At 37.5% G+C, this 60,948-nt stretch overlaps 7 protein-coding genes and 1 long non-coding RNA gene across 11 annotated transcripts; 4 read left to right on the top strand and 4 right to left on the bottom strand.

Moving 5' to 3' along the window:
* Positions 1-3,121: 3,121 nt before the first annotated feature.
* Positions 3,122-10,406, bottom strand: mtfr1l (mitochondrial fission regulator 1-like). 2 transcript variants are annotated; one of them, XM_067455508.1, is made up of 8 exons: positions 10,230-10,406; positions 9,602-9,725; positions 9,394-9,501; positions 7,735-7,844; positions 7,370-7,581; positions 6,901-7,261; positions 4,157-4,300; positions 3,122-4,052 (listed from the first exon to the last, which is right to left on the bottom strand). In XM_067455508.1, the coding sequence occupies exons 2-7, from the start codon at positions 9,614-9,616 to the stop codon at positions 4,189-4,191; spliced, it is 918 nt and encodes a 305-aa protein (XP_067311609.1). In that variant the 5' UTR covers positions 9,617-9,725; positions 10,230-10,406; the 3' UTR covers positions 3,122-4,052; positions 4,157-4,188. The 2 variants fall into 2 exon arrangements, with proteins under 2 accessions (XP_067311609.1, XP_067311608.1); XM_067455507.1 differs by having other exon boundaries at positions 3,122-4,300; positions 10,230-10,405.
* Positions 10,407-10,621: 215 nt separating this feature from the next.
* Positions 10,622-33,191, top strand: si:ch211-15d5.11 (oxidation resistance protein 1). 2 transcript variants are annotated; one of them, XM_067455503.1, is made up of 15 exons: positions 10,622-10,889; positions 12,092-12,314; positions 12,389-12,552; positions 15,391-15,458; positions 17,975-18,127; positions 18,320-18,451; positions 18,557-18,741; positions 20,979-21,301; positions 21,409-21,550; positions 21,712-21,874; positions 29,028-29,138; positions 29,259-29,411; positions 31,389-31,484; positions 31,587-31,660; positions 31,782-33,191. In XM_067455503.1, exons 2-15 carry the CDS (start codon positions 12,253-12,255, stop codon positions 31,915-31,917), a joined length of 1,962 nt encoding a protein of 653 aa, XP_067311604.1. In that variant the 5' UTR covers positions 10,622-10,889; positions 12,092-12,252; the 3' UTR covers positions 31,918-33,191. The 2 variants fall into 2 exon arrangements, with proteins under 2 accessions (XP_067311604.1, XP_067311606.1); XM_067455505.1 differs by having other exon boundaries at positions 10,623-10,889; positions 12,402-12,552.
* LOC137091256 (uncharacterized) lies at positions 25,839-27,383 on the top strand. The gene is made up of 2 exons (XM_067455509.1): positions 25,839-26,302; positions 26,806-27,383. The coding sequence occupies exons 1-2, from the start codon at positions 25,994-25,996 to the stop codon at positions 27,292-27,294; spliced, it is 798 nt and encodes a 265-aa protein (XP_067311610.1). The 5' UTR covers positions 25,839-25,993; the 3' UTR covers positions 27,295-27,383.
* An 825-nt stretch (positions 33,192-34,016) lies between the features above and the next one.
* selenon (selenoprotein N) lies at positions 34,017-41,080 on the bottom strand. The gene is made up of 12 exons (XM_067455506.1): positions 40,719-41,080; positions 39,521-39,638; positions 39,273-39,403; positions 38,885-39,097; positions 38,528-38,652; positions 38,194-38,331; positions 37,741-37,822; positions 37,401-37,589; positions 36,898-37,003; positions 34,742-34,854; positions 34,539-34,640; positions 34,017-34,435 (listed from the first exon to the last, which is right to left on the bottom strand). The coding sequence occupies exons 1-12, from the start codon at positions 40,896-40,898 to the stop codon at positions 34,268-34,270; spliced, it is 1,665 nt and encodes a 554-aa protein (XP_067311607.1). The 5' UTR covers positions 40,899-41,080; the 3' UTR covers positions 34,017-34,267.
* Positions 41,081-42,162: 1,082 nt separating this feature from the next.
* LOC137090642 (uncharacterized) lies at positions 42,163-43,981 on the bottom strand. Its single transcript, XR_010907934.1, has 2 exons — positions 43,279-43,981; positions 42,163-42,730 (listed from the first exon to the last, which is right to left on the bottom strand). It is a non-coding gene; the product is annotated as an uncharacterized lncRNA (long non-coding RNA).
* A 281-nt stretch (positions 43,982-44,262) lies between these two features.
* On the bottom strand, positions 44,263-45,847 carry znf593 (zinc finger protein 593). Its single transcript, XM_067455513.1, has 4 exons — positions 45,724-45,847; positions 44,896-45,098; positions 44,738-44,800; positions 44,263-44,539 (listed from the first exon to the last, which is right to left on the bottom strand). The coding sequence occupies exons 2-4, from the start codon at positions 45,093-45,095 to the stop codon at positions 44,413-44,415; spliced, it is 390 nt and encodes a 129-aa protein (XP_067311614.1). The 5' UTR covers positions 45,096-45,098; positions 45,724-45,847; the 3' UTR covers positions 44,263-44,412.
* An 18-nt stretch (positions 45,848-45,865) lies between these two features.
* On the top strand, positions 45,866-48,973 carry morn2 (MORN repeat containing 2). Of its 2 annotated transcripts, none has more exons than XM_067455511.1 (5): positions 45,866-45,997; positions 46,140-46,196; positions 46,296-46,402; positions 47,361-47,463; positions 47,595-48,973. In XM_067455511.1, exons 1-5 carry the CDS (start codon positions 45,934-45,936, stop codon positions 47,690-47,692), a joined length of 429 nt encoding a protein of 142 aa, XP_067311612.1. In that variant the 5' UTR covers positions 45,866-45,933; the 3' UTR covers positions 47,693-48,973. The 2 variants fall into 2 exon arrangements, with proteins under 2 accessions (XP_067311612.1, XP_067311611.1); XM_067455510.1 differs by having other exon boundaries at positions 45,871-45,997; positions 47,327-47,463; positions 47,590-48,973.
* On the top strand, positions 48,243-60,710 carry arhgef33 (Rho guanine nucleotide exchange factor (GEF) 33). Its single transcript, XM_067454411.1, has 16 exons — positions 48,243-48,296; positions 48,865-48,997; positions 49,213-49,247; positions 49,582-49,746; positions 50,269-50,366; positions 50,515-50,621; positions 50,733-50,828; positions 50,931-51,057; positions 51,362-51,494; positions 51,586-51,687; positions 53,681-53,773; positions 53,980-54,191; positions 54,263-54,328; positions 56,849-57,455; positions 59,900-60,036; positions 60,119-60,710. The coding sequence occupies exons 1-16, from the start codon at positions 48,243-48,245 to the stop codon at positions 60,234-60,236; spliced, it is 2,283 nt and encodes a 760-aa protein (XP_067310512.1). The 3' UTR covers positions 60,237-60,710.
* Positions 60,711-60,948: the final 238 nt, after the last annotated feature.

Raw genomic sequence — 60,948 nt, forward strand, 5'->3', positions numbered from 1 at the left:
TATTTTATTTAGCCATTTAACCAAAACGTATTGCCTTATTGATTATAACACCTACAAAGTAATGTCTTACCTGCACCAATTTATAAACAATGTTTATAGTAGGCTATGTGAGAATGCAAACATGTTTCAACATGTAGATTTACTAGCCAGAAAATTATCTGTGAAACTTTTGAGCAACAGGCTAAATTAGTGTGTCAATGTCACACAAAGTTCAACATTTATAGTCTCAAACAACACCACTGTGTCACTGGACTCTATTAAACAAAATCTCCACAGACGTCTAAAAATCCTCTCTGATCTAAAATAGACAGAATCTGCTTTCCAGAGGTGAGGTGTAATAAAGTAGGCCAAGGACTGCCACAGAAAATAGACTGAACACTGAAACTGGCCTGGATCAAATCAGGTCTTTGAGAGAAAATTAAAAAAGGAGGTTAACTAGAATCTTCGAAGTCACGGGTGTCCCTGGGGAGTAATGTGAGGAGGCCCCATGTGCACTGATAGGTGCAGGAATCTTAGTAGTAAAGGTCGAACGACCTCATCATTTTACCCAACAGGACACTGCACGCAAACGCTAGCTTGCATATTTATCGGTCTGTCAATGTCAAAGAAGAGTAACAGTTTTTTTCTAGCAACAGGGAACGTAATGCTTTAGTAACTGGTATTCAGGGGAGATTAATCTATTTGTTATTTTATTTATTTACAACATAAAAAATGGCTGAAGATACACGTACATGTTTTTGTGAACCTGCTGAGTGTTCGGTGTAATAAGAACTGATGGTAAGAACTACATGTCCTTCTCAAAAAATTAGCATATTGTGATAAAAGTTCATTATTTTCCATAATGTAATGAAAAAAATTAAACTTTCATGTATTTTAGATTCATTGCACACCAACTGAAATATTTCAGGTCTTTTATTGTTTTAATACTGATGATTTTGGCATACAGCTCATGAAAACCCAAAATTCCTGTCTCAAAACATTAGCATATTTCATCCGACCAATAAAAGAAGTGTTTTTATTACAAAAAAAAGTCAACCTTCAAATAATTATGTTATTAAGTTATAATTATTAAGTTATGCACTCAATACTTGGTCGGGAATCCTTTTGCAGAAATGACTGCTTCAATGCGGCGTGGCATGGAGGCGATCAGCCTGTGGCACTGCTGAGGTGTTATGGAGGCCCAGGATGCTTCGATAGCGGCCTTAAGCTCATCCAGAGTGTCGGGTCTTGCATCTCTCAACTTTCTCTTCACAATATCCCACAGATTCTCTATGGGGTTCAGGTCAGGAGAGTTGGCAGGCCAATTGAGCACAGTAATACCATGGACAGTAAACCATTTACCAGTGGTTTTGGCACTGTGAGCAGGTGCCAGGTCGTGCTGAAAAACCAAATCTTCATCTCCATAAAGCTTTTCAGCAGATGGAAGCATGAAGTGCTCCAAAATCTCCTGATAGCTAGCTGCATTGACCCTGCCCTTGATAAAACACAGTGGACCAACACCAGCAGCTGACATGGCACCCCAGACCATCACTGACTGTACTTCAGGACTGGACTTCAGACATTTTGGCATTTCCTTCTCCCCAGTCTTCCTCCAGACTCGGGCACCTTGATGTCCGAATTACATGCAAAACTTGAGCAACAGTCCAGTGCTGCTTCTCTGTAGCAGGTCAGGCGCTTCTGCCGCTGTCTCTGGTTCAAAAGTGGCTTGACCTGGGGAATGCAGCACCTGTAGTCCATTTTCTGCCCACGCCGGCTCTGGATGTTTCTACTCCAGACTCAGTCCACTGCTTCCGCAGGTCCCCCGAGGTCTGGGATCGATCCTTCTCCACAATCTTCCTCAGGGTCCGGTCACTTCTTCTCGTTGTGCAGCGTTTTTTGCCACACTTTTTCCTTCCCACAGACTTCCCACTGAGGTGCCTTGATACAGCACTCTGGGAACAGCCTATTCGTTCAGAAATTTCAATTTTTATCATTATGGAAAATAATGCACTTTTATCACAATATGCAATTTTTTTTAGAAGGACCTGTATATAGTAAATAATCAGAAGAATAAGCTCACAAGAAAAGACAAAATGGATTATACTGTATGATTTTGAAAGAATATTATGATCAACAAGCCTGCTTTTATTTGATATACTAAAACAGTTTAATGCAGTTTAATATAACTGTTTTATTGTCATTTTTTTCAACATCATTAATCCAGTCTTCAGTGTCACGTGATCCTTCAGAAATCATTCTGATATGCTGCTCAAGAAACATTTATTTAAAGGCTGTTTAGAAATTCTGAATACAAGTATTAATTTTCGAGCTTAAAGTGTTAGTTTACCCAAAACATAAAAAAATATTAATTCACCTACAACCTGTATGATTTCATACAGTTCCAAACATTTATGAATTTCTTTGTTGTTTAAGAAAAAAATGTTTTAAGTGATGACAGAATTTAAATTTTCAGGTGAACTATTTCTTTAAGAATGAATAGAATGCCGCCCCCTGTGGGTGCTGATCGTCATCACACTGAACAAAATACATGAATTATAATGCATTTTAAACATTTGTTTTCTGTCTTACACACAAACAGGGAAATAGAATAGCCTTATTTGACAAAAAGCAAACACACATGTACACACAGGTTTCTGTCTTCTCTAAAAGAAACCATGAAACCAAGACTGACCGTCCTGAATCAAAGAAAACTTGCAGTGTTTAAAATGTAAATCAAACCCTGTAGTCAGAATGAAAGAGCAGCACACACATTTTACCTGTTACTGACAGGTACAGAAATATACATTAGTACCTTCATTGCATGACACAACGCTCTATATGACATTAATCAGACTCGTATATGAATAGAACTCCGATATGAAAACCTTTGCACTGTAAACTAGTGCATCACTTCAGGAAATTAATTTTAAGTAGTTGTATGTTTCAATTTAGTAACTATAATTAGTAATAAAAGCATTTCAACAAAGCTGGAGGATTGCAATGTTTGAGAGGAAAAGTTTTGGATTAAAAACGCCAAAAACATCTTGTGTAATGCAATGTGTCAGACAGATGGTGAAAGGCTGCAGGCATCTCAAACAAGAATGTGAAAGAAATGAAAAGGAAATTTTGAGAATGATTATTCAGATTTTACAGAAACATTTACAACCTGCCTGACACATTCAAAAACCAAAACATTTCCCGCACCCAATGTACTTCCTGAAACCACATAAATTATGAATTTTAACATGGTTTTCATGTTTTTTAACACTTTTTTGCTGAACCACATCAGTCTTCTGACACAATATACACTTCAAAAGTCTGTAGGGTAGAATGGAAAAATCACAGAGCGCTAATTACAACTGCAATCCGAAGTCTTCAGTGGACATGCACACACAAAAAAAAACCTTTAAATAGAAGAATGTCTTGTTTAGTCTCTAAACGGAGGCAAAAAAATCGTAACATCAGATCACTCATCAAAACTGCTTCAAGTATAACAGGGTTGTATGAGGGAACATGTGTAAGGCAAGAGATACACTTCTACAGCTCCAAACTACACATCTAAAAAAAACGACAAACTGGAACTGGGATCCTTCAGGAATCTTCTGTTTCATGGCTTGAAAATTATGTGGTGAAATTCTGATTGCACGCATGTTAATCCTCATGTCGAGGATCTATGCAGATACTAATGTCCTATTGAAATGAAAAAAAACGATGATGAAACAGGATTTAGTGCTTAGATTTTATAAAATCTATGATGGAACAATGATGGCTGAGATATCACTGATCTGCTGAGTATAAAGGCTATCCTTATGGACCCTTATGTGCACGCACACCCCCCACACATTATAAACTTGGTCGCTCAGTGCCAGTTGGAGTGTGTGTGTGTGTGTGTGTGTGTGGACTGATGAGAGCTGAAGATAACTGCTTCCTTTCCTTCCAGACATGTCACAACAGCGCAGCATTGTGGAAGCACTGAGGAACATAGATTAACTCCATTTATTCAGAGGCTTTATGGGGTTTCCATGGCAACGGTAGGCATAGGCCTATTGACCCAGTTTTGGTGGGGGTAGAAACTTAAGAACATAAAAGTAGTTAAAATTCTACAGTCATGTTTTATTCTCTCTGCTTTGTAACTGAAATTTTAAACTAAAGAGAAAAACAATCCATGCAGCCTTACACAGAGTCTGCTGAGAAGGTCTGGATAATAGATTATTTCCTCATACTGATGTCATCCTCCTTCAGAACAAATTTCTTCCTCAATGCTTCAGATATAAGAGAGGCAGAATCTTCCTCCCTCAGTGAGGTGCATCCACGGTTATATCTGAATAAAGTAAACAATAACATTATTCACTATATTACCTATTAAAAATAAAAAATGATTATAGTTATGATAATTAGAGCCCTGCACGGGCCTCAAATCTAGGCCCTAGCCCGAGACACTGAGGCCCTAGCCCAGCCTGTGTTCGACAGCTTATCAAAATTCTTGGCCCACGTCCAAATGGAGCCAATTATTATTATTTTGTTACATTGTTGCAGCCATTAAAATAGTTCAGTTTTGTTTTAAATGTCAAAGTAGTTATATTTCATTTTGTTTCTTTATTAAGTTAATTTAGCAAAATGTTTAGAGCTGTTTTTTGTTAAATTAAAGTTTTAATTTTTTTAAGTGACGAGCAAGAGGCCAGTGGCCGACAGTGAGTTAACCGCACGTTTAATCAATTTAGCCTCTCAAATCAACTCTTGACTTGTCTTGCTTATAATAATATCCATAGATATAAAACACTTTAAGCATCACAATGTTAGTTCATTTAGCCTACTATTACCACCACAGTAAAAGGGATTTTGACGGGCTGATACTGCTCGCAACGCCACTCGCAAACGAGCTAAACAATCTAAACAAAAAAAACATGCAGGTTGTCTTATATCTTACACCTCCGCAAAATTAATATAAATCCAATCTTCTGATCTTCAGATTGAATATAAATCCGATCTTCAATGTTTGTGAGCATCTAAGACTTATTTTAAGTTTCATTTACTGCCATTTGTGTAAGCGTTGGCTTGCTTTACTCATTTGCAGCGATGGGTGTTGCAGTAGCACCATCATATATATCTGACTAGAACATATAGCCCATGACACGCTCTCACACGTTTATTTTTTAACCGTTTGGCAGGAGTAAAATTTACACATGGTTTAAACAACCATACATTTACATTTGTCCGGTTTCGTCTGAAATGCTTTCATACTGAATTGGTTTGTTTGAGTGATCGGAATTAAATAGGCTACGTCTCGAAAGAATATAGGAAGGCATTTAGGCCTACTCCTGGTCATTTCGCAATCAGACAGATACCTGGTCAGAGAAAATGAATGAAGGGACCAGTTGTAAAAAGGCCATAACTCCAGCCGCTGTGCTGAAGAAAAAGGGCTCTAATGGTAATAATAAAGTGTTTACCATAAACGTGAGAGCAACTTTGGACAGTTGGTGGAGCTAGAGGGATTGGGTTATAGACTCTAAATTTGCTATGGTAACAGATCTGACAGTCCTCCATCCCTGTGCCAAATTTCTTAGCTTTCCAGTAAGCATGTCTATAGGCTGCCATAAACTCAAGAGAAATAGTAGAATAATAGTAGTAATAATATATTATGTTCACCCAAAAATGAAATTTATGTCATTATTGACTCACCCTAATGTTGTTCCACACCCGTAAGACCTCCATTCATCTTCAGAGAACAGTTTAATATATATATATATTTAAGATTATACATATATACATGTCCTTCTCAAAAAATTAGCATATGTTATAAAAGTTCATTATTTTCCATAATGTAATGATAAAAATAAACTTTCAGATATTTGCACACCAGATTCATTGCACACCAACTGAAATATTTCAGGTCTTTTATTTTTTTAATACTGATGATTTTGGCATACAGCTCATGAAAACCCAAAATTCCCATTAATGTCATCAATTTCATTTTTGGGTGAACTAACCCTTTAATACAACCCTCTCATATATAATAATAGTGTCAAATGAAAAGGCCTTTACAGAAGAATGCATAGTCAGTAGCCACGTTTACATGCACACTTTGTCATTCCGATTGAAAGATTCAGTGGACTGTTTACATGAGACGTTATCTAAACCGATCAGCACATTTTACATGTGCTGACTTTCAATCGCAATCATTACAGAGCAGTTTGTCTGCCGCTGCCGCATCAGAAATGTAGACGCTGTCCTTTCCAGCAGCTGGAACATGTTCACGGATGCCATAGCAACTCTCAACGGCCACCAGGACTTATATAAAAGTTTTATAAAAGCTATTTATTTGTTGTAAAGTGTAATAATCTCAGAAAAAATTAATTCTTGTCAGGCGCAGTTGAAGTAAAACATGCCTGTGACAAACGCTGTCAAGATGAGAGGATGTAGCCAGGCTATGCCTGTCATTATTCCAACATTACTTCATAACTTCTTATGAAATAAAAAGTTTACCCCTCAGAAAAATGTACTTTCCTCTCAACATTATAGCCTGCGTGAGCAACGCGCACTCTTCAGTAGTGAAGGCGCAAGTTGTATAGCACGTCATATAAGGACGCACATTGAAAAGTAACCATGTCAGGTTGTTCACATGGTTAATTTGTTCGTTTGATCGGTTCCTTTCCAAGAATAGACAATAATGTAAAATGTGTACCTTGAATGCAGTGTAAGTCGCTTTGGATAAAAGCGTCTGCCAAATGCATAAATGTAAATGCACTTGCTTATTATTATCCCACCCCTCTCAAACCAATTACAATTTAATTCGGTTTGGGCATTTTTATTCCGACTGAGGTGTTTATATGGACCATTTTCATTCGGATTTGACTTTTTAACCGATTACAGTGCTCCATGTAAACGCACCTAGTGTCATGCTGGTGTTGAAACCGCACTCACCTGTCTTTGCTCATCTTCATGCGGTTCATGTCTTTGAGGATGTCCATGACATCAGCAAAGCTTGTCGATTTTGAAAGAGACACGGTGTCCTCCTCTGGCTCCCGAAAGTCCATAGTAGGGTGATCAAGATCAAAAGTTGCAGATGCTGTCATGGAAACTGGCGGCATAGGATCAGGCACCAGCTCTGACACCTCCTCCTCTTCATCCTCTTCCTCCTCCTCTTCTTCCTCTTCAGTGACATCACTAATGACAAAGGAGGCTGTGGGCGCAGGCTGAAAAGCAGCTGTCTCAAAAGGAGCCATGGAGAAGCCCACACTAGTGTCATCAGGGGACAGCAGATCAGGGGTGATAGGGTTTGAATCTGAAACAAGTATTACAAGCAGTATAAACTTGACATCGTAAATAAAAATTGGAACGCTAAAGAAACTAAATTATATAGAAGTAAATGGGCTTAAGTCAAATACTCAACCTGATTCTGCAGCAACAATCTTGGCGATCTGGGCTCGGAGTCGACTCAGCTCATCTTGCAAAGCTGTGGTACGGTTTAGAGCGGTAACACCTGGTTTCCTCAGACCTTCGACTCGCCTGCCTTCTCGTCTGAAGTTGGGCACAGATGAGTTCCTGTGCATAACTAGTAGCGGGGTTGGCCTCCACTCATGCCTCAGGGGACGCGTATCACTCCTTACACAGCAAGACAGCATTGGGATAAAATTCATTCTTTTAATATTTTATCTGAGAATCCACCAAATTCTGCTCTAAATCCTACAAACAAGCAAAAAAGCAGTCAAAAAGGAAACCCAGAGCACTATGAAGCTACATACATGACAGACATACCTCACTCTGGCATATGTCTCCTCCTCATCATCTGCAATCCAGGCAATATCTGCCAGCGTAGGCACCAGTGGACCATCCAAAGAGCGCATTGGAGGAAGGCCAGGGAGTTCCTGGAGAACAAGTAGAAAACAGCCATTCCTTTAATTTTAACCCATATAATCTACATAGACCCATGAGTGCAAATTTTAGCAGGCAAACTTGCCAAAATAATATACATTTTACCCCCCAAACACCTTTTTTTTTTTTTTCAGAGAACCCCCCGAGAAGCTATTGTTTAGGGCAAGTAGTTGGCGGGTTTTGTTGAAAAAACTTGGCAACCCTGTCTGCACGCACGCTGAAATTAACAATTTTTGCCGGTGTTGTAAAAAATAAAAGAATTTAATGATACACAGAGTACTTACCCAACATGATCATCATTTTTAAGAGAAATTGTGAAGGTGAATGCATATACAAACAAGCTTTCCGTTTAAGATTTGAACAAATATAATCCAAGCCCCTTTGATGATGTGCATGATTACGTTACTGTTGATCATCTGTCCGACATCGTTTAAAGCCCGCCTTGATGATTTCATTGGATCGAACAGTTTCTGTTCGGAGATAATTACTCCTCTATGGAGCGAGGCCAGACCGAACTCCCCGACATACATATTTTGTAATTTTGTAAAATTTAAATTCGGCTGGCATCGAGGCTAGGTCCTTACAGCCTATAACAGCAAAATAACCTAAACCTACAACTACACTGAACAAGCAAATAAATATAGTAAACAATAGAATGGAAACTAATTATTTCCATGTTTTTATGACACAAAATTACATTTTATTAGGCTTTGTAAGATTTCCCCTACTCAAAAGCATACACACACTTGCACAGAAACGTGTTGTCAGTGCTGCTCTAACGATTTTATCAGTAAAATAGTTTAACGACTTAAAGCTACATGCCATTTCTCACTAGCGAGCTAATAACGGCACTGCTTTTGAGTAGATAAACTTACAGTTTTGCTATTAGTAGATACGATGGTGCTGAACACTGTTGAGAGACTCACAGACTGAGGTAATACATTTGTCCTTAAAACACCTTACATATAATTTCCGAAGCATAAAATCTCAAATTCTTGTGAAGATAAATTTACATTTACTTTTAATTCAATTAGTACATTTAAATAGCCTTTATAAACGTTCCTTAGAAGAAGAAATAAAACATTACTGGTGTGCATCTTGAGACAAAACCATAATAGTGACATATTGTAAGATATGGCAAATTGCTTTGAGTTAAAACTGCTCAAACATGCATTTTAGTCTGGGACTAGCGAGGTCTCTGAATTTATATTTCAAATGATAGAAGTGTAGATTTAAATAAATGATAAATAACATCAAGATTATTCATTTGGGTAAAATATTATAAATGATATGTAAATGACCTAAAATCCAAAAAGAAGTGCAAAATTTCTAAGAAATTGGTGTTATAACTAATAACGATATTGTAACTTTATTTAAAAAAAAATGCACTGCTCCTTGTCAAAAATGTTCAACTTTCCTCCCCAAAAAAGCTAAGGAGGGTTAACTTAAAACACTTCACTTTTCAATCTTTAACTCAACCACCTGATGATCTGGGTGCATGAAAGCAGATGCTTGTTCATATTAACAATTTGTATTCCATACCTGGAAACAAGCCCTGGGACACGGTTTAAGAGGCAGTGTAGAGCCAATTCGTCTCACCACGCTACGAGTTGATCCATGCGGTTTATTTTGCCAAATAGGGATTACCTCCTGAAGAGCAAGTTAAACAAAAAAAACAAAGTACTTTAAAAATATATAAACGCTGATAAAACATAAATAAAATAGCTCTTTTAGATGTTTATTTACTCACTGCTTCTGTCTCCATTTTTCTGGGAGTGTAAAAAGAAAGCACCGGAGCCTTGGCTTGTATAGTGGTGTTTTGATTATTATTATAGCACACTGAACATGTTCATCTGAAATGAGGGTTCCTTTGCCTTGAAAAAACAAAACAAAACTCTATACTTTAAGTGCAACACTACTGTGAATGAAGATCGAAAGATCATGTAAAATAGCACAGTGAATTATGTTTTTGCAGTGGCTGCAGACTGATTGCCTCCGTGTTAATCAAGTGAATAAATAAAGAGTTGGCCAGTGTAAGCACAATCTCTCGATAATACAACTGATACGTAACTTAAGTAATCAAAAACATTAATCAAGAAGTAAATGAACAGATATGTAGAGTAAAAAAATTATAAATAAGGGAAAAAATATAAATGGGCAAATAAATGAACAGACGTTTATGATTCAACTGGTTGAACAAAGTAACAGTGCAAATTGGGAACATTAACAAATACAATAAAACCTAAAATATAAAAAAAGGTAAACAAATCAAAGGCGTCCTGTGACCCTCATTCCTTTTAGCATCACAGCTAACAAACGACCTTATAATGTAACGTTAATGCTACTAATGATATACTCAGAAAACATATAAGACATACCGTGTGTGGTCAGATTAGTTCGGTTTATTTTTCTGCACTAGTGCAAATTACTACGGTTTATGTGTTGTGAATGTCTGGGCTTCCTTTCTCCCTGTTCCGTTAGCTGTTAAGCTGTTAGCCCTGCGCGCCCCCGGCGAATTTTGCAAACGGTGCATGAGTCGGAAGTGCGTGTGATAACATCGTCCTGTGATTGGTCAGTAACCCGAGCTTTTAAATGCAAAATAAAAGTCAATTTGCACACAAAGTTAAAATATCCCGCGTAGAAACGAAACAAATATATGTATATACATCTAAATAGATTTTAAATGTTATATGCGTACACAATTAATTCTAAATACATACGTATTTGGTTTATTTACCCCAGTATATACATAAAAATCAAATAAAAGTCACCTTGCAGATGGAAGTTAATATACTTGCTTGTCCATACTGCACTGAAACAAATGTAGATTTACAAATTCAAATATATAGAGGGAGGTAGTTTCAGATGGTACATTCTGAAACAACATTTCGATTAAACGAAAGCTGTGCTCAAACGATCCTGTGCTCTTATCTAATGACTGGTGACAGATTCACTGCAGAGGCATCAAAACACATGACAGCGCATCATGCGGAGCTTCCCGATCAGCTGGTAGTTATATGGGATCATTAAAGACCAAGGTAAGATGAATGCACATATTTGGTGATTTTTAGATTTTTATAACTCTAGTTTAGTGTTAAGTTTAGAGAAACACGTAAAACACGAGCACAATGAGTGGTAGCCTACATCAGTGGATGTTGCTGAAGAATTTTAATCGGGAGAGATAATAATGATCTTTCGAGAAATCCGTAAAGATATTGTTTAATAATATTGTATATATTATTGTGGCTTCTAGACATAGAAGTGCGACATTGTGATGCATTTTAGGCCTGCAGCAGCACAGACAATATCAACAATCCACATCTTGTGCTGTGATCTGGGCCTGATTATTGCTTCGACATTAAATTACTGAATTCTAAAAGTAGCTGTTGTCGATGCTTTTAAAACAAATATTTGATGAATTACATAACTACTGGACCTAGGTATTTACTATTGGGCTCAAGTAGGCCAATTTGCATGACTCTGCCAATCTCTTGTCTTTTGATAGAATGTATGCATTTGCTAAATATTAAATGGCTTAAAATGAAATGTTTGACCGAAAGAGATCGATTTGTTTCAGCTTTTATGTGATGATTTTCAATCTTTACAAAATTGCTGAAGCATTTACATAGTAACTGTAGTATAAAAATAGTACAGAAAATAAAATATAAATAAATAAAGAGAAACAATGAATGGTAGAACTGACTTTAAAAAGACATATAATACAATTTTATAATTTTTATTATTTATACCTATTTATATAATATTTATAATACTTGTGTGTGTCCTTGCTTATATTACATTGTGGGGACCAAATGTCCCCATAAGAATAGTAAAACCTGACATCACCTACATTGTGGGGACCAGTCAGCGGTCCCCACATTTCAAAAGGCTTATAAATCATACAGGATGAGTTTTTTTTTTTGATAAAGTAAAAAATGCAGAAATTTTCCTGTGATGGTTAGGTTTAGGGGTAGGGGCAGTGTAGAGGGAAAGAATGAACAGTTTGTACTGTATAAAAACCATTACGTCTATGGAGAGTCCCCACAAAGATAGTGAACCAGGTGTGTGTGTGTGTGTGTGTGTGTGTGTGTGTGTGTGTGTGTGTGTGTGTGTGTGTGTGTGTGTGTGTGTGTGTGTGTGTGTAATGCAATACCTGTGTATATGATCTTATTGTACAATAAAATATGGTTTGTTAAAAGTAAACCACCCATCACAGCCTCCTCTTCCTCTCATATTGCAGGTTTCCAGTAGAGTGCAGAGAATGCTGATAAGGATGGAGAGAAGGAAGAGGAAAAATTCCAGATGCCGACAGAGCAGTGGGCAATCGTTCCATCACTGATTCCAGTACTGGAAAGGTTATCTTTTTGACTGGTCAGTTCATAATCTCATCAGTGAGACCTCATGGACCACAGAGCTCAGAGAGACAGGAGCAGGGCCAGTTACTTTGGGAATGTTAAGAATAGGTAAGGTTTGGTTGGGACCAAATGAATAATCATCACTGTGCAACAAAAAGAGACATGTGTTATCTTATCTTTAGACTGGGATCAAAGCTGCCACCTGGAATTTCCCAGCCTCCAGGCTTCATTACTGCCCAGTGTTCCATTGGCGCTCAGAGTGTGGTGGGGAAGAGTGTTGGGCAGGAGTGTGTCAAAGGACATCACCAAATCCGAAACCCCAAACTAAGACAGTACTATCTAAAGGGTAAGTGGATGACCAACAACAATGTTTGACAATTAGCTTCTGATTTATAAGGCAAACCTAACTTTTTTAAAGTACTGCATAAAGGATTTACACTGCTGTTCAAAGTGACATTTAAATGACAGTAAAGACTTTTATAATGTCACAAAATATTTGTTCCAAATAAACTTTCTATTCATCAAAGAATCCTAATAAAATGCATAACCATTTCACCAAAACATTTTAATGTTCTTAAAGGACAACTCCGGTGAGAAATGAACATAGGGGTAATTAACAGATGGTTACAGAGTAGATCGCTCTCTGGGATGCGTTTTCATGGAAATTGAATGTAAAGAGTTTTATCTCTAAAAACAGATTAGCTTATAACACTAGTCTATGGGGCACAGGGTAGTGAAATTAAATCACTAGTTAATACCACTAACAAGGTTCAAAATAGCCTCACATTAACACAGTAGCATAATGAGGGTCCAACAGAAGGCATTGAGAACTTTGTAAGTGTACAAACAGTTTAATAAGAAGATACTTTATAAAGACAGTGCATTACGCGTTCACGGACATAGACAGTAAAAGAAATGGACAGAGCTATCCCATTGACTTCAACGGCGGAAAAATGAGGCCAATCAGAGGCACTCACTTCCTGATGTCTGAGCGAACTGCACAGGCTCAGACTGAGCTTGACGACGTAGATGTGACGTGAGCCTCCTGTCTGACAGTTGTAGGTCTTCTAGTAGTTGTGGAAAGGGAAATCTGAATCACGTTTAAATATTTTCTCCCGTTGCTTTTGGCTCACTATCGGCATCTCCCCATTCTTCTCCCTTGACTTTATCAGACTTTATGTTTTCACGTCCCCCCGACTGCCTCTTAAGCCCCTTTCACACTGCGTTTCCGGCATATACACGGATAATGCGACCCGGCATTTGTTCCTGGGCTGTTAGATTTGGTCCATTCTCACTGCCAGCGAAATGCCGTAATATGTGCGCTTTCACAAACAACCCGTAACGGTCCCGGGTCGAGTTGACACGTGACATCCGGATGTGACGTATAATGGCGTGGTCTCGACTTGTGTCCAGTTTGCACACATTTCTGCTTGTTTAATTTTAGTTTCTTTTGTATATGAACACTCTCTGCGTTTAAAACACCAACTAGCTCTTCTGGCACTGCAGGGTTGTGTTATTGAAAAAAACAAGCTCTATGAGTCGCACAATAACTACGTACACGTTACGGCATTAGTTTCGGCTTTTGTTCACACAGCGCTCGTCCCGGGTCGAATACCGCAATATTACTAGAGCCCCGACCCGGGTCGAATTCGGTAATCAATCCCGGGACGTGGTTGCTTTCACACAGAAGGCGACCCGGCAATGTTCCCGTGAATATTGCGGGTCCGACGTGCAGTGTGAAAGGGGCTTTAGACATTAAAAGATTGCTTCTGAGCGTCTCCTCCTGTATATATGGTAATTTCTCAACTGTGCAACAGAGTCGCGTTGGTTATGATGCAATCGTTAGCCTATTTTTACAAAAACAGCTTCTACGGGGCGATAGTGTAAGATACATGGTAATGGAGCCTTTTATGCATTGTTGTGTTTCTTTAGAAATAAACAATGGACAAATGGAGTCTTTAAACGCCTCAGATGTAAAGTTATTCACTGTCAAAGTGACTCAAAAATGAATGGGAGTCAATGGGATGCTAACAGCAGGTGATGGCTTGGTTAGCAATGGCCGCCCCTATGGGTGGAACGCTTTCCGAGTGCTAGATTACACCCTTGTTCACGGACAGGCGCCATCTTGGAAAACAGTCTCGACTCGTCGAGCGACGAGAGCTCTGCTAAGTGATGAACTGTGACTTGGAATCTCATATGGTCCGTTGTTTTCAGAAGAAATAAAAAAAATAAATAAATAAATAAATAAATAAAAATAAAAATGTCCATGTTATTACATTTCACAAACTTAATTCCTATCGACCAGCTCACTTAGAACAGTGCTCGTGGATCGATTCGTCGAGACTGTTTTCCAAGATAGCGCCTGTCCGTGAACGCGTAATGCACATGTTTATAAAGTATCTTCTTATTAAACTGTTTGTATACTTACAAAGTTCTCAATGCTTCTGTTTGCATGTAAGGACCCTCATTATGCTACCGTGTTAGTGTGAGGCTATTTTGAGCCTTGTTAGTGGTATTAACTAGCGATTTAATTTCACTACCCTGTGCCCCATAGACTAGTGTTATAAGCTAATCTGTTTTTAGAGATAAAACTCTTTACATTCGATTTCCATGAAAACGCATCCCAGAGAACGATCTACTCAGTAACCATCTGTTAATTACCCCTAGGTTCATTTCTCACCGGAGTTGTCCTTTAATGTTTTATTGATCACCAAATCAACATATTAGAATTATTTCTGAAGGATCATGTGACACTGAAGACTGGAGTTATTCTGAAAATTCAGCTTCGCCTCACAGGAATAAAATACATAAAACAAAAATGTAAAAAATAAATACAAAACATTTCTTTTAAATCAAAACAAAATTTCACAATATTAATGTTTTCTGATAAATAAATCTAGCCTTGGTGATATAGCAGTGTAAAGTGACTAATGGAGTTTGTATGCATACATACATTGAAAATTCCAACTGACATTATTTAAATGAGGTAATGATTTTTAATAACATACTTGGCTTCAACTGTGACTCACAAACACTAGTTTAAAATTACAGTCCCTGCTTACTAATCATGTTCAGTGTGATTGTAGTTTAAACAGCTGCAGAAACAAACTGAGAAACAAAGACATCTGCTCTCACTCTAGTTACTTGTATGCAGTTTGAACTGTTTTTGCATCTATCTTCATAGAGGCTGCATTTCCAGTCAAAGATCCAACAATGAAGGCTTTGGAGTCATGCAGAAACAATGAACATAGGGTAAGTAAAGTTTTTAAGCTTATTTACACACCCCATTGCCTTTAAGTTCCTGTTGATAAATTATGGTATTCTCCATAAATATAACTGCCAACATTGTCCCACCTTGCTATCGTATACTGATAAGTTTAGAACAAAGGTTACTGAAACACCCCGTGCTGTCTAGTCAAGCTTTAAATATCGCTAATGAAAGCATTTGAGTGGACATTTCAAGGAGAACATGGAAACAGCAACTATAATGGGAGAATGTGAACTGTGAAGGTAACTAATATTTGCTTATATTAACTAATATCAAACTGTCGTTTCTCTCTTTTCTTCTCATCTCTTAAAGTTGATGTAATTTAGTTTCTTGTGTGAAGTAGGGAATATTGTTTGAATTGTATTCCACAACCTTGAAAATACAGTTTATTGTGTTCGTCATTATTTAAGCTTCAGCAGATGAAATGTGTTACAAGAACATAAACAGTTTTCAGATTCTCAATTTGACTTTTCTGCCATTTGGAAACAGACAGACATTAGTTTGCTATTAAGTGTGCTGGGTTTAAACAGTTTCAAAATAAAAGATTGTAAAAGTACGGAACATTGGGCTGTTGGTTTAACGATAAAACTATGCAAATGATTAGATATCAGTGTACGAACAGCAGACTTTTGTGTGGAAAAGCCATGTTTGCATGTCTGGAAACAGTTGTCTGTACCAAAGCAATGGGAAATGAAGAATTGGAGTTTGGACAATCAGATACTACACTGTGCGCTGAGTTTATTGATTTCTGTAACATTTGTGGGGGGAAAAAGAAGTCCACATTTCAGTTTATAGTGAGAATAAAATCACAAGTAAATGTCAGAATTGTTTTTGCAGAGGTTTTATGTTGTCCCTATGTACTTTTATTTTATGCATTTTGAATCATATGTATTATACTTCATTTTATTATACTATACCATTCAAAAGTTATGTTCTTGAAAGTCTATTATGCTTACTAAGGCTTAATTTAATTGATAAAAAACACAATAATATGTGAAATAAAATTTATACTTTTATAAACACTATTTTCTATTTTAAAGCAGCACTTGGCTACTTTTGCTCTCGGGGTCCCCCTAAAGTTCGGAAAAAATAATGTCCTCAACTACTTTCGTAAGATCTGTCATCCTACAACAGGGGATGCCATCGCACGTGCATTTGTTGACATGACAGCCCTGATAGCCCTAAACTCGTGATGCGTGTGTCGTCTCATAACCCGCGGACCCCGTATGTCTATTTAATGGTCGCGGGTGCGGGGCGGGTTGTAAAAATATATAACGTTACAGTGGTGCGGTGCGGGCCAAATAACTTCATAAAAGTGGCGCCGCGGGTCGGTGCAGCACTAACAGTTCCCCTGAACACTGCAAGAGGAGTTCAGAGTTCTTCTGGCGTCGCGTGTAAAATGTCTTCATCCCAGGTAACTTTACAGTCAGTGGCATGTTTCAGCATGTCATATGAATATAATTTCATGGGTTTTATTTTTTTCAAACGCTAAATAATCACGACGCTCACGTTTACAAGCCAGCGTCATTATAGTAGTCTATTGGTTACCGTTTTACAGAATCTATATGATACTTCAGTTCAATGTTTGAGTGGTAGATAATCACCGTATTACAAGCATGACAGCATCGGTCGGGCACGCCTCCTTCAGCTCACGCCGACGAGCAAACGCTGGTCCAATGTTGATCCTCGTCCTGCCTTTAATCCCATCACATTTTCGTTTCCTCTTATTGCTTTCCTCCGACAAAACCTTTTCTTTCTTATTTGTCTGTGCTGCTTCGGACATGACTATATTATCCGACGAACTAAGTTGGGCTCGCACGTCCGAATTTAAGGAAGTGTGTGTGTTGGTGGAAGTGACGTAAATGCCGTAAAGCAGTCGAATTTTGTAGTTTTTTTGTTCTCGGGTTACTACCCGAAACCCGAAGTTTAAAAGTACGATTAAAAACGATACAGACCCCATCAGGCTATGGCAGACGTGTCATTCAACCTATTGTAAGTCGATTTATCATCACAAGAGTCTTAAAAAATATATTATGAAGGTTGAAAAAGTTACCTAGTGCTGTTTTAATACATTTTAAAATGTACTGTATTTCTGTAATGGCAAAACTGAATTTTCAGCCGTCATTACTCCAGCTCAATCTCACAGGCACAGATGTTAACACTACAAACACTTGTCTTTTTTGTTTTAATCATGCTATTTGAAAGAAAGTAGCAGTTAAACTCCTATTAATTTTGTTCTTATAGATCTCTCAATTGGGAGAAAAGCATGATATAAGGGAAAATAATCTATTACAGGAAGTCCTCCTAGGATGCCATTTGCATGAATTATGCATCTTTGTGATTAGCTCATGGTTTGTGGGTGCTGTGACTTAGTCCAGTCATCTGATCACAGGGCTGTGAATAAGGAAATGAGTGGGTGTATAGCAGTATGGAAAGAAGGAAGGGAACTGAAACTACTGTCAGTGTGACAATGTCTTTCCTTATGCACCACCTAAAACAGTTACCCAAGAACAAGGCCTCAACTTCTACGGCGACAGCTTCTGACCCACATCCAAGACAAGAGCACAGTTTTGATCCTGCATTTGATATTGGTGTTGTGGGAACTGCAACTCTTGTGTCTCCTTCCACAGATGCGGAATATGACAAACTGACGGTGAGAGAGTAATAAATTGTGTGTTTACAAACCTTGGAGCTTAGGGTGTCACTATAGTGAACAGTCTGACAAATCTCAATACAGCTGGCTCGTAGCATTATTCTTAGTTTCAGTTCTTTGTGATGACAGTCAAAGTGACTCATAATGGCTTCTATTCTACTGCTTTGTGTGATGTTTATTCATCTCTGGTAGGACGTGGAGGCTGTTTCTTTACCTGATGGAAATGTGTGTCTATTGGCTCTTCCATCTGAATGCTCTCAGGGGGAGGGATCAGCCGCAATGTCTTGCCTCAAATTGTTCTCCCGTTACATCACAGACAGAAAGGTGACAATGTTATGTTTATGTTATGCTTTTCTATATTCCCATTACATTTCATAAAATGCAGCATATTCAGCGTCATTTCTTACTCTGTTTTGCTCGTCTTTCTAGGGTGTGGTCTCTGGAATATTACTGGTGACATCCAATAAGATCTTCTTTGACCCTCAGAAGTCTCACCCACTTGTTCAGGAGAATGGGTGTGAAGAATATGTGTTCTCCTGCTCTGTGGATGATCTTGCCTCAGTGTCCTTCTACACAGATATCTCTCACATTCATTTCAACAAGACCACATACAGGTGCTTTACTGCTTGGATATGTGTGTGTATGATTTTTTTCCAAAATAACTTAACGTAATATCGAAATGTATGTGATAAAAGTCGAGTACGTCGCCTAGTTGCTGATGACGTCATTAAAGGGTTAGGTGACCCAAAAATTAAATTTATGTCATTTGAATGTCATTAAACACCATAAAAGTAGTCCGTATGTGACATCAGTTGGTTAAGTAGAATCTCTTGAAGCATCTAAAATACATTTTGGTCCCAAAATAACAAGAACTACGACTTTATTCAGCATTGTCTTCTCTTCAGTGTTTGTTTTCAATCCTCAAATAATTATTCAAACAGTTAGGAATCAGCGTATTGATTCATGATTCGGATCGCCAATGTCACATGATTTCAGCAGTTTGGCAGTTTGATACGCGATCCGAAAACAAACCCGGAAGAGAAGACAATGCTGAATAAAGTCGTTTTTGTTATTTTTGGATTAAAATGTATTTTCGATGCTTCAAGAGTTTCTAATTAACTAACTGATGTCACATATGGACTACTTTGATGATGTTTTTATTACCTTTTTGGACATGGACAGTATAGCGTGCATACGCTTTCATTGAAGGAACAGTAAAGCTCTCGGACTAAATATAAAGTATCTTAAACTGTGTTCTGAAGATGAACGGAGGTCTTACGGGTGTGGGACGACATTAGGGTGAGTCATTAATGACATCAATTTCATTTTTTGGTGAACTAACCCTTTAATGAACAAATAAGTCTGTTATCATTTATTTTGTCTTTGGGTTGTTATATTTCTCATCGATTTATGCATTTATTTTTCACTTTAACTGTTTGGAAACTAAGCGTAAAAGTGGACTTCAACGATTTCTTAGCCTGTTGCGCCCTCTATAGGCCACAATCAATGACTAGTTTGATGTTTTAATTTAAGCTTAAAGGGTTAGTTCACCCAAAAATGAAAATTCTGTCATGAATTGCTTCGACACCCGTAAGACCTCCATTCATCGGAACATAAATTAAGATATTTGTGTTGAAATCTGATGGCCCAGATAGCCTTCATTGACACCAATGTCATTTCCTCTCTCAAGACCCATAAAAGGCACTAAAGACGTCATTACAATGTCCATCTCCCTACAGTGGCTCTACAATAATTTTATGAAGCGACGAGCATAGTTTTTGTGTGCAAAAAACCTAAATAACGGCTTGTATAGTGATGGGCTGGTTTCAAAACAAAGATTCAAACCATTATGAATCAGTGTATCAATTCATGATTCGAATCGCCAAAGTCACGTGATTTTAGCAGTTTGGCAGTTTGACACGTGATCCGAAACATGATTCAATAGACTACACTGATTTATAACCGTTCAACGCTTTGTTTTGAAAGCGGCCCATCACTATATAAGTCGTTATTTACTTTTTTTTGCGCACAAAAACTATTCTCGTCACTTCATAAAATGATTATAGAGCCACTGTAGGGAGATGGACTTTGTCAAGATGTCTATAGTACCTTTTATGGGTCTTGAGAGAGGAAATCACATTGAAGTCAATGAAGGCCTTTCTGAGACATCGCATTTCAACGAAAATATCTTCATTTGTGTTCCGAAGATGAACGAAGGTCTTGCAGGTGTTGAAAAACATGAGGGTAAGTAATTAATGACAGAATTTTCATTTTTGGGTGAACTAACTCTTTGAAACACCATGGCTGAGCATTAACGTCCCAGTGAACCGGAAGTTGCAACACATTTTATTTCAGTGCTATGACGTATTTCCAAGTGAAACAGAATATTGAATAGAGGATCTACGATCATCTCGTAGACCATCTCGTGCTCATAGCAGACTAATGGTTGGAGGGGAGTAATTAAGGATATTCAAACTTAAGCCGTCAAACTGCCGTCATCAGAAAGGGAACGCCATTCTAGTCAGGAAGTTACTTTTCAGATTCGATTAGAGGTTACCGCAACAAACTATTTTTTTCTGTGTATTAACTTGCACAGATTAATTGTTCACCCTAAGACCTGTAATGCATACTAACAAAGTAAATAAGATTAATTAAAGTAAAGAAGATTAAAGACTAGTCTGTGCAACCCCTAATGTGTGTGTATATATAAATAAAGTGACAACTTGTTGGAAACCCTCAACACCCCCTAGGCAACTACATTTTAGTTGTTAATAAAACAGTGCATAGAAATAGCCTTCCCATCATTCACTGCACATACAGGAAATACACACTGATCAAATGTTTCTTCCAGATGTAACAGTTGTAAGTCATCAAAGAACAAAACACACAGCCACAAGAAAACCCGTCAGTCAGCATTAGAGGCCATTCCCGCTCCTGTGTCCTGCATTTCACATGATCTGACAGCGACTCTGGATGCTGAAAAAGAGGATGAAGTAGTTGGAGAGACAGGGGACATGTCTGAAGCTGAGAGACAGCTGACTTTGGAGTCTGGGGGAATGCTAACAGCAGCTGCTGCAACTTTCTGTTGTGGAGGACCGGACAGTGTTCAGAGAGGAAACAAAGAACATACAGACAAATCTGAACAGCAGTCATATCTGGAAAGACAGCTGTTAGGTAATTACACATTTTATTTAAGAACATTGACATTTCACTTCTTGTACTAACAATTCTTCACTTGGTTCATCAGCTAATTCACTTGGTTATCTCTCTTCACTCATTAGGCACTTCTACATCTAGTAGTGGTATAAACGGATCTCTGATGTTTGTGAGAATTCGACAGAAACTACAGCATGGGAAGAAAAGGGCTTTCTCTAAACCCAAAATTCCTTCCAGAGAAGCCTGGTTCACCATGCAGCAGGAAAGGTACTTAAGCATTATGTAGACTATACACAGCCTTCTTGAAATAAACAGCGAAACATGGCAGAATGTTTTAATAATGTCCTGGTGATAATATCATAGCTCAAGCTGCTTCATCTCACTTTCTTGTTCCTCCTCTCTTTCTGCCTGTGATTTTTGTGCTGTAGTTCAGACGAGCTGTACGCTTACATGAGTCAGCATCGGCCAGACCTGTGCATCCTGGAGGGAGGTGAGGGGGACGAAGCAGAGCGTGATGAAGAGGATTTTGTGCTTCTCGATGAGGAGGAAGAGGATGGGTCTCCACGATGCCAGGCCGGGGAGGAATGGGAGGTCAGTTATTTACTAAATGTATGGATTAAAAAAATTTACATTTACATTACAGTTAATAAGTTAGCAGATGCTTTTATCCAAAGTGACTTTCAAATGTGGAGAGCAATACAACCAATCAGACAAACAAAGGGCAACAACATGCAAATGCTGTAACAAGTTTCAGTTAGTCTAGCACAGAACACAGGTATTATTGTCAGCCAGTGCAAACTGATGAAAACTGATTGGTAAAATTGAGAGAATACACACCAAAAGAGCACGGACTTGTAGTGTTGTGTTACGTCCTACTATACAACCAGATCACTCACACCCTGCAGTATCTGAGTCACGGTCAAAGGTCACTGTACTGTTTTAATCAGTACATGAAGTATTGAATGAAAAGTGCTTCTCTGTTGCTTCATGAAAATGTATATTTGACAAATATTGCATCTTATCCACTTCATATTTGATAAAGTAAGCAAACGCCTCGCAAGCGTCACTACGGGAAGCAGAAAGTGTCCGATTTCAAGTCTCCATTTTAAACTCCTCCCCACCTGCAACTGGCAGATGTCGCCTGTCTCTGTAAGCCTAGTGTAGTTCAACTCAAACACACCTAATGATTTCTGTAGGATCATATGACTGAAGACTGGAGTAATGGCTTCTGAAAATTCAGCTTTGCCTTTACAGGAGTAAATACAATTTTAAAATATGTTAAAATACAAAAAAGTATTTTAATAATAATAATAAAAAAACTACAAAAATTCTTACCAACCCAACAGTAGTTTTTAAGTGTTAATCACGTAATGTCACGTAATGTGTTAATTAAGTAATGTAAATCATTTAAAAGTATATAAGTATTTAAGTGAATTCATATAATATGAATAAAGATGTTGAACATTCATAAGGTTTTAACACATCTACATCTGATGTAAAACTACAGTTTGGAAATGTTTGTTTCTTCAGCTCAGTTATGTTTGTTGGCAGTAGTGTTGATTTGGTGATGCTTCTTGTATACTGAACAGATCTGAATTTTTTTTTTTCCTATGGAATAGAACATGGTCAACTTATCAAAAAAAAAAAGCTAGTAGTTGAATTTTTTATTTTATTTATTTATGCATTTATGTACTTATATTTTTTATATTTGTTTATACATTGTCGCTATATGATAAATTAAAATAAGCTGATAACATCACTGTTTTCTCCAGTACGGCTGTACAGCCAAATCTAATTTTGTCGCAATATTATCCTGTTTGACACTGTGAAGCTGCTTTGACACAATCGTGATTGTAAAAGCGCTATATAAATAAAGTTGATTGATTGATTGATTGATATTTATAAGTATTTGGATGAAGAGACCTGTCATATATCCTCCTGGAACCCAGAAAAAAAAGTTCTTTTTTTTTTTCTTCTTTTTTTTTCATGTTATAGCATTGTTTAGAGCATAAGAAAAAAATGTGGAAGAAAAAAAAATGTTGTTGAAAAAATTATATTTTATTCATATGCTATGATATGTCATATGCTATGACACCAGAGGCCTGTGCCATGAAGCCAAACCTTGGTTTTAGGTACCATGAAAGTGACTTTGCTTTTAGCTGTGTTCACCGTCATAGTAACTTAAGCGCCACAGCTAACCTGCAGGTTAGCAGGTTATGTTTGGTTAAAATGTATATATATATATATATATATATATATATATATATATATATATATATATATATATATATATATATATATATATATATATATAGCAAAAGTGTTTTGAATCACATTGTCTCTCTGGCGAGAAATGAGTCACACTTTCTCTGTGTTAAAAGGCATGTGATTGGCTCTTCACTGCCGATGTCACCCTTTCATGTGCACTCGCTCCACAAACTCAGGATCAAAGCCTGAGTTGACGATCAGCATCAAGGTAGCAACAAAGCCAGATTGGATTGGTTTGGTTTTAAGGCGAAACTAATCCTGTAGTTTTAGTTTGTTCAGCTACCATCATGGTACAGGCCCCAGGACTCCAGTTTTTTAAAAAAAATAAAATGACATGAAATAGCATATAGGCAAAACAAACAATGTGATTTATTTTTTTATTCACCAATCAATTTTAAGGTTTCAGGATATGTTTAAACAATCTTTTTTAAAAGTTGATTCTGAACTATGTCATCAAAGATATAACGGAATGCATTGAATATACAATTTTACTTTATGCAATATGTGGGTAAAATGGTCATACTTGGATTTTCCCATTCAATACAATGTATCTATACACTGCATCTAATTTGCATATTAATGTATTCTTGGTGCAACGTTATGAAAATAGAAGTGTAATAATGGGAGTAATAATTGGCAACACTTTCATTATTTCAAATATTTCATAGGAATATTGATATGTAATTTATTTTTTCCTATTCACTTGTTGTGTCTCCAGAATGCCTGATAAACATGATTTAAGTCCACTGGCGTCCACTACAGTGGAAATTTATGAAATCAATGCCCTGTTTAACAGAAAGTCATATTTTGATTAGAAACCCCATAATATCTTCCTGAGATTAATCCAATTTAAATTATTACAAAATATGATCATATTTACATAAGTGCTAAAGAGTGCCGTTTATTAAAGACCAAGAATAAGTTGTCCTGGTGACGCCTCCAAACATGTATCTTTGCAAACCCCTGATTGTTCTCTGTAGGCCTACATGACATCCAGACTTAAAATTGTGACATGTATGATGTCAAAGAAATTCTCTAAAATATAATGTGCACTACAGTAGTGGACAAAAGTATTTTCCTGGGTCCTAGGCTAGGAGGATATCAATATTTTGTAAGAAAAAACAAACACACGCACGTAGCAGTAACGTAATCGCAGCATCGTGCGCGTCGCCGCATTGACTCTGCAAGGCCTCGCGCGTTCATACATCTCAAAGTTTATTACAATGTTATTTATTTTTAAACACAATTTTACACCTCACTCATAATTTGGAATAATAAGGACCTACTGTGTAAACATAAATCTCTTTTCTTTGATAGTTGGTTTAAAAATTGTTTTTGGTTTTTTTGTATCTCAACTTTTTAATCAAAATGGTTCAATCTGAGTTCTTGGTAAAGCATGGAATTCTTGTTACTCCAAAAGAGTTTGCAATTGTGGCTGATGCAGTGCCACAAGGAGTTCTTATGCTTTATAAAGGATTTTCTTTTCCATCCTTTAGTCACTCAATGGATCTGTGCAAGACATTTGTTGGTAAACTGTGCCTTTCTACATCTAAATCCAAAAGCAATAAGAAAATTAGAGTCTTGTTTCAGGAGGAGATTGTTTCTAGTCTGATGACTAACAAAGTGAGAGAAATTACCTTTAAGTTAATTCATAGGTTTTATCCAGACAAGTGCTATCTCAAAAGACTTAAACATGACATTAATACCCTCTGTTCTGTTTGTTTCGAGAAACCTGAATCTACATTACATTTATTTTGGAATAGCTCTCACACGGTTACATTTTGGTGTGGTGTTTGTGACTTTATTAAAGGTTCTGTGAATCCTAACTTTGAATTTACTGATAAAAAATGTATTTTTGGTTTTCACAAAGGTGAAGAGAAATTATATTTATTTTATAAACCTAATTTTTTTTGTTAGCCAAATATCACATTCATAAATGTACATTTTCTAACTGTAAACTTTTTTTTTTTTTAGATTTAAACTTGAGATGAAAATGTATTTTGATTCCATTGAGTTTTCTAAAAACGTAAACGCTACGAGCACAGTGGCTGTGCTTAAGGAATTGGAGCTTAATCTTGACTGAAGAACCTTGGTGTATTCCTTTATTGTGGTATGACAAGGAAGCAAATTGTTGTTATTGTTACTTTATGCATCAAATTTAAAAAAAAATGCTTTAAAAAAAAAACGAATTTAATGTGCTCTGTACATGACAGACTTAAAAATGTGACATGTATGATGTCAAATAAATTCTTTAAAATATAATGTGCACTACAGTGGACAAAAGTATTTTCCTGGGTCCTAGGAGGATATCAATATTTGTAAGAAAAAACATGGAAAAAAACAAACGCGCACGTAGCAGTGACGTAATCGCAGCATCGTGCGCGTCGCCGCTTTGGCTCCGCAAGGCCTCGCGCGTTCATACGTCTCAAATGTTCGCAACTTATGAAAATGAATGACTTCGAGAAAAAAGTAGCGGACCAAGTCCGTCGTCACAGGTACCTCTATGATCCGAGTATGCGCGATAATACTGACAGTCAAATGATTAAAAATGCATGGCACGAGATCGCAGCAGCCACGGGAAAAGACGACATTGATTGCCGTAAAGCGTGGAAGAATTTAAGAGACAAGTTTGTGAGGATCAAGAAGAGGGTCTACACAGGAAGCATTGATCCAAGTCCATACACCATCATGACGGAGCTGGGGTGGTTATGCCAATTTGTAAAACATCGGGAAAGAGGCCCAAATGAGAAGGTAAGAAACACTTTTTATTTTTCAATCGCTGTATAAATGCATGCATGTTGGCATCCCAGCTGTTTATTCTGATAGGCCGTTATTTTTGCCTCATGCTGAAAAAAATTCGATGTACACTTTTTTTTCCTGCATGATTGTTGCTATGTGAAAAACATTCAAATGCGTGCAGCCAGAGCCAGTTACTACACGAACCTCATTCATAAATCCTGCAAATCCATTTCTTAAAGTTTCTGATGTATGCGATTTTCTCAGACCAGTGCTGAATAGTTTTATGAGCACATTTTACTGAAAATCTAAAATCACGTTGTTTACTGAATTTCCCAATTCAGTGGGATGCCTTGTACCTTTTTTCGGTTTCAGTAAAATCATAATATGCTACTAAAATATCTCTACTTCTATTTCGTTTTGGCTTTAATATTAAATTAATGAAAAATATATTGTTTGTTCTGTACGTTTACAACATGTCATAAAAACCTGATTGTAATTATTCTTTCTTCCTTAAGGATATGTATAAAGTGGTCTACGACTCCGTTGAGGAACAACTGAAGACAAACAACTTCCCATCCTCTCCGCCATCAGGAACATCCGAGACTGTGACTTTTGGCAACCCTTCACCTCTGTCCTGCATGCAATCATCGCCACTTTCCCCCACACCATCCACTCTTCCACCCTGTCCGTCACCCAAACGCAGCTCCTCACCCTGTTCAATTTCAGCTTACCCTACCCCAAGCATCTCATCCTGTTCCAATGACTCACCATCTTCGGCTGACATAATGCCTAAGAGAATGTCTACCACTGAAGAAGCCTTACTGAGGATACTGGAGCAGCTGGACTGGGAGAGGGAAAAGGCCATGCAGCAGGACACTGAAGATTTCAGATTCGCTGCTGTCATTGCTGACATGTTGGGAAAAATTGATCCTAAGCAGAAGCCTGAGGTTAAATTCAAGATCCATCAAGTACTGTATGAAGCTGTGCAAAAAGCCCAAACATAGACATCATCATGTTTTCACTGAGATGTATATAACTTCACATATGTATATGTAGTACCTTAATGTATATTGAATAAAAACTTTAAAATTCACCTGGAGTTGGATTTGTATTAATATAAAAGTTACTGTAAAGCCTAATATGTGTAAATATAGTACTAAAATGTGAAGACAAAATGAACCCACAGGTCAAAGAATATTGTAGCTTTTAATGAAATGGAGTTCAATTAGATGCATCAGACACAGCACACTATGAATGAGCAATTCGGTTTAAACCTGTCCTATCCCTGTCTACTTTACATTATTAAACTGGACTACAGTAAATTAACATGCATTGATTATTTATAGGTGTAGTGTAAAGTGTAATACAACTGGGATGAACAAGTAAGTGAAATGGAAATGTATTATAGTGTAGTGTTTTACACGACAGTGTTACATGTGTGTCATGGTCATATATATATATATATATATATATATATATATATATATATATATATATATATATATATATATATATAAGCATATCTGTGTAAATGGTTCTGCTATGTGTTTTAGTGTGTATGTTCACTACCGTGCAGGTCCTTAAAGCAACCTGATGAGTTTTTGTTAACTACATGGCACAAGCTGATCGATTCCTGCTGCATCTGCAGCCAATGAGTTTGCTGCTGAACATTTAAAGGTGTAATATGTGATTTCTGAGAATCATTTCTTAAAACACTGTTGATATTTGGAATCAACCCAAACAAACACACTCCTTTCACTTGACCGCCAAAATGCATGAACACGCAATGCAAGCTTGGATGTCTCCATTATAGCAAAATAAAGTGAAGATGACAAATGACAAGAGTAACAAATTAACATACATTATACAAGCAGATACAAGCAAGGTTTTGTTGTTAGTGTCCAGCTGCACACATTCGAAATCAATGTTACTCATGTAACAACAACGCAACCGTAGCATCTTTTCAAGCATTCCCGCTTGGGTTTCTCTAGCGTTGGAAAGCTTTAATAATATTAACATGGGTCCTAAAGCTCATACCTAACCGTAATCACTTTTTTTCCCTCTCCATTTTACTTAGACTATTCCTGTTTTGTTATTCCTCTCAACCATCTCTTTTCAAGCAGTTTTCTTTCAACTCTCCCTCTTGGCCATTCTCTCTCCTACCCCCGTCATTATTGTACACACCCACTACTGCTGATTGACTACAAGTTTGTTGTGGCACTCAGTCTGATCTATTTTCCTCTTTGCAGAAATCACTCACTGCACCGTTAAATAGCTGGTTAGTGTTCACCATAGCAGTTTGCAGCATGCTTTCAGAGTCCCTCAAACCCTCCACCTTCCCCAGCTCCACCTGTACAGAGATCTGCTACGGGCAGTTTTATATATACTATTTCTGTAGCAGCAGTAGATCTTGCTCACAGCATATTAGTGTATGCAATGGCAGTAGCAAGTTCCTGTACTTGATCTGCTAAAGCAGCAATAATTTACAACAACAGCAATAATCAGCAGCAGCATAGCAGATCTATTCCACCAAGACCAAATACATTAGCATTGCCATATCCATTACAATGCTAAAAAATCTTCTTTTTATGTTTTTATAAAATAAATATCTTTGTCATTTTGACCAATTTAATGCATACTTGCTGAATAAAAGTATTATAATCGTACTGACCCAAAAACAATTGAACACATGGGTGGGTGTATGGGTTGGTAATTCATACACATTGTTCCTGTACAGATGGTGACAGTGGAGGAGAGTGGGCTAAAAGCTTCTATCTCTACTGAACCAGAAGGTTTGAGTAACATACTGAGGCAGAGCGTCATACTGGATGCGCAGCAAGTTAGAGAGGTCAGTACACACACCTGCTTAAGAGTCATGATACACCTATGCATAGTCATGCCGTTTTGGAAAATTAGGATCTCATTCTGGTGGCCCAGTGTGTTTAATGTGTAACATTTGTTCTCTCAGATCTCGAGAGAGCTGCCTCCACGTACGATCGCACGCACATGGCAGCTGTCCTACAGCACGGACAAACACGGGGCAAGTCTCAAGACTCTTTACAGGAAGCTCAGCGCTACCGACTCACCTGTGCTGATTCTCATCAAGGACCACAACCAGCAGGTCATGATTTATTTCATAGCTCTTGTTACAACCCTCCTTTAACTGGTAACAATCTAGGGATTGGAGGAGGGGAACATTTTAAACCCAGTTGTGAGTTAATGTCTGCTATGACCACTGTGTATGAGATGAGGAACGAGACCACACAAATAACTTCAAAAACAATTTAATAAATAATAAACCCAATAATTAACCACAAATAAATAAACCCATGGTAAAGATAAAGAAAAACATACATATAAATATGATCTGAGGAGAACCAAGGGAATAACTAAATTGTGCCAAAGAAAAGAAAATAAGATAATCAAAAGAGTCTTACTAAATGGTTTCAAACTAATCCTTACCAAGAAATGAAAAAAAAGCATCTATGACACCTTAAACTTTCCTACTCTGACTAACAAAAACAGAAATACAGGGTGTGGCACAATCCCACTAAAGCCTAGTTCACACTGCCCGATTTTTGCCCCGATTTTGAGTCGCCGACAGGTTTTGTGAAATCGCCGACAAATGCCCGAGATCACAGGCAAATCGGTGCTCGTGCACGCGAGTGACAATCACGCAGTATGAATGATCAAAGACGCGATCAGAGAGAATCGCCGACGAGTCGCCGGCGCCGGTGAGATATTTGGCATGCTAAATATCTGGACCTGTCGGCGATTCAAACTCCTGCTGTGTGAACTGCGTTCTGACTGAAAATTACACTGACAGCCAATGAGAGAGTGAGATACAGGGCAGCAGGAGGTTCAGGGAGGAGTTATAAAGCAGAATTTCAGTATTTTAATAGATATATTTACAATTCTATCAAACAGAAACAAAGGCCAAACATTTGCACATCCAGCCACAGCAGCAGCACATTAAATAATTATTTATTTACCTCAAACTGTCTTTGCAGAACAAAATCCTGGCTCCCTCTGTCCCTCCAACAATTTCTTCCGCCATAATCTTTTTTCTTTTTCTCCACAAATCAGCGCACATACAATTTGAAGCAAACTTTATCATTTTTAATAACAATTCCAAGTCTCGCGCGAGAACTCCGGTCTGACCGGTCTGTTTTTACGGTCTATGGGTCTGACGCACATGTGATCTCGCGTTGTTTACTCGGCACATCGCACGTGTGTTTGGGAAACGTAGTTTGCACACCGGAGAGCGAGAGAGTTGTCGGCGATTCTTCCTCTTGTTCAGTCATGCAGTGTGAACTCCTCTGTCGTCAAACCATCGTGCAGTGTGAACACAGCAGTGACTGAATGATACCCCAGATAGTCATGCAGTGTGAATAGAGCAGTGACCCGACGAGTTTGAAAATCGTGCAGTGTGAACTAGGCTTAACCTAGTGTGTCTAAACAATTAAAACTTCACCTGCGTGTGCCTATGTATGTCACGTGACATCTTACCTAGCCCCTTGTCTCCATCCAGATTGAACTGCTCTTTAACAGTATTCAAAAAGGACCTCAAATCTCTCACATAAGAAAATTTTACAGAGTAGCCAGGCAAAAAAAAAACACAAGCTAAGTTCAGACAAAAGAGAACCAAAAACAAAGATAACAAATCACAATCAGAAGAAAAAGCAGTTTCTCGCTGTGCAGCAGCATGTCCCTTATGAAGGGTACTCCCAGGTGTTGAGCATCAGAGGTGATGAGAAGAGCCCACCCTCATGGCAGCACAGCCAATCACATCCCCAGGAATGATTGACAGGTCGAAGAGCCAATCACCACCTGTCAAAGTGACAGCTCAGGAGACAGAAGGAAAAACCTTCAAGAAAAGGAAAAAAAAAAAAACCCAAAATACTCTTATGTCCCTAAGGACGTAACAGCTCTGAACAGAGTGGACATCTGGGGGTCAAGGGTCACTGGGGTTATCTGAGGGTCATTTAAATGCATTAATATAAATTGAAATATTTGTTCAACTTGTAATTCTGACGTAGTTGGATATTTTGATTTTGAAACGTGTATTGTTATTTGAGTGGCTTTAACTTCCCCTCAGATTTTTGGGAGCTTTCTCTCACATCCGCTGCATCCCAGTGATGCATTTTATGGCACTGGAGAGACCTTCCTGTTCCTGTCGCACCCACGTTTTAAGGTACAAATAAAAATTACATTTGCTCAAATGTATTCTCATTGAGAGAAACAAACTGAAACATTTATGGGATCAAATAAAATATTTTTTTCTTTTACATTTAAGTGTTTCCGTTGGACTGGAGAAAACTCCTTTTTCATCAAAGGGGATTTGGACTCTTTTGCCATTGGAGGAGGAAGGTACATATTATTATTCTACAAGATGCCTTTATAATGCAGAGCTGCATATTTCTTACATTTTATTTTAGACTTGTAAGACTGATTTGTAAAAGTAAACTTTATTTGTCTGTTTTCATTTCAGTGGTCACTTTGGTCTATGGGTGGATGAGAGGTTGTTCTTGGGCAGAAGCAGCCCCTGTCTCACCTTTAATAACTGCAGCCTGTCAGAGACAAACGACTTCACGATTCTGGAGTTAGAAGCTTGGACATTCGGCTGACCTGCTGTAAATAATCCAAAACATCACAATTTAGCTGGAAATATGGCCATTAAAAAAAACTAATCGCCCACAGTTTACTGCAACTGTAAATGAAGAGAAAGAGATCCTAGAAACTGTGTGAACTGCAAATATTCTTCTATGGGGAAGTCGAAGGGAAGAGTTTTGCACCAGTGGATGAAAGCTCACCTATCCTCGTCACCACCACGATGAAAAAAAATCTGTTTAATCTTGTGATTAAGATGCATTTGGATACATTTCATTATTTAAATGAGTGCACTTCATCGCAAGAAATAATGTTGTATTAAGGTGAATTCTGGGACAGAATGGAGTACTATCTGCCTAAAAAATACATTATCTAAACTGTACGTGTTTATAGTAGTGAGGTTGATCATGGATCCCATATCATTACTGCAAAGCCGGTTACAGTGTGAATGTTATTGTGATAAGGAACCTCTTTATCTGTATTCATTTAGGACTCAACACAAGTAAGGTACGCTCTGACTAAATGGCACTGATTAAAGCATCAGCTATACACAGTGGCTTAGGCATTAGTTTAAACCCATAGCTACGCTTTCACACATGGAAAAGATTTCTCATCAGTCAAGCCAAAACACAACCAAGACTAAAATGACTTTGGGTTAAATACCACATATATAAACATCACACACAAACCTCAGAGTTGCATGTTTCATGTCTTGAGAGACTTTTGGTGTCACAATCTTTTCTTAGACATTCACATAAAGTCTTAAGCACTTCTGTGTATGGGTCCTTAGCCTATAGGAAAACGTTCTTTCTGTAAATAACTTACAATGGATATGACATCAGTTCTCAAAAATATCTGTACAAATGATGGCTCTAAAAAATGTCAAAACAAATTAGTCATACAAGTTCAATGCAATATTTATACATGCAAAAATGTGAGTCATTACTCAATACTGAAAGTGTTCATTAACTTGTTACCTAATAAAAATCTAATTAACAATAACTTTTATTTATGAAAAAACATTGTATCTATTTGGCAATGGTAGAGAATTGCATTTACACAAACCTGCAGTTACAGGGAAGTTGCACTACCATTCAAAAGTTTGGGGGCAGTAAAAAAAATCTTTTATTAGGCAGCACAATGGCTTTCAACTGTAAGAAATGTTTCTTGAGCGCCAAATCCCCATATTAGAATGCTTTCTGAAAGATCACGTGACAAAACACTACTAAAAATGTATCACAGAAATAAGTTCAATTTTAAAATACAAAAGTCATTTTAAATTGTAACAATATTTCACAATATTACTGTTTTTGCAATATTTATGATCAAATAAATGCTGCCATTGTGAGTATAAGAGACTTTAGAGATAGACCTAAACTTTTGAAAAGAAGTGGAAAAGTGAATTCAGCTTCAATTGCAACATTTATACAAGACTGAAAAATATGCCTAATAATTAGGTAACATTATAAATCAGTTTTAGTGTTCAGCTTAAATGTGGTAGAAATAATCAGACACGAGTGCATGTGAGCCTTTTCCATTTTGTTTAATATTTAAAAGAGACAAAAAAAGTGATGTTCCTACCTAACCATTATGCATCACCCTTAAAAAACATGGATTTCAGTTATGATATATTATAGCTCGTGGCAGCTTTCCTGCAGCTGTGTGGATGAGCTGAAATTCAAAGCTTTGCTTTGTGTGTATTTTAGCGTAGTGCCAGTATTCTTTTGAGACAGAAAAGCAGGCGTTGCTTCCACAGACTTAAACAACAACATCAGGCCTGGCCTCACCCTGATTGGGCTTTCAGACAAGACCATCACAAACTGCCTAATCGCGGAAGCCACAGCCAGCATAATTCTGTCTACTACAGAACCATCTGGAACAAAAAAATGATGCAGCAAAACAAGTGGCTTTGTATGTATTAAAACAGAGTATAAAAGTAATTATCAGATCAGTAATAATACATAATGCTGTTTTAGTGCATTAATCTGAGCAGTAGATCAGAGTAATGACGTTTGTCACTCAGGAAGTGTTAAATTTGTACATAAATTTCTATATAAAAATATATGACTTAATTGAGATTGTGTATAGCTAACACCACACCCTGGTTTCATTGGGGTGACAAACCACACTTGTGACCATAGTGACAAAATTATCTTATATTGTGCATTTTTACACGTATCACACTAAAGATCATGTACAAGATATGGTCACCAGCTGCCTTCTGAATGAAGAAATTGCGTCCGCTCGCTGTTCCTCAAAGCAGACACGGGGGAGTAGAGCTGATATCAGCACTTTTTTTCTCTCAATTACTTCCTTCAATTCTCTCTGATGTGCACTGATTTTTCTGAAGACAGTCTTTAATCAGTTTTAGGATTCTAGGTAAGGTCTGGCCTTTTCAAGTCCTTCCTGCAGGAAGCGGATATATGTGGCGGTTGAGGGATCCTCAAAACCTGCTGAGAAACTGAGAGTTGGCCCCTCTTCCTCAGGTTTCATGGATGTCTGGTCCAGGAAATTATTAGCATTGATGTGATGGACCTGGAAAAGTTACAGTGATATTCATCCAAGCAATTTGATTTTGAGAGGTTGGCACAGACTAAAGCTGGTAAAAAAAATTAAAATAATTCTAAAGCAGACTCACCACAGTCCCATTGGGCAGCACCACCATCATCTCCACTGGAAAAGTATACATTTCCAAATGCAAACGAGCCTTTTCACTCAAATCCATATTCTTTGTATCACCCTAAATAAAGGAAAAGCACATTAGCACTGATATGCATCTAAATTTGTACGTTTTCATTTTGGCTTTACAATATACAACATCTAAAAAAACAAGTTCTTCACCTGCAGATCCTCCAGCTCTTTGACTAGAGACCAGCTGCTGATGAAGCTCTGGTTGAGTAAGGCCAAAATGGGCGAACTCTCGAGGACTGTCTCCCGAAGAGTCCGCCCTGAACCTAGCAGAGATAAGGAGAAACAAGTGTACAAAATACAAATCAGAGAAACATCTAATATAGCTGAAAGAACTTGAGTACTCTAGCTTTAAAACATGCTCTGACCAATGATTAACACTGTCAGAAGATCTATGTTGTGCTGACTAGGGATGCACCGAAAGGAAAATTCTGGGCTTAAACAAAAAATTCAGAATGCACTTGGCTGAAAACCAAAACTGAAAATGCATTTTTTTATTATTATTATTTATCATTTCAAATGAGCTTTTTAAAAATGTTTTTATATATTACATATTCTTTTATATATATATATATATATAAATAAAAAATTGCATTAAAGGGATCCCCTGGTGTTGAGACTTGTATGGCTTAATATAACATAAATGATGTCTCTTACTGAATTATGTAGTAGAAAACCCATGAAAGATCTACGTTATTTTAAAAATCGATTTTATATTTTTACCATGGGCGGCGCCATTTTGTTTGCGTTCTAGGTTGATGACGTAGAGTGGTTGAACTCCTCAATCAGCTGGCATTACCCGTAGCTATTTTTACCACAACGCAACTCGAAAATTGTTTCAGAGTTAAACAAAACCAATGAATTCCTTTGTAATTATACTTAAAACACACTCAAACATACATGTGCACACAAACTCACCTACACAAGTCACAAACAGATCGGCGGGCGCGCACACGGCTCTGTCTCAATCGAGATGTTGGGTTGCTCAGTCTCCACGACAGGGGCTGAATCTGAAATCGACCCTATACCCTTAAATAGGGCATTATTTGAAGGGACGGACATGTGTAGTGTTGTCCGACACCATAGTGGACATGTTCGAGTGCAGTCATTCAGTCTCACGTTCCACCGCAATAACGATTGTAAAGCCGATTTACAAACAGCTGTCCGACTTCACGCACTCAAACATACATGTGCACACAAACTCTCTCTCTCACACAGACTCACACACACCCCAACAGATCGGCGCGAACACACACACACACACACACACACACACACACACACACCCCAACAGATCGGCGCGAACACACACACACACCCCAACAGATCGGCGCGAACACACACACGCGCACATAACCCTCAATCTATTCCCGTTGATATCCTGTTCAACACATCCTGTTCCCTAGATAGACTGTTAGTAGATTAACTATAATGCCTATGTGACCAGCAGAGGGAAATATCTAGGTAGGACGATGGGATAAAGTAACGTGAGGAAGAGAGGCAGGATGTTTTGGTGATGATGCATGCGATTGAGACAGAGCAGTCAGAGGTGTGTGTGTGCGCGCCCGCCGATCTGTTTGTGACTTGTGTAGGTGAGTTTGTGTGCACATGTATGTTTGAGTGTGTTTTAAGTACAATTACAAAGCAATTCATTTGTTTTGTTTAACTCTGAAACAATTTTCGAGTTGCGTTGTGGTAAAAATAGCTACGGGTAACGCCAGCTGATTGAGGAGTTCAACCACTCTACGTCATCAACCTAGAACGCAAACAAAATGGCGCCGCCCATGGTCCAAATATAAAATCGATTTTTAAAATAACGTAGATCTTTCATGGGTTTTCTACCACATAATTCAGTAAGAGACATCATTTATGTTATATTAAGCCATACAAGTCTCAACACCATGGGATCCCTTTAATATTAGACTTCAATGAAATGCATACATTTTAATGATACTAAAATCAAGCTAATCACAATTTTACTGAAAGTAACTGGACAGAAAATATATTAATATTAAATATCAATATATTATTCTTTTTTCAGTTCTATGCAACAGAATCAGATTGAGCAGATTTCTTTTTTGACCGATTATCCAAATAAGGTTTATTCATACAAAGCTATTATCAGAGCATGTGAGTAGAGCATAGGGAGATTCAGTTTACGAATCAGTGAACGAGAGGGTAGGCTTTTTCAGGCTGATAATCATTGGCAACTGAAATTTCTTTGCATCCCAAATGCTGACACTTAATCGCTGAATTTAGCTCTTCCAGCAGTATGCATGCTTTGTTATAGCTGACTATGGGTGTCTTACCTCAGCATGACTGGTCATCCAGGGCTCCCCAGAGCAGGATTGAGTGAACCAGCTTTTTCTCAGCATCAGCTCTGCTAAAGGCCTCACTGAAGGGTAAATATGGCACCTTCCAAATAGAAGACATTGATGAATAGAAAGTTCAAAATTAGAAGCATTTACAATATAGATTAAAAATAAAGGTTCTTTGGTGCCATCCATGAAACATTTATATTGCACTAAAGTTTCTTTATAGTGGAAAGAGTTTGAATATTAACGTTTCACTCTAAGAAACATTAGTTTATTTTACAAATTGTTCACTGAATGGTTCTTTAGGGAACCCTTCTTCTATGATATTGGTGTGAAAACCCCCCTTTGAAACCTTTATTTGTAGTTGAATTAATTTCAAGCTGACTTTAACCAAGCATTTATGCAGTATTGCTGCAGACTTTTAAGAACTGATTTCAGGTGTTTAAATATGAATTTGTAATACAAAAATAGGTTGGGGTTTGTAGCAAGGGACTCACCTTTTTAAAGGGGTACATTGTGACTTCCAAGTGCCTTGATGCTTCTTCTCTGCTCAGCTCTGCACTCCAGACAATCTCCTCGAACACAAACTGAATGGGCTCACCTCCCTCCCCTCGGCTGTCAATCATGTTCCCTTGCTCATCATAGATCACTGAGGGAGTGGAGGGTCCCGCTGCCTTGAGCTCCATCTGTAAACATATATGGCCAATTTACTTTATGTATCATGTTTTAGTTAATCATGCAATGCTACAAAAATGCAGCAAAATGTCAGTGGAAGCAGTTTCCGTATTATGCATAATCAAGTCAAAACCCTGTTTTGTCAGCTTTATCAGCTCTAACCTGAGGCAGGTATCCAATGTCCACCTCCATGTTACTGCTTTCGCTGGCACCATACAACCACTCCATGTCCACATTCAGAGTTCTGCCATATAAAACACAGACTCAGCTGGTTGTGCACGATAACGATTAAGCTGATAATCCCATTTATTTTACTCAAATATGACAATTGCAATTAGTAATTATATGAATTAACACACTCTACATTAATAAAAACTGAGAAATTCCTCAAATAAATGTAAAATTATGTTAATGTTTTTCAATTAACATGAAAGCTTGTTGGGGCTTGTTACCAATGGGAGAAAAAAAAATTCAGGGGAAAAAAGCGGGGTAAAATGCACATGCATTATTGCTCAATCAATCAACAGAAATTGTGATCACGATTTACGCAGCCCTACACGCAACACCTGAAAAAATATTATTCTTGCAATAAGGATTAGCAGTAGGAAAACTGACTTGTCATTTGGGACGTAAAGGTGAAACTCTCGGATGTGGGAAGCATCTTTGGAGAGGATTATGTTACCAGCAAACTGCCCAGGAGTGAACCAGAATGGAAAGTCGGGAACATCATTTAGCTGGAATTCTGCATGGATTCTGTGATTAGTAACACAATACCATCAGAATTAGTTGGAGGCTTACAGTTAAAATAAAAGTTAAAACCTTTTAAAAATTGCAATCAGATATTCTGTGAGTTACATACACAGTAGATGTCTACTGGGTTTTAAGAAAATAACATTTATTCTAGATAATTTAAAGCTTAATCTAGCATGGCAGCATGTTTTTTACTTGCCTGAAAACAATGTCATAATAAAAGTCACTAGCAGCCCGTATACAAGCCACAGCTCCCTGTGGAGCGAAGCGGGATTTCACAAAGGGCCGCGGGTGGAACATGCTCAGCAGAGAGTGGATCAGCACCTGCAGAGAAATTACACAATCACATCACCCATCCATCCATCTATCCATCCATCCATCCATCAAATCAATCTGTTTTCTTGATCAAAATACTCTTCACAACCTCAGATCAGATCACCTATTATTCAACAATCTGGTTTGGATAAATCCAAGTGATATTAAATTAAATTGGTTTAGTAGGTGTGAGAATCTAAACTTACTGAACTGATTTCAAAACGTTAAGTTATATTTGTACCTCTTTGCCTCGCGGAGTGGGAGGGTGATAACGGTTATTGGGAAGGTAGCCACTGAAAATGTTCAGTTCGCTGGGAACAATCCACCAAGTGTCACCCAGGGCAGATTTTCCACTGGGCGGCAGGAAGACCTTGAACTGACTGGCATAAAACATGGATGAAGGAATGGCTGGACGTTTCCAGGTCCGCAGCCCACTAAGAGAGCTGTGTGAAACCTGATGAGAAAGACACTGGACTGAATTTACCTTATAAACCCATTTTTCTTATTACTGGTCATTTTCATGTATATACAACCTATCATAATATATATAATATTTTTTAATTCATCACCCTTGGGTCTTTTTATATCATTGTTTAGTGATAAATGTATAAATAATGAAGTCTAATTACCCCTAGAAAGCCATCTTTGCTCTTAGTCATGCTTTCCAGCAGTAACGGTTGCATTTTAGCATGCAGGGTCAGTGTCTCTCCATTTGGGTCATGTGGTATTTCCTCTTCAAACTCTGGAGGAGGTGCCACACCTTCAGTCAACAGAGATGGACATCAGGCATTTTTCATGCATGTTAACTTCAATAGACTATATCTGCCTGTGAAAGGATGCTAATCCTCTGCTAAAGAACAGACAGGGCAAATACTACCTGTGAGTTTTTCTGCAATAGGTTTGAATTCTTCTGGACTCAGATAAAGGTCATGATCGGTATCCAGGGATGAGAAGAAAAAGAGTCCATCTGCTCCCAGAGCTTTCAATCCAGCCTCCTAAAATAAATTCAATCCAAACAGAAAAGAAAACTCAGCAATTCCACATTTGTCACACCCTGCACTGTAAGCCCTAACTAACTAACTAATTGGTGTGAGTAAAGCCAACTCAAATTAAAAGTATTTTGAACTTTCTTTTTCTTTCAAGTTCTCAAAACTGACGAATTTTAAGTAATCTGAATCGTTTCATTGATTTGAGTTTTTAAACTTGTTTCTTTTAATTTAGACTAACTTAAATACTTTAATTTATATATAACTTAAATAGATGTTAAATGTATTATATTGTTGTTCTCAATCAAACACTATAAAAGCATTGTGTAACAGATTAGCAAGATATTACCACATGATTCAATTTGCTCCCTATTTATTGTAGCTAATTTGATGTCCCCATTTATCAGCTGTTTTGCAAGTGAATAAAATGTTTATTGTTTATTACTTTGCTACCGTATTCCGATTCGCGGGTGATTCAATAAGACAGGTTCTGTGAACCGTTTCAACTGATTCATTGAAAAGATTCGACTCAAAAGAACGAACCATGGAAAACTGAATACTTGCCCCAAGGCAACCAGACACAGTGATGGCTAGCTGCTTCGATTTATTTTTAACTGAATTCCTGACATACTTTTTATCTTGTGTCTGGGTTTATTTATCAGTCTGAGAAGAAGGGCAACCTGAAATATATCGAATGTGGGAAGACGCAGAATTAACAGTGATATATCAAAAAGAAGGGGGGTTGGTGTTCCAACAATCTTGCCCAGCTGGGCAATTACCCAACCCTTGTAAAACAGCGGGCAACTGGAGCACCAGATGCAAGTCTGTTCGCAAATAACAAAAGAGGACGTGGCAAAGGTAGTGCAAATATACAGCCTACTGCCAAATTATTTACACTTTAAACGAATATTAGAAGAGGGATGTTTAAACATATAAAAACTTATTGCATTTTAGCCAGCCACAAATAGCATGTGGCTTGAACAGCTACACTAGAAGACAATCACGCTATGTCTCATATTGGTTCTAAGAAAGCATCCCTCCTTCACGGGTCAAAGAAATCCTATGGGGAAAAAACGGCTATTAACTTACATGTCGTTTCACAAGCTGGATGTCCTGGTAATATTTAATGCAAAAGCCGATGAAAGGAACAGCAACGATTATAAATAAAGTGGAGAGCTGCTTGAAACGTGAGCGGGCGCGTTTGCTGGATGGAGTCGCTGGATCAGCCGTTGGATCTCCAGCAGTAGTTTTATCTACGTCTGCGGCCATACTCTAATAAATGGCTCTATCTGCTCTGTAAATCACTGCTGGGCCACAGAAATACCCCAGGGTGAAAACAAGACTCTTAGGTAAAATCCAATGTAGTCATGGGTTCGTCTCCAGTATACAGTGAGCAGTTACATTGTAGCGGTGCAGTAGGAAATCACCCTGCCTAGTGGATCATGCCTGACGCTCTTAAAGGGCCAGTGCGCACGTGTTTGACTCTGGGTGTGTGATCAAATCTAGTGAGCTGCCTAATTAGACAGCATTCGGAACGTGGCCATGGTGCCAAATGCTATCTAGATAGGCAGCTGAGTAGGTTTTGAAACAACATGTATGACCATAATTATACGGTTCGGGCTAAAGAATGTACGTTACTGGCACGGTCTGTTTGTCCTTCGTGCTGCTAATACAGCTAAATATTTTTTATGTTATGTGCCTTAGGGAAAGAAGAAAAAAAAACATTACCGGTGTGAATCTTGGGACAAAATAATGCCAGTGACATTTTAAGATATAGCAAAGCAAGTTGCTTCCCAGCAAGCAATTTTGCGTCTAAAAGACGTCTAATAACCGTCTAAACACAGCCCAGACGTCTAGGCTAAATCAAGGCTAAACTTGGGCTGTCAGTGAAAATCTAATAGACGTCTATCATAGCCCAAGATTAGACGGCTACTGAATGACTACATGTATATGTCTAATAGACAGCAATATGGGTCTAGGCTAAAACAAGGCTAAATTTGGGCTGTCAGTGAAAATCTAATAGACGTCTATCATAGCCCAAGATTAGACGGCTACTGAATGACTACATGTATATGTCTAATAGACAGCAATATGGGTCTAGGCTAAAACAAGGCTAAATTTGGGCTGTCAGTGAAAATCTAATAGACGTCTAACCATAGCCCAAGGATAGTCTTGTCATCAAATAGACGGCTAACACATGACTAATCTATACATTTAATAGACAACAAAATGGCTAAAGGATTCTTTTCACTCAAATATAACGGGTTCTAAAAAATAACAATCCATCCAAACACATTAAATATAAAGGTTTTATTTAGACAACTTAAGATAATACTAAAAGATCAAAACATAAAAATGACCAAATAAAATGTTAAAAATAAAATTAAAAATAAAATTAGGACAAGAAATATGGAATATTAACAACGTAATAAAAAAAAAAAAAATATATATATATATATAAACTCTGTTGCCGCTGGTAAGTCGGTCATCATGGCATCTGCCAAATAAGAAACAAAACGTTGCACAAGAAAAGCATTGTTGACATCATAATTGTTTACTTTATTTAAAGTAATTGTGATGAAGTCATTCTCTTTTGCTTGGATGCGCACTAAAGCTGGGCAAAAAAAGGTTAAGATACATGTATGTGACATGTTTAAAGAGATAGTCATCATTTACTCACCCTCAAGTTGTTCCAAACCTGTATGGGATTCTTTCTTCTGTTGAACACACAAAAATATATATTTTGAAGAATGTTGGTAACCAGGTATTTGATGGTAGCCACTGACTTTCATTGTAGGAAAATAAATACAATGGAAGTCAATGGGGCCCATAAAGCTTTTGATTATCCAGGTTCTTCAAAATATCTTCTTTTGTGTTCAACAGACGAAAAGAAACAACTTGAAGGCGAGTAAATGGCAGAATTAAAATTTTTGTGTTTAAAAGATATTTTAGCCATTATGTTGCATTAGGACCCTGAGGTAGATGATTGGAAAAGCATTGAATGGTTTAAGGCAAAAGTGAATTTCTGATCGTCTGTCGCATTATGAACCATCCTCTCCGGTCATCTGGGTCAGGTCTGCTTTCTGTCCAACGAGTCAAAACTAAACATGGAGAAGCAGAATTCAGTTTTTATACGTAACATATCTTGAACAAACTCAAAGAAAACCTGCAGTCCTCCGACAACTCTTCATTTATTTTAAATCAGGGTTTAATCTTTGCCACTGCCTTTTATTAACTGGAAAGGAATAATGATACATTTCTTACACTGCACTGCAAGTTTTACTCTCCTGTTATCATGTTTTTTTTAACAATGTCTTCTTATATTGATTTTTTAAATTCCCCAATGTTGCTTTTATGTAAAGCACTTTTGGCTTGGTAAAATATGCCATTCAATTTTGCCTTGCCAATTCAAAGACTCATATTTTCATATAATGATCCAAAGAGTAAAAGGATATTTGTGGCTTTCATAACAAATTATTATAGGTTGCACGTTTCTTGTTTATCCCCTTGAAGGTGTAACGTTACATGTAGCATGCTAACCACATGGCTTTATTCTATAATGTTACTAAGCTAAAATCTCACCGTTCATACACGATAACAAATAATGTATATAATGAGCATATGTCAAAACGAAAACACAGATACTTACAAGGGCTAATCATGTCCTTTAACGTTTACTGTTGCCCGTTGTTGTTCTCCGTTCTCCTCTTGTGTAAAAAAAAAATCCACTCCAACCGACAGAAATGTTTTTCGCGATATCTGCCGTTGCCAGTAGTACAGGCTACAGTTGCCACCTAGCGGTTGAGAGTTGTAATTTTTTTTTCTTTTTTTTTTTTTTCAAATATATCTAGCTTACGATTTTCTTTGACTGTCTTACATTTTAAGTGAATGTTATGGGGGACAGCAAAGCTAAAACTAATTCAAATGTTTACAAATGGGTGGGCTAAAAGCAGACTACACATAGCCCGTCCAATTCAGAGCTAAACCGTGGCTATAGATAGACCATGACATGAAATGACACATCTTGCAGATATTATTGACAATGCGAACATGATGTAATATTAACCATATCATGTGCTACATTGCCAAAAACTAAAATTAATCAGTTTTGTCTTTTGACTAAAAGTGGGCTACGAATAGCCGGTCTGTATAGGAGCTAAACCGTGGCTACACACAGCCTATGCACATATCATTTTAAAGAAATGATACCAAACACCTTGTAATCACTGTTAACTTTGCTTACATGATGGAATATCATACATCTCACAAATTGTTTGGACAAAAATTAGATGTAACCAAATTCAAGATTCTTTTGGCTAAAAGTGGTCTACTCATAGCCGGACTATATCAGGTCTATAGTTAACCTAGACGGTGAAATGACGGCTATTGCTTGCTGGGATTTTAGTTAAAACAGCTCAAACATGCATTTTTCTGGGACTATATTACACCTTGTCTGTGAAACCAGGGGATAGTTTGCTGGCATGGATTTAATTGTGTATTATACATTTAAATGTCATTGTTCAAGAAGAGCACATGGCAAACTAAAATAGTGAATAGGTGGGAAATAAAGACATTGGTGCAGTGTAACAGTTACAATGGAGAGGTTTCTGAACTACATTTGAGGAGACAGCAATGGAATTATCATTTTATTTCAACTATCTTATAGTACATTTAATTATATATATAAAATATTAAATGTACACACACACACATTTTTTTAGTCTTAGTCCAGACCTAATGGTTTTACTCAGAAGTCCACAGATAGGTAGAACAAAGTCCTTTTTCAGTCCATATCCTCCTCAACCTGCTGTGTGTGAACCTCTATGGTTTTGGGTGGGATGTAAGAGCCCATCCCTGCTGCCCGCTCTGCCTCAGCCTGTGTATACGGCTCGTCCCTCAGCTTTTTCAATCTTTAACATAAAATAAAATAAATAAATGATTAGAAAGGACGTCTGAACAATCAGGGATATGTTATGGAGCTAACATCAATCTAATTCTAAATGAGGAACACAAGCATTATTTCATTCCTCTCATGTAGGTAAATGTATTATATATGATTCAATTATTATTTAAGATTAAGAAAGAGATGTTATCAAGAATCAACTCACCGTTTTTTATGACCTTTGGTCTTGAAATGCTCTTTCATGGTTTTCAAATCAACAAAATATCTCCTACAACAAAGGAAGAAAAAACATTTCGGGTCAAAATCTGATTACTGTGTGTATGTGCATGCTGTTTTTGCCAGTAGAGGTAAAGTGTGACTTACGCACAATGCAGACAGTAATGCTGGGCACTGCCTGTAACATCATGATCTACATCTTGTTTGAGTAACTTGACAGAATTTGCAGGGATCATGTCTGCATGGATCTGATCAATGTCCTTTGTCCTACGCTTTGTCTTCCATGTCTTGGCAATATGCTTCTTCTTGGTACTTCTGTGGTTTCCTACCTGTTTGGACTTACCCATGATCTGAAAACAAGAGGAGAAAATAGATTGTTTCATAGAAAGTGAGTTTCAGGAGTTGTGAACTTGACGAATTAAGGTCTTCAGCTTCTCCGAAAGACAATATAACTGCACTAAAAGATACCATTACGAATAAAATATGCCACCTGAACATTCCCTTAAAGGGATAGATTAACTAAAAATGAAAAAGGACATTTTGAAGAATATGGGTTAGCAAACATGGACCACTGACTTCCATTATGTGAAAATAATACTATGCAAATTCAAATAATACTATTGAAATACTATTCAATGGGAAAACATCAACTGCCTGGTTACCAACATTCTTCAAAATATACATTTTTGTTCAGCAGAAGAAAGAAATTCATAAAGGGTTGGAACAACAAGTAATTTTCATGTTTAGGTAAACAACTATACCATTCATTTTTCAACAGAAAACTTGAGCTATAAAATGTCAGAGCAACACATAAAAAAGAGAAAACTGAAAGAAAAAAACAGTTCGTATGACAGTGGTATTTCGTAACCAGAAATCGATTATTTTCAGCGAAAACAATAAACACATTTTCAGCAAATTGACATTATAGACTGTAAAGCAGAAATGAAGATGATGTGAAATTATTACTTTACTCACGTTAACACACTGCTGCCTCACTTTAATTTACAGTCCGTAAACTGTGACCGTACACATGGTTGTATACCAGCTGGAATAACTTCCGGGTCGGCAGAGTGCTCGTGTAATGTGCGCGTTCACCACTAGACGGCAGTACAGACACAGTACGCGACTCAAAAACAATCAGACGAAGCATGCAGAGTTGTTGTGGTGGCGTCGTTGCTATGGAGCATGCTATGGAGGTGTCAAGAGTTGTTAGTAAAGCTAAAACCAATTAAATACAACATAATGTCTGGTAAATATATTCATAATATAGAATACTATAATAGACATTCTGAATATAAATACTTAATATTTTTTAAGTTTTTGTATTTTGTTTGCTGATACCTCAAGGTAAAGGAGTCTCAATGATTTACCTTTGCTACTCTTTGTTGCAGATGCTAACGTTACAACACTTAAAATCTCTTACATTTTTCCAAATGGAGACAAATATGGTGAGTTAGCTGTCAGCTTTTGGCACACATGTAAATGTTCAGTTCACTATTATTTTAATAAGCTCGTTAAAAGATTTATATTTGTATGTTTGTGATTAGAGGGCGAGTGCTCTCGTACTTCAGATGGTGTTGTAATAAGGAAAGGGTCTGGCACACAAACATCAGCCTCTGGACTTACATACACTGGGGAATGGGACAATGATAAGGTGTGTGTGGCATGTATTTAAAAACAAATAAAATATTTGAACACATGAAAGCTCTGTGCTCAGTGATATACTGGAGCTTTAATCTCCTTTCATATCCTACTATTATTTAATAAGTAACTATGCTGGAAGTAATGCTGGACTAATGAGTAGTACTGCATTAACACTAAAGCTACTACTATTAACTAATATGGAAACAAGCTGAACTAATCAGTAATATTGAATTTAGGACTAAGATAGGTCCTTATTTTGTAATCAATAATTACTGAATGCGATTGCCATCACTAAGAACTAACATGACAACTATAACACATTTTTTATAATTACTAATTAAATACTAATCACAGTATTAGCGTGTCTTAGATGTGAACCATTATCTTTTTCTTTTTCTTTTTACTCTTAACTTGTCATAAAATGCATCACTAATTACTCAAGTACCTAGTCACTCACTAGGACTGCTAGTGATCTTGACCATTATTTTAAAGTGACATTTTTTTCAATTTAAAATAATGGTCCAGATCACTAATAGTTTCTGCAGAGTGGTACTGGATTAATTAATGATGCATCTCATGACTCTATTCAGAGTAAAAAGATGATTGACTATGTCTCAGACACACAATAATGTTCTTTATAATTTGTCAGTTAGTTAATAGTTATTAATTAGGCTAATCTCATGTAATTATTGATTACTAAATAAGGAACTATCGCCTAAATGTTATATTATTTACTGATTAGTTCAGCTTCTTTCTATATTAGTTAATAGTAGTAGTTTAAGAAGTGTTGATGTAGTAGTACTACTCATTAGTCCTACATTACTTCCTAGTTACATATAAATGACAGGCCATTATCCTAAAGCAATACCTATTTTACTTCTCTTAATGCGTTTCTTTGTAATTATGTCTTGGTTGCTGTTGTTGTGGCCTGCAGATGAATGGCAAAGGAACTCTTACACACCCATCAGGTGCAATTTTCAGTGGCCTGTTCAAAGACAACATGTATCATGGCAAAGGAACTTACAGATTTCCTGATGGGACAAAATACACTGGAACCTTCAACAACAACAGGTGATACAATATAAAATCCGTCCTCAAAATATGCAAAGCAGGATTACTTCTCATTATTTTCATGAGAAAAGATCAGTTTGAGTTAGAAAATAAATGTTACAAAATATATATATTTTTTTTTGGCAGATTAGAAGGTGACGGGGAGTTCACAGATTCACAAGGACTTGTGTGGACTGGGATGTTCCATAGCAAAGCAGCACTAGGACTGAAACTCAAAGTCAACATGTGAAGCACAGATACTCACAAACGCACACCATTTAAATGAATACAGTGAAACTCTCAGTGAAACTAATTTTCTGCCCCTTCTCTGAATTAGACGGCATTCTAAAACGTGCTGTATTGTTTTTCATGTATTTAATCACTGGTACAAACTTTAGAAGCACTGATAAAGATAATATTATATGAGCATCTTATAAAGACTATAAAGTGATTTGAGCCAACCTATGGCAAATTTAAGAGCACAACCTGTAGCAAATCACTAAGAATTAACGCCTGTGAAACTATTGAGGGAGATTTTAGATACACAGTTATGCATTGCCACAGCTAGCAGCCCTGAGGCATTGATGTGATCTGTTATACAGATGAAATGACTTCAGTTCCAGGAGCATCCACTGAACATCAAGAACACATGTTTCCACACACTGCACTTCAGAAAGAATCAATACTTTGTTTTGTGCAAAGGGTAAGAAGAATATGATTCTCTGTGTACTGTTCAGCCATTGGTGGTGTGCATCTCCAAAATACACGAGCATGCACAAGCAGCCCAGCTCATGACTACGATGAGAAGTCAGGAGTTGTGTAAGAGCGTGAAGCTCAATTTCCTGTCCTCTGGAGTGAGAACGTGTTTACTGTGGATCAGGAGAGCTCAGTCCTGCTCCTAGAGACCTACCGTCCTGCAGGCCACTTCTAATCCTGCTTTAAATAAACCTGAAGCTCCATTGCATTTGATGTGACTGGAAAATGAATAACATCTTTTTTTATTTGTTTCATTGTTATAGCTTAATTAAATTTGGTATGACTCAGTGTTCACTTCTGAGTTTACAACAATAATTTTCTGGGTGTTTTTGTTCATATGTCTAGCGGATCCTTTCCAGAGCTCACAGAGTTCATTGTAAAACAGAAAATTGGTCGTAAAGGTTGAAGAGGAAATTGAATCGTCTGATTTTGAGCCATAAAAATGCTAACAGCCGTCTCTATCTTTCTCCCTCTCTCCCTTCATCCATCCACTTACTGTAAAACAAGGCCTCTTTTTGTCTTCGACTTCATCAGACTCACATGTTTCAAAGAGGAGGGGAAGAGATAGGTGGGACAGATGAGAGAGTGAGAAAGAAAGAAAAGTGATAGAAAGACAAAGTCTGAGTCAGAGAGCTCTCGTGTCATTTCTAAACTTAGAAGTAACATTTCATCAGCTTTAAAATTGTTAGTCTGAGCAAAGACGCTCTACTAGAAAGGATCCAAATCACGGGATCTGAAACAACAATCCTGGATTTGGACCTGGAAGACCATCAGATCATGGAGAATGGCAAAATAGAGGGTAAACAATATTTTCTTTTCAATCTGAAAAAAATGCTTAAATCTTCCATCAATCCTCTTTATTTACATAAATAATTGATAATTAACAGTGACGTCCATTTCAGAGTTCAATGAATGGCTTCTCTTACTTGTAAAGGCGCTTGTTTCTGTCAGCTTCTGTGTGATAAATTCTCTGATAAAGTTTCTGTATGAATGTGTGTTTGTGTGTTCTTGCAGGTACAGGTAATGACATAGATGCTATAGACCTGCAGGTAATCTAAATTGCTCTCTCTTATTTAAAATAGATTAAAAAATAGTTGTTGTTTTAAGTATATTGTTTGAATAATTGCTCATTCTAATCATACACACCTACATAGATTACAGCTGTTAAGCAAGTAAAAGTCATCGAGACAATGAATCGCTAATAGGAAGAGTGTGACTGAACTCAAGCCACATTTAGTTTGACTCTCCCTAATGCTATTGAAAATGACCTGAAGCCCCTCTCTCTCTCTCTCTCTCTCTCTCTCTCTCTCTCTCTCTCTCTCTCTCTCTCTCTCTCTCTCTCTCTCTCATTGATTCCTGGTGACCTCTGACTCCTTGTTTCAGTTAAAGGCAATGTGGGTGGAGCTAAAATCAGGAGTTGGTAGTGTGGTCGAAGATTTTGCCACTCTACGGCAAACCTACAGCCGACTGGAGGAGATAGTCTCCACCTATCAACAAGAAACTAATGACAAGATCCTGTCTCTCAGAAACACACTTAACACATTACAGGTTCTAACACACATATTATGTTAATTAAGACAAGTAGTTAAGCACACTACCATTCACATGTTGGGTCAGTAAGATTAAAATAATAATAATTCAATACTTTTATTCAGTAAGGAAGCATTAAATTGATTTTTAAAAAATTGTCTGAACTTTCTGTTCATTGTATCTGTTTCCACAAAAGTGAAACCAAATCAGCATATTATAATTATTTCTGAAGGATAATGTGACACTAAAGGCTGCTGAAAATTCAGCTTTGCTATCACAGGTATTTTAAATGTAATAATATATCACAATATAACCTTTTACTCAAATAAATGCAGCCTTCAAATAAAACCAACCCCTGATTTATGAATGGTAGTGTATTTCATATACAAATTAAATTAATTTATTTTTATGGATTAAATTAAAACAATAAAAAATACCAAAATTAGATTAAAATATATTGCTGTGCTTTTCTAGAGTTATATATATATTTATTTATTTATTTATTTTTATTTTTCATTTTGTGTGTGTATGTGTGTGCAGGAAGACATAGGTACAGCTCAAAAGCAGCTCTCTGAGGTCCGGAGCAACCAAAAAGATCTGCAGAGGGACCTGGACATTATGATGAGCACACAACCCAGGTGTCTTACACATACATAGTCTGTTAAATTGCGTAATATTCTTTTACAATTTGTGCTACAGTATATTTACCATTAAATTAAAACCAATATAGAAAGCTGGGCTTTCAGCCTGCATTCAAAATATATAAACATGCTGGATCATTGACAGGAAAGGCTCAAGGGGGGAGGGGTCATTAGATGGCCACGCCTCTCTGAACAGCCAAACAGAACTCAGTCTCATTCAGCATTACATCAGTAGCCTGTCAGCTAATCCGAGTGAGTATAACAATTTAGATAAGGTGTCTCTTTTTTAAACTAGGCTATAATAAACACGTCTAACAACCGTCAGAAATGACTGCATGATACAGGTTGTGTTTGTTTGGTTAGACTCTTATCCTGAGCATGACCTTCAAAAGAAGTCTCCAATTTGGAGGGAGAAAAAAAACAGCAGAGATCTGAAAGAACAAAACAACTCTACTATATGTGAGTGATATTCAAGGGAATAGAAGTGAAAATGCTTCTATTTTGCATTTGTCATAACAATGAAAGAACTGAAAACCGTTTTAAAATCAAGTCTTTTTTCAGCTCAGAGGCAGACGGCAGCACTGGAGCTTTTGGAGTCTGAAAGAGTGTATGTGTCGTATCTCTCACTCCTGTTAAAGGCCAACATCAGTTTTAATGGCTCAGAGAACATCGGCCTCAAAGATAAACGGTAACTGTATCACTCTTACACATTTAGTGTCATCTCTGAGTTAAAAAGTGACCCAGTTGATTAGAATTCACCCTACAAAAGTATGCAGATCATCACATGAACAACTCCTGCATTTAGACAACAACAGTGCTGCACAAAGCCTCTAAATTTAATGTCTATGAAACAGGATAGTTTAAAGCAGATTTACCAGATTTACTCATCAACGCATACGCAAGTACATATTTTCTTCTCTCATCTGTTGTTTAGATGAAGCGAATACAATGTTAAACAATGCTGCTTTATTTTTCTCTTTTCACTCTCTCAGGCCTTTCCCTCCCTCTCTGCGTTTCTTGATTCAGCAGCATCTGGAACTCCTGCACCTCCTCCAGGAGAGGGTTCTTAAGAGCCACTGGCAAGGCATCATGGGAGATGTATTTTTAAGGCTCACGAGCAAAGAAGTAAAATATTATAATGAGTGAAAATGAGCTACAATTACCATCTTACCTTCTTCTATAGTTCACTATGTAAGATCAAATGTTTGTTTTGCAGAGTGATTTTCTGGACCATTATGTATCATATCTAAGGGACTTGCCAGAATGTTTGACGGTTGTAAGTCTGTTTTCCTCTTCAAAATCAGGCAGCTTACTGGAGGTATGCCTACATACATTACACACAGATGTTTTATATTTAATACATACAAAATAAAAGACAACACTTTATATGCTCCTATTTGAGGCAGATTTAATAATATTATGTTTTCATTATGTTTCATTTACAAACAATAATAATAAATTATACAATCTATCTAATACAATTAGATTATTAATTATAATATTAATCAAAATGTATTCATGTAAAAATAAACATACAGTAAGGAAAATAAGTATTTGAACCTGCTATTTTGCAAGTTCTCCCACTTGAGATATAATCTAAAAAACAAAATCCAGAAATCACAATGTATGATTTTTTTACCTATTTATTTGTATGATACAGCTGCAAATAAGTATTTGAACACCTGAGAAAATCAATGTTAATATTTGGTACAGTAGCCTTTGTTTGCAAATACAGAGGTCAAATGTTTCCTATAGTTTTTCACCAGGTTTGCACTGCAGGAGGGATTTTGGCCCCCTCCTCCACACAGATCTTCTCTAGATCAGTCAGGTTTCTGGCCTGTCGCTGAGAAACAGTTTGAGCTCCCTCCAAAGATTCTCTATTGGGTTTAGGTCTGCAGACTGGCTAGGCCACACCAGAACCTTGATATGCTTCTTGCAGAGCCACTCCTTGGTTATCCTGGCTGTGTGCTTCAGGTCATTGTCATGTTGGAAGACCCAGCCTTGACCCATCTTCAATGCTCTAACTGAGGGAAGGAGGTTGTTTCCCAAAATCTTGCATTACATGGCCCCGGTCATCCTTTCCTTAATACAGTGCAGTCGCCCTGTCCCATGTGCAGAAAAACACCCCCAAAGCATGATGCTGCCACCCCCATGCTTCACAGTAGGGATTGTGTTCTTGGGATGGTACTCATCATTCTTCTTCCTCCAAACACGTTTAGTGGAATTATGAACAAAGAGTTCTATTTTGGTCTCATCCGACCACATAACTTTCTCCCATGACTCATCTGGATCATCCAAATGGTCATTGGCAAACTTAAGACGGGCCTGGACATGTGCTGATTTAAGCAGGGGAACCTTCCGTGCCATGCAGGATTTGAAACATGATGTCTTAGTGTATTACCAACAGTAACCTTGGAAACGGTGGTCCCAGCTCTTTTCAGGTCATTGACCAGCTCCTCCTGTGTAGTTCTGGGCTGATTTCTCACCTTTCTTAGGATCATTGAGACCCCAGGAGGTGAGATCTTGCTTGGATCCCCAGTCCGAGGGAGATTGACAGTCATGTTTAGCTTCTTCCATTTTCTAATGATTGCTCCAACAGTGGACCTTTTTTCACCAAGCTGCTTGGCAATTTCCTCGTAGCCCTTTCCAGCCTTGTGGAGGTGTACAATTTTGTCTCTAGTGTCTTTGGACAGCTCTTTGGTCTTGGCCATGTTAGTAGTTGGATTCTTACTGATTGTATGGGGTGGACAGGTGTCTTTATGCAGCTAACAACCTCAAACAGGTGCATCTAATTTAGGATAATAAATAAGAGTGGAGTTATGGGGTGACTAAAATGGCAAAGTTACATATAAGACCTGTTAGTCTGCCATTTTAAAGGCAGACTAACAGGTCTTTGAGTGTCAGAATTCTAGCTGATAGACAGGTGTTCAAATACTTATTTGCAGCTGTATCATACAAATAAATAGTTTTTAAAAAATCATATATTGTGATTTCTAGATTTTTTTTTAGATTATGTCTCTCACAGTGGACATGCACCTAGGATGACAATTTCAGACCCCTCCATGATTTCCAAGTGGCAGAACTTGCAAAATAGCAGGGTGTTCAAATACTTATTTTCCAACCTGTATAATAATTTATATTAATAATGTTTATTTAATATTTACTAATTTAAATTGTTATAAAAATTTTTTTTTACTAAAACCAGATAATTAAAAATTTAACACATAAAACGCATGTTTGGTTTACCCTCAAAATTGAGATGAATCTACAAAGTAGCTACTTTACAATTTGCTGTATGCATTCGAATCCAGAGTGACACCACAGGGGATGAGACACGTCCATCGCTGCACTCTCTGCTTTTACAGCCTGTCCAACGTATCCCAGAATACCATACACTCCTGCAGGTAGTCAAGCCCCATCTTTATTGTTATACTCACAGCATTGTATGTTTATAGGTTGTGCATGTTTGATGAATTGACACTTATGAAATTACTGATGTAATAATGGCCGAGTATTGTTACATAAAAATGATAAAAATGGTATTGAGTATTGTTACATCTAAAAAATGCATGCTGTATGTATGTCCATTTGGGTTTCCTGTGTTTTACAGAGTCTTCTGCAGCAGACAGAGTCAGAGCATCCAGACTATTACCTGTTACTTGTGTCTGTGCAACAACTCCGATCTTTCATGACCCAGTACAGCCATTTACTACAGCACAACCAGGAGCTCCTCACACACAGTCATGCCCCGCGTGAACACACACACAACCTGTGTACACACCAGCAGGAGCACCCCTCACACACCCGAAAGGAGCTAAGCAGGTAAGTGCAAAAGAACAAATATGTGTGTTTTTGTGTTATAAGACTTACTGGGTCTGTGTTTTTCATGTCAGGTCTACAGTGAGACAGCTATATAAAGTCGACTATGAGAAAAATTACAGCAGCAACAGTGCACAAAAGTAAGTACATGGATGCACTAACCAATATATCATAAAATGATTTCTGTGTGAATTTATGGGTGGGTTTTTTTTCAACTTTAGACTTTAAAAAAAAGATATATACCATGCCTTTATTCATGTGCTACTTTTCAAATGCCATTTTATGAACAGACTTTATTTATTTACCTCTTTCCAAAGCTGATATAATAATGTGTGTATATAAGCTAATATAATTAAAATGTAATAATCCATCATACAAATATTAATTATATGTAAAACTATAATTTAAACAAAGCATGAAACAAATATAAACTATTGTATTGTATTAAAAAAAACATTTTTTTTTCATAAAACAAATGTCTTTTCCACAGAAACTTTTGAAAGAACAGAAAATGTTCCTGATAAATCATGTTCTTTCAAAAGTTTGTGAACTACTAAACAAGAGTCTAACTGAAGAGTGTAAAATTTGAGATTCATATTTAAAAGATTTAGGATTAGAAGTTTAGGAAATGGAAGATTTTTTTTAAAGTACTAATACTTTTATTAAGAAAGGATGCATTAATTTGCATTTAAAAAAAAAGAAAAAAAGATTGTATTAAAGTTTTACATATTAAAGGGGTCATGAATTGAGAAATCAACTTTCCCTTGAGCTTTTGATATAAAAGGTCATCTTAATATAAGAATATCCTGTAGGTTTCAGAGGTGAAAACTTCCTTGTTAGTTAAAGAAAAGCTTTTATTGACAGCTGGCTCAGCAAACGATCGATTTGTGAATGTGCTTACCTGTGACGTCAGAGTTCAGTGGAATGCCACATTAACCGAAGAAGATGAATACCTAATTCTGTAGCCCTGTCCACCGATTCATGCCTGGCATGTTAGATAAATAACATAGGCCTACGTGGAGATAAACCGGATCGAACTTCCAAGCAATGCAGTTTATGGCATGTTTCAAACATGCTATAAGCTTCCTTCGGATTCCAAAACGCATGAAGATCCAGCTCAAGTGGGGAAGACATTGCATTTGTTTAATTTCACCGGATTTGTTTGTAAATGAGACTTGATTTGCAGACAGGATGATATTAAAAGACAATGTTTTGGTTTCTGGATCTGACAGGAATGATGCGAATTATGTGAGTAAAAAATATTTTTTGTATTTGATAGTATTGCATTGTTACATTTGATATCTACTGATTATGTGTGTCTAACTAAATATAACTTCCACGTGCCACAGGCTGGAGTATCCTTTGTATTTGAGATGCGGTTGGTTCGTTGTCCGGCAATTTGTGATCAGACTATGGGCCAGGGCTTGCACTATTAAATAGTAAAATACACACACACTTGTGTTATGCACAGTTCACGGTTATATCCACTGATCAGGCCCAGCCAAGTAATAAAAAATAACTTTTCAGGTAATTGCTGGTGGATGAGAGAGAAATCATTTTTTTTGTTTGATAGAGGCATTTTGTGAGCACTGTGGGTGAATCATTCCGGTTGCCGTTTCTTAAAGGTCCCATTCTTTGTGTGTTTTCGAAGCTTTGATTATGTTTACAGTGTGCAATATAACATGAGTTCATGTTTCGCATGTAAAAAAACAGTAGTTTTCACACAATTTACTTATCTGTACAGCGCTGTTTTCTCCGTCCTAAAAACGACCTGATGATTTCCTTGTTCTATGAAGTCCCTCCTTCAGAAATACGTAACGAGTTCTGATTGGGCCAGCGCTTCCCGTGTTGTGATTGGACAGCAGCTTAGCGCACTTTGCCCGGAAAGGTCCCGCCTCTTACCATAACGGGGAGATGCAAGCGCTGAATGCGCGCTCTTCTCCACGTGGGAGAGCAACAAGACCACGCCCCCTATTTTGTGTGTTCTTGTGGGCGGAGGGTTAGTCAACAAACGGTTCTAGTGACGTCATTACATCCCTGCATTTCCTGCTGTAGTCCAAACCGGCCGTTCGCTGTAGGCTTTGAAAGGGAACTTCTGTTAAATAAAATATCTCGCTTGGCATTGAACTTTGAGCTTTATAATTTTACAGGTATTATTTATGCTCTAACAGCAACATTACACACTAACTAAAGTTTGAATGATGGAATCGCGAAGAACGGGACCTTTAACATCGGAAGTTTTCAAAACAATCCCTCACGTGTAAGGGATCCGAAGCTCATTATAAATATTATAAGCTCATATTTAAAACTGTTATCCACTCATAGCAGTGGGTGTTTACTTCCAAGTCATGTCATGACCATAAAAACCAGGATACAAAATAGCCTGTTACTTATTCACAAACGTTGCAAGTTGACCTCAGACAACAGTATTACATTTTTTTTAAAGCCGGTTCATTACCCTTTTAAGCCTATTGTTTTGAAATGCAGAGTTGCAAGATGTAAACTCGCAATTGTAAGAAAAATTCAGAATTGTGAGATCATTCACAAGTACCTTTTTGTGGCAAAAACATGGTTCCATTGGTATGTTAAGAAAATAATGAGAACTGAAAAATGTAATTGAAAAAACCCTTATACATTTCCAATTTGTCTTTCTTTTTAAGTGATCCTTCTCGACGTAATAAACGCTACCCGGACTACGAAGCGGTACCCTATCACTATGATCCAGAAATCCCGTCCCCTGTCTCCTTCCTGTCCGACTCTGACTCTCGCCACAAGGCTGTCTCAGTTCCTCTGCGCAGCATTCCAGAGACGGAGGGAGCAGGATCTGCCCTCACTAATGCTCTGGGTGCACTCTTTCCCTACGGAACCGGAGACTATCGCTGCTCAAGCCCATCTCATTCCTCTGACTCCAGCATTGATATTGCCTTCGTGCGCTGTAGTCCTTCCAATAGTCCACCTCGACAATCCCACAGTAGGGGGCGAAGTGCTGGGGGTGTGGTTTATAAGCCCAACAGGGCCTGTGTGTCACCTGACTCTGCAGACATTATGAGACCACGCCCTCTACAGGCAGTGCAGAGAAAGAGCAAATCATTGAATGGCCTGCAAATGGACAGTGTTGATAGCCACTCTCACAAGACGAAAAATCCTGCCCATCCGAGGCTGGAGCGTCAGTCAAGTGGCAAATCAAGGCTGAGACCCAGCAGCCCAAAGCACAGATATGAGACACACACTGACACAGAGGAGCAACCACAAATAATAAATCAAAAGGTACACACTCACACATATTTACATATTAACACTTAAACACACAAACTGTATATAATTGACAATTAGTGGTAATAAGCTACCACAAAAAAAATCCTTCAGGACACTTCACATTACAACAACTGCGTCATTAGGGGCTGTTCCAATAGCCGCTATATCTAAGCCATCCACCATATTGGAAGTCGGTGCGTAAACATTCGAGAGCAAATTGACTGAGCAACCGTAGTTAGAGGCATGTATGAATATATATATATATATATATATATAATGTACAATGGGTACGGAAAGTATAGACTACCTTAAATTTTTCACTTTTTGTAATATTGCAGCCATTTGCTAAAAGGATTAAAGTTATCATTAATGTACACACAGCACACCATATTGATAGAAAAAACACTTTTTGAAAACAAATTTTTGACATTTTTGCAGATTTATTAAAAAGAAAAACTGAAATATCACATGGTCCTAAGTATTCAGACCCTTTGCTCAGTATTTAGTAGAAGCACCCTTTTGATCTAATACATTAATCTTGGCAGTTACACAACCAGAAGTTCAACAATGTGAACTTGTTGATTCTTACTGAGTGACACTATGTCTGGTCAAAAATGGCGGCACACTGACATGTCTGGAGATGTCGAATGTGGAATCTACATATACATACAGGTCCTTCTAAAAAAATTAGCATATTGTGATAAAGTTAATTATTTTCCATAATGTAATGATAAAAATTAAACTTTCATATATTTTAGATTCATTGCACACCAACTGAAATATTTCAGGTCTTTTATTGTTTTAATACTGATTATTTTGGCATACAGCTCATGAAAACCCAAAATTCTCAAAAAATTTGCATATCATGAAAAGCTTCTCTAAACGAGCTATTAACCTAATCATCTGAATCAACTAATTAACTCTAAACACCTGCAAAAGATTCCTGAGGCTTTTAAAAACTCCCAGCCTGGTTCATTACTCAAAACCGCAATCATGGGTAAGACTGCCGATCCGACTCTGTCCAGAAGGCCATCATTGACACCCTCAAGCGAGAGGGTAAGACACAGAAAGAAATTTCTGAACGAATAGGCTGTTCCCAGAGTGCTGTATCAAGGCACCTCAGTGGGAAGTCTGTGGGAAGGAAAAAGTGTGGCAAAATCACAACGAGAATAGGTGACTGGACCCTGAGGATGATTGTGGAGAAGGACCAATTCCAGACCTTGGGGGACCGGCGGAAGCAGTGGACTGAGTCTGGAGTAGAAACATCCAGAGCCACCGTGCACAGGCGTGTGCAGGAAATGGGCAACAGGTGCCGCATTCCCCAGGTCAAGCCACTTCTGGGCTACAGAGAAGCAGCACTGGACTGTTGCTCAGTGGTCCAAAGTACTTTTTTCGGATGAAAGCAAATTTTGCATGTCATTCGGAAATCAAGGTGCCAGAGTCTGGAGGAAGACTGGGGAGAAGGAAATGCCAAAATGCCTGAAGTTCAGTGTCAAGTACCCACAGTCAGTGATGGTCTGGGGTGCCATGTCAGATGCTGGTGTTGGTCCACTGTGTTTTATTAAGGCCAGGGTCAATGCAGCTAGCTATCAGGAGATTTTGGAGCACTTCATGCTTCCATCTGCTGAAAAGCTTTACGGAGATGAAGATTTGGTTTTTCAGCACGACCTGGCACCTGCTCACAGTGCCAAAACCACTGGTAAATGGTTTACTGACCATGGTATTACTGTGCTCAATTGGCCTGCCAACTCTCCTGACCTGAACCCCATAGAGAATCTGTGGGATATTGTGAAGAGAAAGTTGAGAGACGCAAGACCCTACACTCTGGATGAGCTTAAGGCCGCTATCGAAGCATCCTGGGCCACCATAACACCTCAGCAGTGCCACAGGCTGATCGCCTCCATGCCACGCCGCACTAAAGCAGTCATTTCTGCAAAAGGATTCCTGACCAAGTATTGAGTGCATAACTGAACATAATTATTTAAAGGTTGACTTTTTTTGTTTCAAAAACACTTTTCTTTTATTGGTCGGATGAAATATGCTAATATTTTGAGACAGGAATTTTGGGTTTTCATGAGCTGTATGCCAAAATCATCAGTATTAAAACAATAAAAGACCTGAAATATTTCAGTTGGTGTGCAATGAATCTAAAATATATGAAAGTTAAATTTGTATCATTACATTATGGAAAATAATTAACTTAATCACAATATGCTAATTATTTGAGAAGGACCTGTATATCTATGTTTTAACAACCCACAATACCAAAGCGGCTGCCTACAATAGGAATATGTGTTATAAGAACACTCAGAACATCTGCAACGGCATGCCAACCACCAACAAAACCCTAGAATTGTCCATAAAAATTGAAAATTAAAATGAAATGTTATTTGAATAAGTATAATAAGTATTTTATTTAGTTGAGTGTGTGGAAACTCATTCTGCTTGTTCCTCAGGATCCTAGAAGCCTGGTGTGGGAGGAGCTCCATTTAAGGAGTGTGTCTGATGACTATGACCACACCCCTTTGAGTGAACGTGGGAGGAAAGAAGGAAAAGGATTTAGGAACTCCTTTAAAAAGCTATTTAAGAAGAAGTGAGTTAAAAAGAACAGGCTATTTTACTTATACATACTGTACTCACATTTAAAGCCATGATCATTTGTACGCATGTCTCAGGTCTAGTGGTGACGGAAAGGAGAAGACAACAGTAAAACCTGAGTGTCAGAGCAGTGGAGATCTGGAGTCCATCAAAGCCCCTCACACGGGAGACATTGACAGAGGAACTGCTGTTTAATTTTTTTTTACATTAGTTCTTCTCAACTTGTTTTGCTTCAAGAAACAGATGAACATCAAGGGGTGAACCAACACATTTTTTGGTCTTTAGTGTTTGGTCTCTAAATATCTCTTGAATGTCAAAAGCATAGTTTCATGCTTTTGACAACCAGCAATTCACAGCACAAAACACACAGCGGCCAGCACAAACAATGTTTATTCTAGTTGCAAGTGAGCCTGTTTCTTTTGTTGTTTATTATACACAAGTCGCCCAAACGACAAATATATTTGTGCCACAGTACAGTAGAGTTTGACTGGAAGCAAAACCTTTGCTGTCGGCTGCAAATGGCAAGTGTTGTCTCCTTCCTTTTAGGACTGTTTTTGCTGGCTGTTCACTAATAGAACTGCAAGGCTATAGCACATTTTTTGGTCACAACCCAGTTGTAACTACCGTATTACTCAAAAACAAAGAAAAGAAAAAAAGAAAAGAAAATGAGCTTAAAATTAATATAACTCTATTTAATAACTATTTAACTTAATTATAATAATTATTCAAAAAAACTTGTATGTTATAAGTATATTGTACGTATAAGTATGTTGTATACTTTCCAAACTAAATAAACAAATTAAAAAAATAAACATCACATGTACATACATTTAAATTGCAATGTAAATAATTACAATAAAGCACAAATAGTAATATTTTAAGATAAAATGTATTTTTGAGTATAATT

This window comes from Pseudorasbora parva, chromosome 10 (genome assembly GCF_024679245.1).
Source record: "Pseudorasbora parva isolate DD20220531a chromosome 10, ASM2467924v1, whole genome shotgun sequence".
Classification (NCBI taxonomy): Eukaryota; Metazoa; Chordata; class Actinopteri; order Cypriniformes; family Gobionidae; genus Pseudorasbora; species Pseudorasbora parva.

Bases quoted from the DNA above. Each gene is read 5' to 3' on its own strand.
- LOC137091256 (XM_067455509.1), top strand. From the start codon at position 25,994: ATGAAAATGAATGACTTCGAGAAAAAAGTAGCGGACCAAGTCCGTCGT. The intron at 26,303-26,805 runs GTAAGAAACACT...TTCTTCCTTAAG, and splicing joins AAAGAGGCCCAAATGAGAAG to GATATGTATAAAGTGGTCTA.
- mtfr1l (XM_067455508.1), bottom strand. The intron at 7,262-7,369 runs GTTGAGTATTTG...TACTTGTTTCAG, and splicing joins GATTGTTGCTGCAGAATCAG to ATTCAAACCCTATCACCCCT. The intron at 4,301-6,900 runs GTGAGTGCGGTT...TACTTTATTCAG, and splicing joins ATGAAGATGAGCAAAGACAG to ATATAACCGTGGATGCACCT.
- znf593 (XM_067455513.1), bottom strand. From the start codon at position 45,095: ATGGGTAAGTCCAAACAGGTAGGAAACCACAGAAGTACCAAGAAGAAG. The intron at 44,801-44,895 runs GTAAGTCACACT...CCTTTGTTGTAG, and splicing joins CATTACTGTCTGCATTGTGC to GAGATATTTTGTTGATTTGA. The intron at 44,540-44,737 runs GTGAGTTGATTC...TTTATGTTAAAG, and splicing joins ACCAAAGGTCATAAAAAACG to ATTGAAAAAGCTGAGGGACG.
- arhgef33 (XM_067454411.1), top strand. From the start codon at position 48,243: ATGAGAAGTCAGGAGTTGTGTAAGAGCGTGAAGCTCAATTTCCTGTCC. The intron at 48,998-49,212 runs GTAAACAATATT...GTGTTCTTGCAG, and splicing joins GGAGAATGGCAAAATAGAGG to GTACAGGTAATGACATAGAT. The intron at 53,774-53,979 runs GTAGTCAAGCCC...TGTGTTTTACAG, and splicing joins AATACCATACACTCCTGCAG to AGTCTTCTGCAGCAGACAGA.
- si:ch211-15d5.11 (XM_067455503.1), top strand. From the start codon at position 12,253: ATGGACCACAGAGCTCAGAGAGACAGGAGCAGGGCCAGTTACTTTGGG. The intron at 15,459-17,974 runs GTAAGTAAAGTT...CACCTAAAACAG, and splicing joins GCAGAAACAATGAACATAGG to TTACCCAAGAACAAGGCCTC. The intron at 29,412-31,388 runs GTCATGATTTAT...ACTTCCCCTCAG, and splicing joins TCAAGGACCACAACCAGCAG to ATTTTTGGGAGCTTTCTCTC.
- morn2 (XM_067455510.1), top strand. From the start codon at position 45,934: ATGCTATGGAGGTGTCAAGAGTTGTTAGTAAAGCTAAAACCAATTAAA. The intron at 46,403-47,326 runs GTGTGTGTGGCA...TGTGGCCTGCAG, and splicing joins GGGAATGGGACAATGATAAG to ATGAATGGCAAAGGAACTCT. The intron at 47,464-47,589 runs GTGATACAATAT...TTTTTTTGGCAG, and splicing joins GGAACCTTCAACAACAACAG to ATTAGAAGGTGACGGGGAGT.